Raw genomic sequence first — 63724 nt, forward strand, 5'->3', positions numbered from 1 at the left:
TACCGCAAAGATAGTGAGTATATAAACATTTGGGGAAAAACTGAACAGATTTTGCTACCTAAATGTTTAACAATATGGACCAATAGCTTCTGCTTACCTTCATCATAGCTAACGTCAGTTTGACTGATGCTGCGTGTGTAGGTCATCTGCAAGATGTTGCTTTTCGAGCACAACTTTATTTCCCTGTCCTGAAGTAAAAAAGCTTAAGAAAAAAATGTAAGTCTGGTCTGGTCCCAGACTTAAATATAACCCAGCTAAGAAAGGGAAAGGGAAGCAAAGTAAGTAGCAAAATGCTGTGAAAAGGAAATAAGGCTGAGAGGCTGTTTCAAAACTGACAGAACAGGTGGGAAGCAGAAATACCCGCTCAATCCACAACCAAACAAATATTATTGCCAAAAAATGTAGTAATACTACCTTTACTAGCTTTTATTCTACTTTTTTTTTTTTAATTAACACAGCATAGAATGCACATTCCTGAAGAACTCTGAATGAAGTTAAAAGCATCCCGACGAAAGTTGGGATAACAGCAAGTGTTTTAGTACAAGATTCTGCAACTCATGGCACAAGCATCAGAAACCCAGCCCCACTAAAATTTTTTGTGAAGTTTGTGAACTACTGTCTCCTAGCAAAAACATCAGAGGGGAGCTGCTCCCCCTGAACCAAACAAAGCTTCCCAGAACTTAGGAGAGTTTAGTGCAGATGAAAGACGTGGGCCAATAAAGCATTCAGTGATATTTTGTGTCCAGGAAGCAGCATCTTCTGGCTGCTCCCAAATTTGTAAACATGTCAAAACTTCTGACACACAAAACCTCTGTGCAGCATTCCTCAAAGGCCCCCGACTCCTGCTTTACAACAGTGTAACCTGATAAAACTGTGGGTTTTGTCATTGCTGTGAATGTGTACGCAGTGCATCAGTTTGTTATGCCAGTCACCAAACAGCAAAGTACACAAGGACACAGGGTCTCAACCTACCATAGCTGCGATTCAGCCTTAGCTCCCTTTCACTTGTTCTCTGATTAAGAGCAGAATATCCAGCAATACAAAAACTGCTTTTCATTCTTCACCACTGATACCAGAAAATGAACCATTCCAATAAAAACAGTACTCAGTCCTACACAAAGATTAAAATAGAGTTTTTATTGATGGAATAACAAAAGTGCTTTTCTTAAATATTTTTCAAAATACATTTATACATCTTACAATAATATATCCAAAATAACTGTATATACAAAACATTACCTTGTTTAATGTATGTGCTTTTTTTTTTAAATTACAAAGCAACTTTTTGGCAAAGTTCAACCTCAAGAGGTGATAATTTTGAAGGTTGGATTAAGAAAAATAGAACCTGAGGGAAAGTGACACTTAAGTCCATAACAAGCAAGAAGTTCTCTGTTTAGTTAAATAAAAATGTTTTTGTGATGTTTTTCACATTACAAAAATAACAGAAGTGAAGGAAAAAAAAAAAAAGATGATGGATACTTTTCTCATCACTTTATAAAGCAGCTTCTCATTCTTTCGGGTATAGGAACTTGAGATAAGAGCGCATGTCAAAAATGAATGCAAGTAAGGACAGCAGTGCCCTGCTGTGGCTTTCTCTTATGTGCAGTGTTTCTTAGCTGCTGTTGATATGGTTGACCTGATTGGATCTGCGATGGATTTCTTCCAGAAAACTCTCAAGCTGTTCTATCAGCATTCGTTTTTTAAACCTGTATTTAAAAGAAAGCATAACAATGGATGCACACAGCAATACATGAAACATTGTTCACTAAACTTTTACTGAACCCCGGAAACTTCAGTTATTATTTTAGGTATAGTGGACAATGAGGTTATTATATATCTCATATGTATATACACAGTCTCCTAAAGTTCTAACTTGATTTTCCATTTAATAAGAGAACACAAAACTATGCTTACTACAGTCTATTCTAGCACATTGCTGAACATCACTCAGCCCTCAGAAAGCCAGGAAAAAGAGTGTTTTATGCTTGCTGTTCCCAGAAGTAAAGTTCTGAAGTATAGAAATAAAATATATGCCAAAAGAACTATAATCCTGAAGCTGGCAACAGCTTTTAGGGATTATTTGCATGCCTTCCTGGTACATTCACGAAAGTTAAGTGAAGTTGGTACTGATGAAGGAATACCCGCTACATAGTGCAGAGCAGCTATTCTGACAAGAAAATACAAATGAAAAGTTTGAGAAAGAAGTTAAAAAAAAATACAGACATAATCCATACCTGGAGCCTCTGAAATTCTGTTCTATACTGACTACAGAAATTCGAACAGCAGACCATTTTGTCACCTTTGCTATCACCTTTGCCTTGGTGCACACAGCTCCTTGTTGCTTCCAGTGAACCACCCCCCCTTGCAACATTTCTGCATCTGAGAAGCAACTTCTGACCAGTACTTTGGCAGCTGAGTGCATACTAAGAGAGGCAGCCAAGCAAAGATCACACACTCTCAACTCAGTGCTATTCTGAACTATACATCAAGTTCCTATGACTTTATTAAACAGTGGCAAGAGCCTCTAGTCCTGGCAAAGCCTCCCAGTCCATGTTCTTGGCTCACAGAAACACAACATGTGCCCTAATTCCCAGACCACATATCTCCTCACAATCTCAGCTTGGCTATGGGGAAACAAACTCCATTCCCAGCCACTTAGTATCCCGTTGGATAGCATCACAGAAGGTCCTGAGTTGAAAGGGACCCACAAGGATCATCAAGTCCAACTCCTGTCCCTGCACAGGACAACCCCACAGTTCACACCATGTGTCTGAGCGCATTATCCAAATGCTTCTTGAACACTGTCAGACTTGGGGCTGTGACACCTCCCTGGGGAGCCTGTTCCAGTGCTTCACCACCCTCTGGGGGAAGAACCTTTTCCTAGTGTCTAACCTGAACCTCCCCGGCACATCTTCCTGCCATTCCCTTGGGTTCTGTCATTGGTCACTAAAGAGAAGAGATCAGTGCCTGCCCCTTCTCCTCCCCTTGTGAGGAAGCTGTAGCTGCCATGGGGTCTCCCCTCAGTCTCCTCCAGGCTGAACAAACCAAGTGACTTTAGCCACTTCTCATATGGCTTCCTCTCCGAATCCTTCACCAACTTCGTAGCCCTCTTCTGGACACTCTACAGTAGCTTTATATCCCTTTTATCCCGTGGCACCCAGAACTGCACACAGTGCTCCAGGTGAGGCCGCACCAGTGCAGAGCAGAGCGGGACAATCACCTCCCTGCCCGGCTGGCAATGCTGTGCTGGATGCACCCAGGACATGGTTGTCTGCCAGGGACACTGTTGGCTCATGTTCAACTTGCCATTGACCAGAACCCCCAGATCCCTCTCTGAAGAGCTGCTTTCCAGCATCTCGTCCCCCAGTCTGTATGTACAGCCAGAGCTCTGGGCCCTTACCCATCCTCATCACAGTTCTCCTCAGGAACCCCAGAGAATCCCCACACTTCAAGTACTGCTTCCCCTCCCTCTTCCTCATTGCTTTCACAACTGCTCCCTGCATGATGAAAAGTATTAATGTGGGAAATTGATAATTATTCCTTCTCATTCCCTCTAGTAAAAGCCAAATGATTCAAGCTAATAGCAAAGTGCTTTACTATTATATATCCCAGTGAAAATTAAACATGCTCATATTCTGTGCAAGTGACTGGGCAATGTTACTTTCCAGAACACCTTCAAGCCTCTCTGAAGCAGCTGTTCAAGTTAACAGCAGATATTTCCTAGAAACTTAAAACCTGGTGGAAGGTGGGGGAAAAAAACACATATTGCTGTTGGCACAAAAATTCAGGTTTACAGTGCACTGTCCAGCCCTTCAATACACCTCACTGAAACTCCTTTACTAAATGCTGAACCCTACAGCTTAATTTTTTTTCTCAAGGCAATAGAAAATTTACCTCATTAATTAATACTGTAATTAACAGAATGAAGCATGAACTCTAATTCAGCTGTTTGCTCTACTAGGAAAATTAGTAGCCTTAATGATAAGACTTCCTTGAGTAATTCTAGCTATTGAGCATAACGTTTCATTTTACTTTGTATTAATTCTTGCCAGCACTTGTATCACAAATGGGTATTGCTCAGCATTTTGTGTAAGTACACATTTTAAGCTATTAATACACATAGCAAAGCCCAAAGCTCCTAGTTTGGAGAATAAATAAAAAGGAATTTAATTTCTAATACTGAAACATCAGTTAATTTGGGAGAATTTTGATCCATGTTTTGTCAGCTTTTGCTCTAGACTATTTAGCAGAGAACAAAAAAAAAATCCACTTATTCTTAGTGCTAGGACCATAAAAGCATTGCTATGCCAATTGCAGAAACGTTGAAGACATCTCCACTACACAGGCTAATTTCTTTTAGCCCTTTCCCAAATAACTCTTCAATTTGTGCATCCAAAGTCATAGTCATCTACTGGTAAGTCATGTCTCTTGTTTTCAGTAAGGACTCCTTGTAAGCACTAATACCACCTGCCAGGCTGAGCCAAATGTGTATAACTAAGCACGAGAAAAATCTTTTTCAGAATAGAAATATCCAAGAATTTGAAACAGATATGTGATATCTCCTCATCTTTAATATTTTTATGATCAACTACCTACTTGCACCTTTCTAAAGTGATAGCTTTTCTGCTGTCACAAGAGGAACTGCGAGGCAGTTGGTTTCCAAAGAAAACTGAAAACTATGGTTTGTTTTAGAAACTTTCCTCTCCCCTCACAATTCTCTAGTGGATTAACCTCCAGAATTCAATGGGGACTGTTTTTAAACACACACTTTCTTGCTGAAATGCTCAAGAGCTTTCTTAACTTTGTGTTCAGAGTCAGAGCTCCTTGGAGCAGGGAAAGACAGCAGGCATCTCAAATCAGAATTGCATTCCACACCGTTGCAAAGGTCAGCGATCAGTTAACAAAACAAGACTATATTGACAACTCCAGAGAGTCCAGAGATGTTTCCCACAGGGAACCTTGGTTAAATGTGATAGTTTGCCTGGATAAAGAGAGAAGCAGAGAACTGCATAGGGATTGTTGGCAGTGTTATGCAGGTGGATAAAATGACCACACTAAAAAATCTAGCCTAGGAAAGAAGAGGAAGGAAAGAGATTAAGATGTCCCTACACTCAAACCAATAAAAATTAAACTTTAACAACAGTCAAGAGAAAACAGAATTGCCAACTTTTTCCACTAGTAGATACAGAAAACTGTTGGCTATGGTGAAAGACAAGATTTAATTCTGATGCATTCAACAGCAACATTCAACTGCTGCCAAATTTTGTAGGGAGTCAACTCAAGATAACTGGAATAGAGAAGCTATGCAACAGAAATAAGAATTACAGATGATCTAAAGAGCCTAATTCTAGAGGTGCAAATATTCCAACGCCTTTAAGGGCTGACACAGACTCCAGGAACAACAGTATTGTTTCGGTGCGCTGAGACAGTGAAGAAGCGTATATGATCTACAGGCTGCGGAACAACTCTGACCAGGTGATATAACAATAGGCAAATCAAGCAAAAGCATAATATAGTAATTCTTGCTACAGGATGAGCATGATCTATATATATCTATTTGCCCCACTGTGCTGGCAGCAGAAGGCTAGAGGTGCTGTATGAACACCCAGTGTTCAGTCTACCTTAAACTCTCAGCATGGTTTTATCCAAAAATTACTTTGACTTTTCTTTAATCATAAATTTGAATAATGTCACAGGAAAAAAAAAAATCTAAAAAAAGCTGAATACTACAAAAACAGACTAGAGAAAAAAAAAAATGAACTATTCTTTGAGGCTTCTGAAAATAAGCCTTAAAAGTCCAGTTATACTCATGATCCAAGCAAGTTGATAGAATTATTAGTTCAGTTCAGTTCACACACTGTTGGTTCCAATCAATTATATGTTATTCCTTTCTTTCCTCTTAGTAAAGATGTAGAAGGCTAAGCAAGTATGGTCAGTCTAAGGATGCTGTAATGAACAGTTTCTACCTGGATTAACAACATTGGCTTTAAGTCCTCAGCAAGTCTCTCTGCTCCACTGACAAACCATATCCCCGTTCCCACATCCTAAGAGAGAACTACAATATCTCTAAAAAAAATAAATCTGAAGAACAGAGAGGTATCTTTGCAGAGCATGCCTGGATCTCAAAACTGGCTTTAGGACAAGATTGAGTTGAGGCAGAATAATGAATTTCAACTGTTTCTGAAAGCCTAATCCACAGTAGTATGCAGTTCTGTCAGTTTTTCAAATTAGCAGTATGCTCACACTTGAACTTTGGAACATGAATGATTTTCTACATTTATCTTCTCTTTCTAAACCACTGTCCATCTACATTTATGGTGATTTGGCAGCTACAACTGCCAACATTTTCAGGACAAAATCTGAGGCAATAACACACATCAGAAAGTTCTTGTGTTTCTGGTTTTTTGGTTGGCTGGTTTTGCTTGTTTTCCAGGGAATTGTTTACTTGCATTGTGTTCCAAGTTCCACAGAACTGCAGAGTTGTCAGGCAGTTATGTATGGAAGTATATGGTGTAGTTTTATAAGATTAACACAACTCAGTTACCTACCTTGAAGCTTCTTTAATAATATTTTGTAAAAATATCAGTCGCGTTTGTAAGTTTCCTTGCACATGCTTCAGTAAAAAGAAGATTCTTTCATACTCTTAAAGAGAAGAGCAAAATCACAGTTATGTAAGAAATGCCTATACAGATACCTGTTGTAATAGATCTGAGTGAAATCAACAGATTTTATTCAGCTTTTGTAAGCTTTTAGGATATATCTCCTATCAACCAGGCCTGTAGTGATGACATACTGTTTAATGAAAACTAACATTAAAAAACACAGGGTAATGCAGGTTAGGATATTACTGGAACACCTAACAAGCTAATTGTGATACTGATAATATAAAAAACATGACTTTCATGAACATTAATAGGTATAACAATGTTTTAATCACTCACCCAGGAAATTTGTAGCAGAGGTTTTAAAATAAATCTTTTTCAGCTTTAAATTTATTTTGCTTCAGCCTCATGGTTGAGTATGTTTCTAAAACAGTGACCTAATATGAATTCTTTGTCTAGCTCTCATGCCAATCATCTGAAAGAGATATTTGGTGTACTTACTTCTTCCTGGTTTTCGGATCTCTTTCATAATTTGTGCTCTTAGCTCTATATTAATCTCTCTGGAACTTCTGCAATGCACTGGTTTTTTCCCTTTGCTGGGTGAAGACACTGGCAGGTTCTCTTCAGTACTCTGTTCTTTACTACTCGATTCCTCATGATTCTCCAAAAACCCATCAACATTCAAGTTATTTCCTAAATGTTCATGGTCTACATCCTCTGTGTGAGCTGCCGGTCGGTCCAGGGAATTGAACAGAGAAGAGGACATAGAAAACTCTGAATCCACAGTATTTGGGAAAACATCTGATGAAAGTGGGTCTGTAACATGATTCTCAACCACATCATCCATTGTAACCTCATTATTTGTTTCTGATGCTGAAAAAAAAAATATCACATTTGTCAGTTTCACGTTATTATCTGATAGAAGCTGATAAGTTAGTTCAGTATTAAACTCTTGTAAAAAGCTAAGCTCCAACTTGCATAATCTACTGTACATGCCAGACATAAGAAAACATGTATGTGGGTTATAACACTGAGCACATTACTATATCTCCTGGCAATTAATGGCTTAAAAAAAAAAAATCACAGGTATATTCTTTATATGAAAAAGGAAATTGCTATATGGACTATCAACAAAAGAAAAAGCACCTGTAAAATGTGCTTTCACAATGTGTTTGTCTTTCCCCATTTAACTGAACTCACAAACTTAACTTTAGTGCTCAACAGTGAACAAGACTGTTACACAGCACCTCAGCTCTAAACTAAGTGAAGTGAATTCACTGCACTACAGCAAAATTCAAATTAGCTTCATGTTGTGATACTTTTGGAAGGTCTGAATTCTCAGGCAAAAGAAGAACGTGGTTCTGACTGTTTACATTGTCTCCTCAGTTAATACAGGAAATACGTTGTTTATACTATGAAAGAGACTTCTGTCTGAAGGACCATGTTAACTCTTTCCGTAATTAACCCCAGACACACACTCAAATATTTCCTTTTCAAAAATGAGGGATAAAGTTGCCATATCTGGGAAATCAGCCAATGGCATTTTTACATAAAAAAGGTTTTGTATAAATTAAAAAGCAAACTCTCTAAAGATGAAGAAGATTCACTTACTTTTGTGAATAGGAATAGGTTTAACAAGGTCAGGCTGTGCTTGTGTGATTGGTGTCGGTGGCCCTTTTCCTCCAATGTGGTTATTCACAACCGGAGGAGTTTGCGGTCGACCTCTGAGCAGGGGGGACATACAACGTCGTCTTTTCGGAATCCCTTGCATATTTGGTTCTCCAGGTCTTTTATGTTTATTTTGAGGTCCTGACACAAATTCATCTGCTTCATCTATCATCATTCCCTGCAATTAATTTAATGAGAGGAATTCTTAAACTTTACACCAAAAACACATAATATAAAATATAATTAATGCTTTGAGGTTATGATGATGTTTACCATGTAAAAGGCAAGTATGTACAACATGCTATTATTTACTGAATTCTCAAACATCAACCAAAGTAACATGGAAAAGCCATATCAAAATCTTCCTTGACTAAAGACCTTTATCCAACAGTCTGCAAGGTAAAACAACTGAGTGGGCTGTCAAACTTCTTTTTCAGTAACTGCAAAATGACTCAAACATATAAAAGAAGAGCTCTGAATGGTATTGGTAATTTGGTCAAGTTCAAGATATATTTGGACAAAAGACAGCGTCCACACTCTTGAAGTTATGGCAAGTTTTCTATGGGGGAAATTTGGTAAAGGAAACATGACTAGGTATTACCTATGCTACAGTGACAAACGTATTTAACTTATAATAGAATTCAGAGGCATAATACTGGTTTCCAATAAAGACTGTTCTTCATGGTACAGTATTGACAGAAAAACATCCCAGATGCTTTTTTTATAAGCAGTACTTTTCCAAATACTTGTTTCTCCAATACATTGCTCTCTGAATGGTTGTCTTGGTTTTGTTAAAAACAAGTTTTTCTTTTAGTGAATTTTCCTGTCAGCTTAGGTCTTCTTACTAACGGTGCTTTCTTGAAAGCCAGATACATGTTTTTGTAGACATAGCAATGGTATGCAAGGTCACTGGACTGATAGAATGGATGTACATCCCACAAAAGGGGCAATGAGAAGTAGTGATTGAAACTAACCAAACTGAGTATACCATCCCATTCACATGATACACTTCATATAAAAGTGGGAGATTACAAGGATCTCGTCACTTCTTCTTTATGGCCGACATTAGGAGAGGACCTTGCTAGTCATCCCTGCGAGCTGAGGCCTAGTGACAGACTGAATCCAGTTCCATTTGGCTGCAGAGTCCAGTCCAGGACTTTGGGTGCCAGGTCTACATCTGCCAGAGCAGCTGCTGGGACTTTCAAGATTGGTTTTGTATATTGTGTTTTATTTTCTCTATTTTTATTAGTAGCATTAGTAGCATATTTTTCATTTTTCCAACTCTCTTCTCCCTGTCCTTCTTTCCCTCCCAATCACATGTCCTTAATGGGAAGGGGGGGGGGACAGAGGGGCTAAAGGAGGAGAGGGGAGGAAGAGGGGGTTAACAATACATCTGCCGCGGTTTTATTGTCACCCCACAATCAAAACCTCGACAATGGTCTAATCAGTAGTGCACACACTCACAACAGCATGTTTTTAAAAAGCTTTATAGAAAAGTCACCTTTTTGTCCAGTTTGAATGGGTTGCCAAATGTATGAAGCCGTCGTGGTTGATCTGGATCAAGTTCTCGGAGTGGAGAAGGTATTTGTTTTAGATACTCCTGGTAGTTTCCCATTTGTGCTATAGGTACACTGTGAACTTGATCTATCACAACAAAAGGATTTATTAATATATAATACTGCTTGCCTTATAAGAATTTAGTCTATATCCACTTCACACCATCAGTTTTCACTCTTTTATCAAATGCATTAACAAAATAGATGTGTGAATCTCACCATTATCCTTGCCTAAATGGTATTTCTAACATCATGTTTTGAGTGGAGGGAACTTGCTTAAGTGAATCCACATCTTGTGTATTCACCATTATGACAGGGAAATAAGCAGTAGTTGTCATGCATGGATGTTAGTTTTCCAATGTGTCCCATGACATTTCAACAGGGCAGATGGGTGAAAAAACTGAGACTGGGAACAAATTATAACAAAAACATAACTACAAACAAAAGCTGCATTAATGCAAAGTAGTAATGCCATGTTGCATACAGTTTTGACATAATTCTACCCAGTTTTAGCCACTCAAAATTTAATTGTTTAGGCTAGCATTCTCCCAAAGCAACAGTAATTTTTGACCATTGGAATCAATAAATCCTTAAAATCCATAGGATGGGATTCTAAACTTGTTATAGATTTAAAGTTGCCACATCTTTGATCAAGCAAAATATATGTTAGCAGAAATACCCCCTCCCCGAAGAGCAACTTCACTTGATCACAGATGTAAATCTGACCTAAGTGGTGGCAGGACTAATCCAACATACACTCGCCCTTACACTGCCCTTCTCATTTTCTCCACTTATTTAATTGTCTTCTGTTTGATGCCATAAAGCAGTACTAGAAGACACAGCAGAAAGGTAAAGGAATAAATTAGTAGACCACTGAAGTATTTGCTGCTGGCCTAAAGGGCAAAATAATCACACTGGCAGCACCCAGTGAGCAAGTTTACTTTTCCACTGCTCACAATCCGTTTCTATGGAGAGAGATTGTCACGTTCAGAACTGCCCTGTGTTTTTTTTTCTCAGATATATCATGAAAGTGGGCAAAAAGCAGTAAACAAAGAATCTTATGTAAAAGCCCAAGTCTCCTCATACAGACTAAAGGACAGAGCCATGAATCCACATCTTCTCTGTCCTTGTCATTTTTTATTCCAATAAGTTATTTTAAGAAAAAAAAAAATCTAAAAAAGTGTGGTTTAATGGCATTATCAGACATCCACTAAGTTTTAAAGAACTACACTTTTTGTCACAGTCTTCATTGTTTTTAGTACCTATCATATCACAGGTAGGCAAAAAATAAATTGTTATCTAACCTTCATCTTGTCCTTTGAGGAACTTGCGAGTACTCTTCAGTAAATTAGATCTCATTCGTGTTAACTGATCCAAAAGATTTCTTCTGGGTATGTCATAAGCATTTCTAAAAGTCTGAGGTTTCAAATCCTACGGTTCCAGTAAATAAAGTTCCAATTAATACCACATATGAAACAATATCCAGCATTTCAATGGAAGTATATTGAAAATAACAACATTACACACAGTGGTGCTTACCTTATTCAGCAAAGCTATTTGGAACCCAGCATACTCCTTCATATTGAGGTCTAGAGGTCTATGAGGAATTTCCCCAGTAATCCCCTGTAGCAGATGTTGAAAATCGTTCCTATGTGCCATAGACAGGTTGTGTGATCTGCTTCTGACCTTAATTCCAGTCTCTTGCGCTACCTTTTTGCCTACAGAGCCAATGACTCTATCGGACTCTATTTTGGCCTTAATTTGAAATAAATAAATAAATAAAATTGACAATATACTCTCAAAAGGATTAGTCAGACTTATTCATTTTAAATTCCTACCTAGAAGATTCAACAATGTGCTAATATATTATGACGACCATACCCAGGATGAGTGCTTAAGGAGTGCTTAATACATAACCACTTAATGCTTACTACAACTTTAAATATAGTGAACAGTTTGTGCCTACATCTTCTGCATATTTCTCCTCTGCTGCCCATTATAGTATCTAAGCACCAATATGCATGCAATGCTTTTATTTTCATAAAATGCCATAATTTGACTAGTAGTTCTCTGCAAATCTATCTGTACTCCCATAAACTGTTTTCTACAGTAAAAGCTAAACATTAACTTTCAAAGGACCGATTCTCCCACAACTATAGTTGTGATCAGTCATATAATGGTATAAACTTTTTAAAAATTCAATATGAGTAGTCATAACACTAGTAAATATGAAATACATGATAATACCTGATTCTGACTAGACAGACCTAAAGCCCCAATATCACATTAGTTTTGTACCAAAATGAAACATGTTCATAATCTCTAGCTTTTTGGCAGAATACAGTTGAACAAAGAGCCAAAAGTAATTTAGTAGCACTTGCCAATGTTGGTTTTGCAGTTTCACATAAATTTGTAGACTACTCAAAATCTGAATATGTACTTCTTAAGAATACTGAATCTCTACTGGGCAGAGCCTTTTAGAAGTTAGAAAAGCTTTAAGTACAATTTGCAGTGCATGTCATTACATTTCAGGAGTTTAAGATGTCTAGGTTGAGAGATTAGTTCACTTCACAGAATATTGAGCAATATGACTATGATTTAACAGGATATACTGTAACCTTCAAGAGGAAAAGTAATCATGTATATTAATCTTTCAAGAAAAAGGTGGTCCATAAGAACTCATTAGCTAAGTTACAATTACCTTCAGCACTGCCTCTTGAAGTTTCAAGCCTACTGCATTATCTTGAACAAGAAAACTTGACATGCACAGTTCACTAAAATAAAAGCGGAGGCAGTCGGGGAGAAATGCTGTAGCTGGTGCAGGAGACTAATGAAAGATACGGGCACTATTCTGAACACAGTCAACAATTTCAAAAGGTTACTTTCTACTTCTACATCTGCATCCTTATTTGAGATTCAGAATTATTTCAGTTTATTTTATATTAACTGAACACTTTCCATTTCATTTCACAAGCCAAAGAAAGGACACTTTGTTTGATTCAGATGTACAAAGTACAAATCTCTATTTTCTGAAAAAAATGCTAGAACGTCTTTAACATCTAAGGTAAGACAACATGTTTTCTTTTGGACAAAAGTATGTTACTGTCTGTACAAGTAAAAAAGCTCCTTAAATACAAAAACAAAACAAAAAACCCACAACCCAAAACAATCTCAATTTGTACCTCTATATATCTTTATAGTTCAGTCTATAAAGTCTATATTTAAATGTCAAGTTTTCTTTAAATCCAGAAAAACAAACTACTTTTTTGCTAATTACTTAGAGGAAGGTATTAAGCTTGACCTTTCTGCTCTTTTTTCCTTCAAAGCCATTGAACTTGAGTATTTTAAGACTACCCTGATATTATAATAAGTTTTTACTGCTCTTTTGCTTCAACATTACCTGCTGACTCAACTTTTTGAGATATGAAATGACACTGTAACTAAGTCCATATTCCACATTGTCAGCTATAAGGTTTGGTGCTCCCATCATTCTCACAGCTTTCTTCAAAGGCTGAAACAGGGAATATATTATATAGTCATATTTAACTTGATAAGTACTGTATGTATATGTTCAACTAACTCTATCCATTTCAAACAGAACTTTAGGTCCTCAAAGCTAGAAAAGAAGAAAAACAGACTTCCATGGCAGCATCTTTTTTGTTGTTTTAAAGCATTGTTCTATTCATACAAACTTAAATATTAACAGAGATATCATTTATGTACAAGGCACATCTGATGAAATTTTCATAACATTCAGGTCTCAAGCCTTCCACAGGACTCCAGTGAAACAGTAACTATCATTATGCATAATGTTTAGCTATTCTCTCTCAAATTAATATATATTCTACTTGAAATGGGCAATGCATCCATAGTGGAAAGGTACCTACTAGTTACATAACAAAACAGACATTTAACACAGTAAGTCATCTTACCCCAAGATAATAAGGAGGCATTGTCTTCAAATAGCTTTCAAATGACTGTCGCCATTTCAATGTAGGCTTTGCCTTGTGTACTTTAAACAAGTCATCTGATGGTTATAAAAATAAGAGAAAAAATGAAAGGCATGTCTAGACAGGATTGCATCTTTTTTTCTAACAAAAGAAACTCTCAAAGAAATGCCAGTTTCTCAATGCTTGAATTAGTATATGTACTTTTACAGATATAAAACTAAACTAAATATACACACACAAGATTAATGCTGCAGTCAGAAGATGGAACCTGATAAATTATTTATAAAATTGAATTAGTGAATGAGACAACACATTGGGAAAAATGGCTGCTAAAATAACGAAAGAAGTGAGACCAAAACATACCTGAAAGAACCATGATTAAGTAAATCTTACACATTGAGTCTGAGTCATGAAGGTCAGCCAACTGGTGACAACTGAAACAAGTTGCTCATGACAAATTCATTGCTCAGCATTACACCTTTCTACAGATGTGTGATTAATACTGGCACTACTTGCAGTAATCTATTTAGATGAGATACATTTTTCAATTGCCTACCACGTAAGAAAACTTTTTATGAAGTGGTATTTACCTAGCAATGGAAGGAGGACTGGATAATTGTAAGGCATCACAAATAAATTCACACAATTCAGCGCTGTACTAGCTTTCAAGTAACCAAAAGGATGACCAAGTTCACTGTATTTTGCACTATTGCTCACGTACACCTGCAATAAAACACATTATATCATCTGTAAATTCAAATTACTGTGTTCTGAAATTTCACATCCCATCTTGACTATAGAATAAACTCCATGAAGAACAGCAATCTATAAATTCAGCATGCACTCTACTTGCCTGCCAGCAGGTCTGTGGGGATTTTCTTTCCAGGATAAACTGGGTCAGTGGTGAAGGTTCTAACTCGTATTTATCAAAAGGCAGTTTGTCAATGACCATCGGTTCACAGTCAGTGCAGGAGAATTTCACCACAGGATGAGATGTGCGAGGTGGCTAAACATAAAGTATCCCATTGTTAGTAAGTCTGCACAATGATTAAAAAGCAGTTGTGCTATGTATGACAATTAAAGCAACACAGTTTCTTCAAAACCAGACATATTTAAGGAGTCTATTCAATACCAGATTAATATTTATTGTTAAAGAGTCCTAAGCAGTTAATTTATGATGCTAGCACTGGTTTTGAATTTGAAGAAATCTTTTCTCAATAAATGCCAGTTATTTTACCTAGTAAGTCCAGAACACTATTCAAGTAAAACTTCTTGCATATACACAAAAACTTTACTAATGGAAGTAAATCCCAGTGGGGACAAAAAACATCTTCACTGCTAGTCTGGGGCATGTCCCTTTCTATTGCCCACAGAAAAAGGCACTGTAATTTGCATGTACTGACTTACTCCAGTGCTTTTCCTCCTTGGCTAATATAACAGCTACAAAATTCAGACAATTATAATGACTGAGAACAGCCATAATTCAGAAAAAAAAAAAAAGCCTTAGAAAAACTCATATTTTAATTAGGCCTGTGAAAACTTAGTTCAATTCAAACAATTCAAGTGGTTCACATTTTAATCTTTTTATTAATCACGGGGAAAAGGCCTTTGTACCTCACATTTCAAGTATAAATCAACAAGATATTTGAAATTTCTTTTGCAGAAAGGGAAAGCTGATTTTTATGTGTGATGAAAATTAGAGCTGCACACCTTCCATTGAAGAGTTTTCAGGAAAGGAACATAAGCTCTTGTACTTAGCCCCAAGCCTCCTCAAAGGCCACTAGAATCTGGGGAAGAGCTCAGTTGGGAAGCCTCCTTCCACTTACTCTCTTTACAAAAAGGTAACTAATAAACATATAAAACGAACTCAGGAAACACTGGGTTTCTTGGACCTTCCTACCACCTCACCTTGAAAGACATTTTTCTATGTCTATAAACTCTAGCCTCTTCCTTTTATGATGACCCATTTAAAGGTTATCTGTCCACAGAACTGGTGGTGCCTGAAGTGTCTCCCCTCTGAGGAAAGTGACTGTCCAAGCACACACAAAACAGGAGGCCCAACCAACTGAAGGAACCACAGTTCTCTTCAAAAACAATGCCTCAAATGAATAGTTGTGGTGGAGTTTTTGACCAAGCCATGAAGCAATTATACTGGGAATAAAAATGCTGCAAAAGCAGCACTTGTTGGACTTGAGAAGTCCAATAATCCTTGGCTGGACAACAGAAGTATTTTTAGTTCAGAGCAGCAGGAGCATCCATTTATTTACATGTTGATCTGCCAATATAATTATTAGCAGACTTTCATTTAAGAAAGCCTTGATCGTATCATCACCTACAATAGGCAAAACAGTTATTGGGGTAGGACTGTTTGAGACAACTCCACTGTGGATCAGGTAACAGGAAGGAAAAGAAAAATACCTAACTATGGACTCTTGAACAGACAGGAGTTACAACACATACTAAGTTTAAACACTATTTTTTCAGAATAGTAAGGAAATACACTATCAGCAAATGTAGCTCTCCAGCACTGCATAAGGGAAGTCCAATGTGGAATTCCAAATGACAACAGGAATCGAGCTGCACACATAATAGTCCAGTGCTTTATGCAGTTATGAGAGCTAGACATGCTACAATTGAGATAATTTTTTCTCATCTTCTCAACATTTGGGTAAGTCAAATCTCATGACTTTAGCAGATTAGTTTAATAACTCTTCACTTGGCAAGATCTATTTTAACAATCCAAATCATGATCTGCAGTGGCAGACACACTGCACTGACTCTATAGGGTGAATGGAGGCAGATGTGCCATTGATGGAGATTACAGGGAGTACACAGGAGTTTTCCTACAGAGCAGCTTTTTAATATTCAATACACAATGGCCTTTTGCTTTTTTAAATAACTACAGAAAATTTACTTTTATTCATATATGCTAGCTTACGTTGTAGTTCAGAAGGACATTCACATTGTTCAGGGAATGTGGCCACAGACTACATTCCAAAGTATTTCAAAGGACTTTATATTTTTTTAAACAGAGGAGGTAAAATTTCTGAAAAGTTCAATGAGTTTGGTAGTCAGCACACTAGTTTCAGTTGAAAAATAATTCAGTAAAAATAATCACAAAATGTAGGGAATAATTATACAACTGCATTATTTCTTCTTTAATGATTTTCAAAGATGAGTGGAAATACAAAAATATACTATAATAATAATTTCTCAAACAAAACAAAAGGCAGTCACATACATTTTTTATGAAAGAGAACAAATAAAATTAATTCTGTGGGTTGTATTTGAGAAAATGAAGTAAGTTTCTCCATTTGAGATAAGTTCAAGGTATGGCTAAAGTGCACAACTGCAGATGAAATTACATTTGCCTGCTAGAATAAACTATCATAAGGATTCAAAATTGAGGAGATCATACTATCTTCTATTAATACCATCTGCGAGGCACTGGAATTTGATAGGCTATTATCAAAGTGCCACCTTATTTCTGGTTTGACACTTTGTAACAGAGTTCAAACAGAAACACAACATGCATGTACTACATCAACAAATAAATCTGTTACAGGCAGTTTCTTAATGCTTCAAAGCCACTAAAAAACAAACCCTATAATTTTATCTGCTCATTAGTAATTTATCCAAGATAACTGCAACACAAGTTTACATGTGTGATTCCTTCTCGGGTCAACATTGTTTTTACATTTGGTACAATAAAGTATGTATCTCAAGATATTTTAAAATAAGTGGACAGAAAATCCTGGAATATTCCCCCCATGCACAAACCCTTAGCCTTATCTAACTTCAGTACATACCAGTGTTGGAGAATTTTGATCTGGCCAAAAGGATTCAGGAACAGGCCAATGACCTATAGGAACCCCAGTTTTAGGGTTTGGTCTGACATAAATAAGTTTGTGACAGCTGTGCCAAGGTTGCGGTCCAAAGGGTCTAGATATATCCACCTGCCCATCTACAGAAGAAAAAGGCTTTATGAGTCAAAATAGTGCTAAAACTCAAAAAGAGTATTAAGCAACTGTGAAAAGTTTAAGAACTATACCCCCAGGGAAGCTCTTCCTGCAGTTAATATTATTTCTAAGAATAGCAGATAGCTGTCAGTAGGCATTTCTGCAAAAACTCAGAAACTATGAGAAACCACATATGCATTGAACATTTACAGGATCAGAGCTGAGAAAGACAATTATCTGGAGCCCTTCACAATAATCACATTCTTTCTCCTCCCATTATTATTACCAGATAACCTTCAAATCTCCAAGCGTTAAAAAACCTGATACACACGACTAATGCTGCTGGACTAACTTTTATTGCAAAAAAGCGAGATCTAAAAAAAAAAACCTCACAAATACTTCCCAGTAACAGCCAGCTAAGCCATTTAGAATGAGAGGTTAAGGCTGCACAGTCATATTTAACTCTTTTTAACTCTTAATGCAGCCACTTCACTACACTAAACAAAAAAACAATGAGTGTATAAACTCACAGTATTTTCATATTAAGCTATTTACATTTCTAGCTGGTTGAAAACTACTGCTTAAAACTCATGAACCCATGTAACTTGACATGAAAAACTGTGTTTAAGACTACCTGAGTACTATGACCAAACACAGAGGTTTTACACAGCACCTAGCAGCTACAGCCAGTATTTTGAAAAAGTACAAGAGAATTTCAGACATAGCAGGTACTTCATGTAGTAATGTCTTTTAAACTGAAACAGCTTTCCTTTTGTTTTGGCAACTATTACATTGTACTGATAGTCATCCCTGTCATTTGATATCACAGTGTAAAAAAAATCTCAAGTACCATCAATTGGTGAAGGATCTGGTCCGGCTTTTTCAAAATTAATTACCACTCCACTTTGCACTTTTTGCACCAATGACTCAAGACACTGATTCAGCATTCTTGGAGAGCACACACAATATGATCGACCTAAAACAAAACAGTCAAGGTAAAGGTGCCTCAGTGTTTCTGACCTTATTTTAACTGGGATTATTCAAAACTTTACTCACCACACATATTGATTTATATATGGATCACTGATTCAAAGCTGTTACCAAACAGTCCCTCTTCATTTAAGCGGCAAAGCAGCCTAGTGAAGCAGTGACAGTGCTACAGGCACCTCATTGGAAATCTTTGGGTTTTAGCCCCTTAATGACTTGAACTCAAATTCTTAGTTGCATTCACGGAAAATGGGCTCCCCCTTGTGACAGACATCAACACTTAACTGTCCATGAATTTCAGTCAAAGCACTGTTAGTATAGCCTACATTACAGTCAGAAAGCATTGGAATCAAATCCTTTTGGAATGCTTTTTAGATCACTGCTTGCTCTCTAACATACCCCAACGTATCAGAAGAATCATCATGTTTTTAATACAGAATGTAATGAAAAACTTTTAGAAAAAATTATAAAATTAATGCATGAGTTTAATCTGGAATATAATTTCTAAGAGATTAAGAATATAAATCATGATGGAGCAAGAAGTAACTATTTTGGAGAATTATTATGTATTCTACATTGCAGAAATTCCACATTGCAGAAATTCTACATGCTCTGGAGGGGAAAAAACAAAACAAAAAAAACTCAAAACAAACAAACAAACCAACCACAATCCAACAGGTTTCCTTCATTTTTGGTTTCTTTAGATCAGAGTATACCATGAATTTAGCAAAACTATACTGCAGAACAGACTCAATTCTTACATTAAGTTGTCTGTAGCTTTAATGCAGTAAGCGTCTTTAGTTTTATTGTATCAGAGTTCTGAACTTTTACAATATAAGAACTTAGAAATACTTATTCCACCGCATGTACATAATCAATAGAGCTAAATTGAATTAATTTTCATTTTCAAAAGCCCTGACTTTTCAAAAGAAACCAGGGCACCCACCTCCTGTGACTTCGCACATAGGTGTGATTGCGGAGTCATCCACCGGTACCCCCGTCATCTGCTCTGTTTCCGGTGCTGTAACACCAGGCAAACGGAGAACCAAAGCAAATAACCTCTGATCCCATCGAAAGGGTTCCTTAGTCAACTCACTTCCAGGTAGAGGAGAATTTAGAGGTAAATGGAGCTGTAAAGGAATTTAAATCTGTGAACATACTGCTTTGAAAAAAAAAAAAAAAAGTTACATAGTGATGACAAGTCACTATATAAACACACTTATAACCCCTCTACAGATACTTATAATTTGATTCAGGTACAGTACATTACAAGCAAGACACCCATCCTTTAATCCAACACTTGAAACATTTCAAGGCAACATAATGCATGAAGTTGAGAGTTCCAAACCAAGTGGGAACAACAACTTTTTAAAACTGGTCTAAATTTCAGAATCAATAGAATATTTTCTTTAGAATTTTGGCAGGAAGAACTGCTTCACCACAGTGTTCTTTTGTTCAAACAATTTTCTGCTGAACAGGCCCATTCTCAGCTCAGTCTTTTCCTCAGTTCAAGATAAAAAGCACAACTGAATGAAAAGGTAATGTTAATCTAAAACTCATACAGAAGAAATATAACTCAAAAAAAAAATCTAGCTGCCAGGATCACCTACTCAAAATAATTGAGCTTCAATAAGTGAACTAATATGGTAGTTATGCTATAGAATTGGAATGCAGAGACTTTACATAACAGGTGTATCCATAACCATGCCTGTCCTGTAAGTGAAAAACAGAGATTAAGATTAAAATCAACACTGCAATGCACAATGAGTTCTCACTTCTGGGTAACAGATAACAGTAGCCACAGCTACCCATACAGGGAAGAGTTGCTTGCCATGTGCCATTGTATTGCCTCTGTCTGGGAAGAACTAAACAGAAGTTTCAGTTCCAAATACTGAATATACCGCCCAGGGACACACATAAATGGGAGCATTTCTTTTTGCTTTAATTCCCAAGAGAGTCTGTAAATATATTCAAGTTTCAGTGCAGCAGGCTTGAAGCCTGAAAATACAGCAACGGTCAGGATATTATTTATTTACCACCAACAGCAACAGCCAACAGAACATCTAAAATTCCCAGGGCTAGTAGTAGTTTTAAAACTACTTAACTGAAGCAAAACAAAAAACCAAACAAAACAAACAAAGAAATAAAAAAAAAAAAATCAATGCTTTAGCCTCTAAGGAACAGCACAAGGCATTCAGAAGACTCCAGCCTGTCCTTTTAAATCCAGATACCTCACACAGAGTTTATTGGGGAGAAGAAACCTTACCAAAACATTCAACTACAGAAGCGCTGAACAGATAGACTAGATTTACAACAATTATAAAATCCAGAAGAATCTGATAGATCCCTGGCTGATGATACCACTGTCAGTACAAGCAAAATTCTCATTTCATTTGGAGCCCTGTAGCTATAAAGTGGAAAAAAAAAAGTCCCCAAAGCAATGACTCAAGTGGTGTAAACAGTTCCACTGCTTGACCAAGTACAAGGGTTAAGCCCAAAAGATGAGGCAAACTCAACACTTTCCTTTTCGCGCAGCATTAAAAAAAATCCCAATTCTCAATCTCAACTCTATGTTAGGCCAGGAAACTACTGGTTTGTTTCAAAACTTGATGCAAATCGACAAAAGCACCCGTGACAAATCTACTTCATTTTTTAGTTCATAGTGGTTAGTTAAGCAGTTTGCAACCAGCTGCTGAAAAAGTTTTTTTGCTTGCTTGGTTTTAAGGGATGAACATGAAAGCATTAAACCTGATTTCCAAACTGGAAACCTCAGCTATTTTTATTTACATAATTCCTAGCATCTCATATTGAGAAAAATACATGTATTTGTGTTTGAAAAACAGTAATTTTTTTATACAATTTAAAAGGCAGGAGAAAACACAACAAATGCACTCTCATAAAATATGAGCAAGAATCAGAACATTTTGGATTTTTCAGTGCACCTGATGCTTCCTCCTGAATTTCTGCTTTTGCTGAATAAAAGCATTAGAGAGCTCTGCAGTGGCAGGGTAGTTGGTGAGAGCACAATGTTCTTCTGGCAATGACTGCACACATAGGCTCACACATACATTACACTAGCACTGCTTAAGCTTTAGTACCCAGGTAATTACAGACAGCTCCATCTCAAGAAATCTCATAAAAGGTTGTTGCAGGATTAGATACTCTCTCTAAAGAAACAGTCAACTTCTCTGTCTTTTTGTATCTAAAAAAAAAAAATCTTAGAAAATAAAATCATCTATCTGCAAGTAACCTTCCTTGCAGGCTTTTCTGGTAACCATAAAAACACAAGACACATCTAACATTCCAAGCAAATGCAGCATTTCATCCTCAGAGGACTGAAGGACTAAGGATGAATGACAATATTTAAGCCCAGCTGAGAAAACAAGCCCTTGATAGACTGAGAAACTGTACTTGGAATTAACAACAGCATTATGTTTTCTTATATTTTTCAATCCGAAGGTGTGCAATTATAACACAAATATAGAAATCCACAAATTGTTCTTCCATGGGAAATAATTTAAGATCACAGAGGGACATCAGGTCAACTGACATCACACCAACAGCACACTGCACTTGGCCATTCTGATGCCAGCACTAACCGTGAGCAAGTGCACACTGAGCTGATAGTTACACAGAATTCACAGATCACAAGCTCTGGGGCTCAGTGCTAAACACTACAATCCTGGCAACTCCTGCCAACGGCAATAACATGGATGAGGAAGGATGGGAACACATATCTAATGAGATCTGCCACAGATTTCCTGCAAACCTTGTGGAGAGATCAAGATTTTTAGCTAGAATAACTATGATTTAAAATATTATGGAGCATTTACAATTCATGATTACTTGTGAAAGTAACCAGGATCTTGCCACTTATTAGTTATTTTGGCAGGGATGTAAGATGATCAACTCTGGAACGGATCAATGTGACAATGTGAAAGAGTTCTGCAACAAAAAGTCAAAAAAAAAATAGAAATCACTGATTCCTCCTGTAAGAATCTCTTATAACTAAAAGATCAGAAGAATGGCAACATGCAGAAGCCAAGCAACATTGCTCATGCTTTTTGTTTGCATAATCTGGGTCAATAACCCAGTTTCAGTCTTGCAAAACAGGAGTTTAATGCTCCCTCTTAAAACAGAGGGTATGTAGAAGGAAGATAAGGGAAGATAACCCAGCAGCTGCAAAGCCAAAGTATGCCATTTCATGGCATAATATAAAGATGAATAAAAGAAATCCCTTCAAGAAATTAAACACTTCTTAAGAAAGATCAGGAAGGGGCTAAGACCAAGTCTGAGGGATCAGGCCAGAAGTGAAAGTCACCCCAAGAAGAATCCATAGCATGAGATCAATAATTAGTGATGGTATTCCAACAGTATGAACCCATCCACTCCTCAAGTTACAACTGGAACAAATGAATCCAGGGAAGAATCTGGTCAACACGCCATGCTGAATGTAGAACTGATGCTGGCACTTTTTAGTACAGCAGTAGTGATGTGTTAGAAGTCAGTGCCAGAAGGAACAGGACTGAAAATCCCACTAACTTGTGCTCATGGAGAAGATATTTACATAGACTGCATCATTTCTGTCCTTCAGTCTGAGGAACCACATCCATCAGAGACAAGATAGCACTGAAAGGGCTGTAAAACCCACATGAAATTCCACAAAGGAGCAGGACATCTGAAGATTTCAGCAAGAGCTCTGAAACAGGGTTTAAGCTTGACTACTTCACACTAGGGCAAATGACAGTGTTCCCATAGTGATAAAGCTGATGTCATTGGTAAGAATGCAAATGTTCATCTGAATGACAAAGCTTTGAGAAAACTTGCCTCCAAGTTCCATGCTGGCTTCACAGGCTTCCCAAAAACAACTACTCCGTCGGTTCTCTTGTATGTAAGTTTTGAAAGAACTAAAAATGCACTGCCTTCATCCACGATAAGAACTTTACACAGGAAGTAACAACACTTTTGTCATAGCCAGTGGGATATGATCACTTCTGAAAAGCCTCCCTAAAGTTAAATCCAAAGAACACAAGAGACATTTGAAAGTGACTGAGAAGCTTTGTTACTGAACAGAAGAGCAACAATGGATTTCTGTATCTCCAGGATGGTGTGACTGTATTAATTCTGCTTCATTTCTGCATGTCCAACTTGAAAGGTAGTTGCAAAGAACACTCAAGCTACACTAAGAAAAATTCTGATCAACAGAACACATGTTGACAAAAGCAAAAGATGATTTCTGAAAGACAGAAGCACTGTGGATGCTGCTCTACTCAGTATTTGAGACCACAGCCCATCACTGGATTAAGCTGAAAATATCTTATTGGATTAAAAAAAAATGTGATGACAGTGAGGTTTCGTACAGACAACCTACTTGATATCACAGATCCAAGCATTCCCTTTCAGTTACTGGCTATCACTGCTTGTTAGTAGTCCACATAGAACCATCAGGTCATTTAACTTTAAGTCAGATAAATTACAAAAACACTCAAATACTACTTTCTGTACAAGCAACTTCTTTAAGTGCTGTAAGAGTGTGATATAATACAGTATTAGGATAAATTCAAGTAAGTAATGAACAGCAATGTGTGACAAGTTAATCTGTATAGTCAAACGTGGGGTACCACACAGAGAAGTCTGAATTCTCCCCTTAAGTTTTAGGACAGATCTTTGGACACTAACCTTTTTACCAAAAAGGGAATGAGCTTAGGGATTTTGTTTTTGTTGTTGTTCTTGATATTGTTCGGGTTTTTTACTACTGCATGGAATAGGCACTGAGCTGGTCAGACCATCCCTATTCCCTAGTGATCTCTTTCGTCTTTTTAAGGAAAGAATCCAAAACAGCCAGTAAGTTAAAACAGTTCAGGGCCTCAGCATGTGCTACAGTGCTGAGTTTGCCAGATGTCTGAGCAGCTACTCCAGTATATTAAGACCTGGTGTTTTAAACTGCTCTACAGATTTAATTTGAAATATACTTATTCAGCTCTTATCTTGGATTATAAGGACACTACTGATTTGATTATAATCACTTTAAGAGCCCAGCGTGAAAGAAGTACGTATTTCACATACTCCCTAGTAGCCACACCCTTTGGGAAATCACTACATTAATTTGAGTCTATGCATAAAGAATTTATATCTAGACCAATTAAACACATACATGCTTTACAGAAACCAATTTCTTCTGCTAACATATTTGAAAAGCCATGAACTCCCTGGTTAGAAATAGCAAACTGAGTCTACTAAACAGACCAAGAGTTGTGCTATATGCTTCTGTCACAAGTGGTAAGGAAAAAGAACGATTCAGATTTTTGTAGTAATATTGCACAATATTTCCTCAAATTAAAAGGAAAAAACATGCAAGTTTAAGATAGTACTGAGTATACTTTTGAGTAATTTTTGTTCCTACTGTAAACAGTATTTTAACATAACATCTACTACACACCGTTGTAAACAGAGGTCAGATCTTACCTCTTCCTGTATCCCGCTGGTAGTAGTTAATTTACTTCCATCAGTAACTGTTATAATTATTGCTGGCTCCAGAAAAAAGGGGTTTCGTCCCTAAGGGGAAAAAAGCCATTTCATTTAAAATACTGTAACAAATTCGCAAGCTTCTGTTCAGTCATTAAACGGCCACCGATACCCACTGACAAAACAAGGCCTGAGGTATTTAAATGCATGTATTATACAGTACAGAGCTATGGGTTTCTTAGTCTTGTTGCAGTTAGGCCACGTAAAGCTACATACTTAATATATCTGTATTCAATAAATGCATACTAAAACATGGCAAAAATGGCTAACATTGGACTTGAAGAACAAAATCTACTGCACTATTCTGACAAACTAGCAGCTATTTAGAGGAGACACCATCTCTTCAGAGGCACTTCCAATTGCTCCTATTCCAGGTTTGATTTTATGCACAATTTAATTACTGTACGACCAACTGAAGTATTTGCATAGTACCTTCTGATTTTGATCCTTGGGTTAAGAGCTAATGATCTATATATTAATGAAAACTGACATGATTAGTACCAGTTATATTTTGACCAAAGTGGTTCAACCATGCATGCAACACTTACTTCAGAAACAAATACATTAAACTTTCCATATGAATCATTTAAGATATAAACACATGCGAGGTAAGATATTCTGTGACCCCACCAAGACATTCAACTAGTTCAGCTGTAACAAAAACCCTTTGGTTTGCTGTTGGCCCTTCATCTTCTTACTACCAGTATGCTAGGAGCCTTCTGTCCCTCCTGAAAAAGTAAATCCAGAAGTAACCCATGCACATGTCAACTCCAAGCCCAAGGTAGCACATTCTACTCTAGTGAGGGTTAAAGACAAACTGGATAAAGGCCACCACAAGCTTTTGTTTTGTGAGCCTTAATGTCCTTCTATTGCCAAACTTAAGGTCTTGTTTTTCTTCTTCAGAATACAATTAAAAAAAACACAACTAAACACATAGTTTCTGTTCATAAGCAGAACTAGGCTATCTTATGAATGCTTATAATTTACTCTGAAAATATGGAGAGAAAACTAATAGATTTAAAGACAAAGACCATTTAAACCCACTTTTTAAAACCCATTTGAGAGAAAGGATCATTTCATGATTGTGTGCTTAGAAGAGAAATATCACCTAATGATTTGGAATATATTTGGTGAGAGGTGTCCAGTTTGAAGTGGCAACATATACAGTGATCAATTTATTATATGTCAACAGAAAAATTAAGTTATTTGCTCAATATTTTCTCAATCCTTAGTGAAAACCCTAAAATTGTTTTAAAATAGCATACCATTACTACAGACAAATACACAAAACTAAAATTTAACAGAGAAAAATCAATCTCTCCCATGAAAGCTAAGCTAGTTCATAATTCAATTTAAACAATTGTTCAAAAGAATTTAAGTACTCTCAAAATACACTCAATTTCAATTAAAATTATTTCCTACGAATATTTAACCTTATTTAATTCTGAAGAACAGTTATGGTAATGGTATTCTGCCAACTAGTAGTTCACCACAACTGCAAAATATCAGCTGGAAGCTAATTATATTGCACTGAAATAATACTGAAAGCAGGGTTTCTATCTAGAGGAAAAGAATATTGTTCTCATGAATACTGAATATAGAAATATTTAATCCTATTGTTAATAAATGAATGTAAAAATAAATTGACAAATGATAAAAATCATAAGATTTTAGATTAAGAATGTCATAAGCAATGCTCTTCAGGTCAATATTCTAGTCCAATTTGAAATATGAGTATTAAAAATATAGTCTCTAACAATTCCTATTATTTGGATATCCTCATTATCTTAAACACTTTTGCGTAGCTCAGCTATAATCTTTCTCAATTTCACCCATTCAAAATTTAAGCCTTAAATTCAAATGCTTTGGTCTCAGAATTATTATAAAATTGTAAGGAAGGAAACAAGAGATTCTAAGCTTAAATGACACCAGGAAAAATGTCTGAGGGAGATATTACTTCATCCTCCATCCGTCTTTTATAATTTCACAAGCATTTTACCTGTACAATGGATGATTACCTTAAGTCAAAAATCAACCCACACAGCCACATACTTAGAGAAGCAAGAAGCTCTTTCCACCAGAACGACATTGATCTGTAGCCAGAGTAACAACCAATTTGAGAATCTCTGACCCCAAAGACAAAGTAACTCACATTTCCACATGTATCATCTACAGGATAACTGTGGAAACACTAGCAGTGCACTGTTGCAGAACAATCCACATCTGTTCAAGTAATAAAGGAAAGTTTCCCCTTGAAATCTCTTCTTCATTAGTTAGATGTAAAAATACAGTCATATTGAGATTATCAACTCATCAATACAGCTATAAATACTACCCTTTCTCAAAAGAGTTTATTAAATCAAGTCACAGAGTACACAACTCACTACTGAATTAAAGACAAGTGAACAGAGCTGAGTTCACTTAGCTGCACTTAGGTCCACAGCTCCATGCAATTTAGAAACATTAGTATCTATGTTCCACTTAAAGTAGCAGAAACAGAATATATCAAAGAAGAATTTCTGATAAAGTGCCTATTATGGAGGTTTACTATTTTTGACTAAAAATTTCCATGTCATTAACATGGAAACACCACTGACTGTACTCCTCACCTTAGCTATATGAAGACATACAAAACCAGTATTAAGTCAGGTATAAAAAAACCACAAAAACAAACAAACAAAACAACAACAAAAACCACACACACGCACACACAAAAAAACACACACACAAAACAAACAAACAAAAAACCAACACCAAAACCACACAATCTTATTTATATAAGTTCTCAAAACTTAGAGATGTTTTTGTACATCTGGCAAAATGAAATACCAGAAGACTTAACATTTTTTAGATAAACAGCAGGTTTGTCAATTACCATTTCAGAACTTCCTTTCAATGTAATAATTTTCTATTGCTCTTCCTTTAGAAATATACTATTAAAATAAAACAGTAAGAATTTATATATCTTAGAAATATCATTCTTCAAAATACATAGCAACACCATTGACTGTGAATACGTACCAAATCAATTCAGCACAGCACAATTATTTTAGTTACACAGCGAAACACCAAATGACAGAGCACACAGCACCGGCCCCCTGGCTGGAAATCAGCTCGGCATAGCAAGGGGTAAATAACAAGCCTGTTTACAACTTACTCTGACAACTAACTAATCACCACCAGGTTTTTGTTCATTTCAAAACCAAAAATAAACCAGCAGCTAATTTTAGTATCATCTTACATACCCACGCATGAAAGTCAAAGATAGAAAGTGTGAAACCCTGAGTTCTTGAAGTAGGATAAAGAGCAACTGAGTACCAATATCTTGGGGAACATAAGGGCTTTGCTCACAATTTAAGCTGGCATTATATAGGTGTGTTCTAACAAGTATATAAGCAAAGACACTTCTGTTCTTGTGTTAACTGTTTTCAGGCAGATTATAACCACTGATAGTGGATAAACATTTTGGGAGTCTAGAAACTCAACTGTTATATTTAAACCGTGGAAGTTTGAGTCCAAGTTTACTACTTAGGCTACAGTAAACTGAAAAGTATTTAAGTTTTATTTTAAACTCTTATTTTTAAATAGATTTGCTTATAAACAACTGTTTTGGAAAAACTAAATATTACTTATTTTTCTAGCTGTAAATTCAGTGGTAACTAGCTCCCACAGGGACTTCAGCTAATTGTGTCACATAGACGAACTGGCTCAATTGGTATCCTTTTCAGTCCAACTAACTGCTAGAGTCAAAATTCTTTTCAATAACGTGCTTTTCCCTCTGAAGGTTCCTAGCAGTGGTGAAAAAAGTACTAAGAAAGAAGTACCTAAAGTCTTAATGGCAGATCATCCTGTTCAACCACCAATCCTTGCGATACAAGAGGTTTTTTCATTCTCCTACAATCTGCATTCTCAAGAACAGATATGTACCAAGGACACAAAAAAACCCCACAGGCCTCTTTTTGGAAGAAAGTTATTTAAAAATCAGCATCAATGCCAGGGAAACCTTGCAAGCCTGCTGGGCTAAAATGCAATAAGCAAAAGATTCAAAGCCTCAAAACTAACGTATCTGTTACACAACACACATTCTTTTGAACAATTTGACAGCTTCATGACTATTTGTTTCCCAATCACAGAGCAACTCGGTTACATCAATTGCCATTTTTTCAGTCTCCAGTTGAAGTAGTTCTGTGCTCAGATAATAGGAAACAAGCACAGAGCCGTGAGCAGCACTGAGCTCCACGTAGCTCCCTTGAATCATGGAAAAGGCAGAGCCAGCCCAGTCCAGCCCGCAATGTTCTCACAGGGGCCACAGATGCAGCAACAAGTGTATCAAAATATCAAGCCATGTTACTGTCTGGTTAAAAACTCCCAAAACTAAGAATTCACTTCAATAGGCAACTAAGTTTAGCAACCAGCTTCAGCATAGCCAATTAATACATTTATGGATTTTTTTCTTCCCCTTCTTCAAAGTATGCAGGTAAAGCAATTCCAGAGTTATTGTGACCTTTCGATGTGCAAGTATATCATATTATACATGCAGTAAGAGGAAACTGATTTAAGACTACTGTTATCTCAATGCACACATTTTAATGTTAATTTCAGAGTCAGAAGTGTTGAAAAACTTAAGAAATAGCTGAGGTAGAAACATGACCAAAAAAACGCCAAGTCAGAGACTAAAAATGACATGATCAACAAGCAACTACTATAAAAAGAAGTGTTTGGTAGTACAAAAGCATCATGCCCAAGAAAGGCTAGAAGTGGAAAATAAATGTAAGCTGAAATAAAGTGCATATTTTTAACAGAATGCATTACTAATCACTGGAAAAAACCCTCATTTTCAGATCACAAAAAAAAAAATGTCTAAAAGATACCTTTTCATTTTGGTAAATGACAAAATTTAACAGAAGTTGCACTGCACATCCATCATACATTATATTATCTCAGCAGAGCCTTCTTATTTTCAGGAGTATCAACCCTAACTGCCAGTAAATTTAGTCACCTGACCAGGAAATGCAAAAGTGCCCTATCAGTTTTTTGATTCAATTGGATTTTTTAGAATTTAAAAGGTCAAGATTCTCATAAATGCTCATGAGAATCTGTGAGCAACCATTGTTCAAAAACAATAGTTTAAAATGAAATCTAAAAGCCAGAATGACAGCAAAATTAATAGCTTTAAAACTATTTTTTTTAACTGATAACATCTTTAAAAATATCAAAACACTGAGCTTGAATTTCAACAAACTGGAGCAGTCCAAATCCAGCATAGTTTTGACTTCTTCTATCTTAGGAACTTCAATTACATTTTAGCAAAATCACAAAATATCTAAAACATTAATTTAACATTTATTAGAGGCTTTCCCCTTCACTATCAGTCCAGTACACTGAGGTATTTAACAGCTGCTCTATGCTCTGACAGTCAGCTATATAGCAACAGTAGCATCTTGTGCAATTCCTTAATTGTCCCACTCATTTTCAGCAACTTTTACTATTTTCTATTATCCCTGAAGAACCAGTCAACATAGCTGTGAAGACCTACAGAATCAATTGTATTTTATGCATTCACGCAATTGTTTCCCAAGTCACAAACTCAGCTGAATATACTGGCATCATAGTAGTATTTTAGTGAATTCATAATTGGCAACATCTGTTCACAAAAACTACTTCGCCCTTTTTCAAATGTACATAGACATGCACCATAACCACACATATCTACATACAGACTATAGTACTCAGGAATGAATAAGCTTTCTGCTTCAGTAGATTAGTAAATTCTTTCCTATTACTTGATAAGAAGCAAAATGGCTTTAAATTGAACCTTTCCCAGGTGAAGCTGTCCTGCATTTCATCTAATTAATATTTAGCACAAACACACTATGAAACTCTGTGATTTAACAGAATGCAAGAAAGAATACGCTGGGGTGGGGGGTAGTAAAAAGCAAGAAGGACAGTCAGGTTCTGCCACAACACTAGCTTTGATAAATCTGACTTCTCACAGGATATGCTGTTAAGAGCTCCATGATTCTGTGGCCAGACTGAAAAGCACAGCATCATGGTGTCACCTAAGTCACTGAACCTGCAGGAGAAAACCAGCTTCGAAATCATATTTGAGTTTATTTGCTATGGCCATTTTAGAACAGAAACTGACCCCAGAAACAGGAACGACTTAAGCATCAGAGAGACTTCTGTGATTTCAGGCTGAATGAGGAAGAGCTGAAGAACATACTGGAATTCTGTACAGGATTAAGATCTGACAAGCCAGGCTTCATGCACAAAGAAAGCTGCTAACTCACTTCTGTTTTGCTGTCCATAAGATTTTGATACATTCCTTTGATGCTGTTGATTATTCAACAGATAATGCAGTTTTGCAGTAGTGGCAATTCTGTCCTTCTCGTAGATGGTCAGCTATTTATATAGCAAATGCATTTCAAGATCACTTTCAGAAGCCTCAGAAGAAAGTTCAGTGAAAGCTATACTAAACACAGGATACAAGCGTTTTGAAGTATGTTATTAAGTCTTTAAGTCATAAAAGAAATTTTAATATGAAATGGAAATCTCCCTTGATGCCTGATCAATAGCAAAGACAGATACCAGGTTGGTCAGATTGGAATGTTATAAAACACTACTTCACGAATTACATCACCACTAAGAAAAAACTCCCAGTGTTTTTCTGAAAGGGTTGAAGAACAGCAAGGAGGATTCTATACATCAATGTTTGGCCAAAATAGCCTACCAGAGAGTGCCTCGACATATGTAAACTTGTATTTTTACTTTGTAATTGGAAAACTAGCCGGCAGAGGGGGCCCAAGTTAGTAAAATCTCTCTTTGCATGAGGTGACTGAGTGACAAGGAGATAAATGTGAGGCATGCTCTGTTTGAATACTATCTCAAAATACATACAAACAGGTAAATACTTTTCTAAAACTGCTTGTACCTATAACACCACAAATGATTGTATAAGTACAAATAAGTAATTAGTCACTGAACCCTTATCTCTTGATCTAACTCTATGTTTAATCCAACAGTTAGTTCATGGTTTCTGACATCAGGGACAGTCCATACTAATATCATTCTACTTCTCCCATTCTTTGCTGTTGATTGCTCATCTTTTGGAAGGCTCAGCCACAAACACTATGTATTACACACACACTCCCTTTTCTTCTAAAGCTAAAAGACAGAATACTCTCTCAAATGGAGAAGACTTTTTAAAAGAGTTTTAAGAAAGTCTGCTAGAATGTGTCAAGGTCTGGACTCCTGCTTCCATTAACTCACCATCTTTTCCCCCAAGGAAACAAAATGCTGTTCAAGCAGTCATCATTTCTCCTGCACTCATTCACACTCTGTAAGTCAGGTTATCAATGTCAACAACTTTGCAGTAAGAATGGCTACCACAGAAGACCTTTCCTCCACGAGGTGAGGAGATTCCAAAACCTAAATTCAGTTGTGTACAGTTATCCTTCCCTATAGGCTACAGCAAGGTTATTATAGGCAAACTAATTTTTCACATCCTAGACAATTCTTTAGTTAACTACATTACAAATAATTCAGAGTTACTCCGATGCCCTGGACACGCACAAATCACAGTTTCTTATTTGGAATGTCTATGGAGTAGATTAACAAGGTAGCTACATGCTTCTTGCTTCATCCCTTATTGGCACTACAGATTAGCAGTAATTAAAATTATTTCTATACACACAGGACATTGATTTGGTGGTATGACTGAAGCTTTCTGTATTTCAGTTGATTGGATCAAATGAGTTGCAGGTTAGGTTTAAATAAATTTAAGAAAAAAAAAAAAAAAGAGAGAGAGAAAAAGAAAACTATTTTCAAAGCAGAACACAAGGGCAACAGCAGACTTCTCCTAAAGCCAAGCCAGCAATTAAACTCCTCAGCACGTCAGTTACACTATATCAGGGGTGTCAAGCTCATTTTCGCCAGGGGCCACATCAGCCTCATAGATACTTTCAAAGGGCTGAATGTAATTTTAGGACTGTATAAATGTAGGAGTAGTTACATTTTATACAGTCCTAAAACTACACTCTGCCCTTTGAAGGCAATCACAAGACTGATGTGGCTGCCGGTGAAAATGAGTTTGATAGCCCTGGACTACATGAAGAGAGCATTCCTGAAACAACTGCTATCCTCATAACATAGGCTATGCAAATTCTACTTAAAAAAATGAAATTTAAGATAACTAGGAAAAGCATTTTTAAAAATCTTTTTTAAAATTAACCATTTATAGCTTCAATTAACTGTTGAAGCTTTAAACATATATCATCTTATACTTTTCCTGCCCAATCTGGAAGCCCTAAAGCAAAAATTAAAGATCCACTCATATCACTTACTATAATTAAAAATACTACAAAGACAAACCAGCTATGTGAGTTGCATAAGAAAAGACACCAAACCCTTTGTAAAAAATAAAAAAATAAAAAAAAAATTAAAAAAAAATCACAGAAATACATTTAAGCGTATCAGCTGTTTGCTTTGCCTGAGCTTGCAAGTTTGAGTTCTATAGGCAATTTCACTGCATAACCATCTTGAAACGTGTAACCAAAAAAATTCTGTGCTTAGGATCACTTACACATTCTGAGTTCCCAAGTCTGGCATAGAATGTAGTGCAATTAAATAGTCTCTAAGCAGTCCCTCAGTTATTTTGGAATTCCACTCAAAAAGTCTGTATTAAGAACAAAACTGAAACTAACAGAAAGGAAACTAAAAAAGCAACCCAAAGCAGCTTGAAAAGGAGATTCCCTGAAAGATATGATCATTTTGGAATATAAAGTCTCCATATTGAATACTGCACATGTGAAAACAGAAGGGACGTGTATCAAGGAAGCATTTTTAGATTAAGTTCATACTGAACAATAAAGGAATGATGGTGGGATTTACTAAGACATCAAACATAAAATCCCGAGATACACTGATGTCTTCATGTGCCTAAATCACAGATTTCCCAACATTACTAAGTCACAGAGTTTCAAAAATGCCAGTTTAGTATAAAGGTTTGTCCTGTTTCCTTCATCTAAGAATAAATTTAATGGTGTTCTAAATAACATATTATGTAAGTGGTAACTTCTTGATTAACTTCTAAGCGCTCCAATTTAGATGAGGTCCTTGGTAAATTCCAAAACCAATTCAGTCCTTGAATCTTTCACAATTTTTGACAATTACTTATCATGTGACATTCTCAAATAAAGGCCCCACAACCCATAGAACAGACCTCATATATGGTGAATTCCAGCAAGTAACTAAACAGTGAAGAACAGCATTAAAACAGAGAACAAAAAGCCACTAACAGCTGAAACATGTAAGCATTTATGTGACAGATATATGACAATCCCCAAAAGGGAAAAATTTTAACTTTTCTTTACATTAAATTAATTGAAATATCTACGCAGAAATGCAACCGTGATCACAACTTGTACGTTATTTTTAAGATAATAGAAACTGTCGCTTAAAAAAGGATACACCTTATCAGTTAGTTACAGATTATTAAACTAGCCACTACTTGAATCGTGTGAAATTGGATAAATCAACAAACAAAACCTCATCATTATTTGACTGAATATAGTAAATGCAAGCTGTTAAAAATAAGTTATAATTGAACTTTTATAAACTTAAAAGAAAAAATTATATAGTCATCCATACCAAACATAACTTTAAAGTCAGCCCCAAAGAATCTGGGTTTAGAGATGATTTTGGTCATATTTCCTAAAAATATTTGAGTGTTTTATTCCAAAAATAACTGACCTTGTCAAGTCCTGGATCGAGTCCCTAATTACTGCAGTCTTTCTGCTTCACAGCAATGACTTTACATAGCTGGTCCTGGCTCATTCAGTGTAATTCACAGTGCTCAGGCAGGCCTCTGTTCTCCATATACTGGAGAAGGGTAATTAATTTCACAGTTGCCAACACACCAAGCAAGGAAAACACAAAGAGGATAAAAAAAAAAAAAAAAAAAAAAAGAAAAATGCCAAGCAACCACCAAACAAGGAGAAAAGCCAAAGAGAGTTGTATATAAATTTCTCCCCACCTTTTTGGGGGTTATCAATCCAAAATACTGACAAGCTGAGTGAAAGTAGCTTATTGACTCACCAACATTGGGCAATTCTTTTCAATAACTGCCCTAAGACTCGCCCCCCAACTCCCTCCCTGAATTTATCATTGTCTAGAATACAAGCGACTTAGCTGTTTTAAAACAGATTCTCAACTACTACAATTCACAGTTCAGCTTATCAAGGCTCTGAATCAATCGCTGACTTATTTTACTCTGAGAAGTCACACTCACAACTTGCTTCAAGTTTGGCAGAACTATGTGCACATGAGAGGCTCTAAGTTCAGGAGCAGAGCAGGCAGCAAGGCTGGATATGTCTTACATACAGTGATGCATACAATCAAGTCAGCATTCTGGGATTCAAAGCCCCAGCATAGGGAATGTTATCAGTCAAAGAAAGAAACGGCCACTTTTTACTCATATTCTATATGATGAGCATCAAAAAAGAATGTCAGTGCCCTAAATTGATTCCAATGACAAACATTCTGGTTTTGTTCAATGTAGCTTTGGGGCTCAAGGAGATACTGACAAAATGTACAGTGTATTCAGATATAATTTGTCCTCAAACATTATTGTTAGATGAAAACAGATTAACACCCTGCTCTCCACAAGCAGTAGCAGTTATATGTAGATAGAAAACCCCATAAATTAAAGGAAATGGCCATGCTGAGCAGACACCAAATGTGATTATTCAGGTGAAAGTTTCATGGTCAACAACAGGACATTAAGTATTATTTTCAATGTGTATGTCCCTGAATCACTGTCAAAATCCCATACTAGACAACTCATCTGTAGCACAGTTCCTGCTAGATCAGTCTTCTAAAAGACCTCCAATATCAATGGCATGGAACTATGTTACACGTAATCAACACTTAGTTATATCTGCTATTCTAGCTATCTACTACTGCTGTTCTGCAAGATCCACACTTCCCACCTGTATTAGAATAGAGTAGGATCGGATTTTGACAAATCCCCTTGTCCTCTCATATAACCACAAGTCTTATCTATCCAGTGTCCCAGTAACAGTCATTCAAGGTTCCTGAGTCAGGTTAGTATCGTACCTTGCAGCCAGCAACTTCTCACCTGTCTATTTTAATTTAGCTGTTGGCACTAACCTAGTTTCCCCACTGGAAAAATTTAGGCTTAAATCTATAGTGGACTGCAGATTTATATAAGCTAGGGCAAGTCAGTTAACTAAGGCAGAGACACTAGCTCCAGAACGAAAACAACAGGTGCTTAGATAACAGATACCTGAGTTCTCATTACTGTAAGACTGAAATTGCCTATACAATATATTTTTGAAAAATCAAGTCCATTAGGGGCCAACTTCATGGTACCAGAGCCACTAAATACATACATTCCACCTTAGTTGGTATTGGTTTTGTTTGTTTGGGCTTTTTTTAACTAAAACATACAGTCAATAATAACCTGAAATACTATTTGCTGTCAATATTCAGAATTATAATAACACAAAATATGCTGATACATAGAAATTACTTCATGAACATCAGATAGCCTTTGCAGATATCACAGAAATATAGAACAGAATAATCACAAATACCTGATGGCTCACAGGCTAGTCCACTTCATTTAAAAAAAAAAAATCAATTATACATACAGAAGATTTACCATAAATATACGTATAACCACTATCTCCTATCTAAAGTATTAGTTCTTCTTTAAATGAGACTAGTCTATACTATGAATATTTAAAATTAGAACCATAATCATGGACATTTAATATGAGTTCTGTATTTGTTAGATGCTAAAATTCACAAATTACATTAAATTCCATGTTGCATAAACAGCTGAAAACATCTCAAAAAAAGGGCCAGAGAATATGATGGAGTAGAAACATTAATACATTCTTTAAGTGGAAGATGCAGATATAGCTATATTCTATGAGCTAAAAGACTCACTACATTGTTAAAGGTACAGAATGCACTGCAAGTAAAAAGCAACACAATCATAGTTTCAACTGAGTCTCAGTTGAACTAAAATTCAGACACATTAACAAATAACAGCTCTTCCCTTCAAGCTCCAAAGATATAGACTGCCCACAACAGAAATCCAAGACTGAATATAACTATTCAGTAAGGACACTGAAAACTATCTTGAAGATAACAAACATCATGACAGAGACACTGGGAAAAAAATGAATACTTGTGCTTCACAGGATAACCAAACTCCTGGATCTATATCTATATGTATTTGCTTTGCCTCCCTGACAATTGGCTGTGAAGAAGTGCAAATACATTTCAAAAAGACAAGACTACTTCATCTATGGGACACATACCTTTAAGCACCCAAGTAGAAAAGCTAGTATATCCAACAAGTCTATAATGACCTGAGGAAAATAAATAGTTCCAGATAGAAAGTCAAGCCAAGAGAGAAAATTTGACATTCTCTGGTGACTTTTTTGTGAATCCAAGAATATCAGCCAGAGACAGACGCCTGTATCATCTGTTCGAGCTTTGGCAGCATGACTGCGCTCACCTGACCCCTAGAAGTGAAAGCCACAACAAACATGTTATGGCACTGCCCCTTCCAAATCAAACTTATTGAAATACTGAGCTCTTAAAGATGCAAAGCAGTCAAAGCATACTGGATATTCAGAACATGAGGAAGTATCTCAGTTCTTTCTGCTAGTGAAACAGATTTGATGAGATCATTTCCATTTGAAAAAAAAAAAAATTTTGTGTAAGCTTGTTTTAACTTCTAAATTCTTCTTTAAAAATATACTGGATTACAAGTGGACAAGTGATTTTAGGAACACTTAAGTTCGATGTGATCATTATTATTGAGACTTTCAGTAAACTTTGTTGCTCTGGGAAGGCTGAAAGGCACATAGTTCCATCTTGCAACACGAGAAAACAGTTGCAACAATGCCTGCTGTCATTCTCATTAAAGGATACTATAAAACAAAATTAATTAAACATTACAAACAATTCAAGAGCGGACAAGACGGCATGTTCAAAGGCTACAGCCTAAAAAGTATAAGTTGGAACCAATACGCCTAATTTCATCAGGTAGGAGGTGAGAAAGACTGACTTTCACCATCACTTCACATCTTCGACATTAACTGGCATAAAGGTTTATGTTAAGCCCATTTCCATTCCACAGAAGAGACTATAAGAAGTCCTTTCTTATATATATTTCTGCTATTACCATGCTTAAGCTTACAATGCTATTTTTCTAATGTCTGAAACTCATTTGGTTTTGTTGAGGAAGGGGAACGAACAGAATGGGAGAGCTGCTCTGTGAGCACAAAACTCTGCCTCTACCAACAAGAAGCAGCAAAGGGCCTGTGCAACCACGCTAGCATGACAAAGCAGGAAACACTAACCTCAACTTTGGTTCCAAATTTGGCTGCACATTCAACATAGGCCATTCCAGTGCAGTGTTTATGATCCCAGATTGCCAGGACAAAAGTCATGCTCCAAGGATTTTGAATTTCGAAAGCAAGGAAGTCCAGTAACTATCTTCAAAAACCAAGTGGAAAGTAAAACTGCTCAACAACTTAAACAGGACAAATCACTGCAAAAGTATAATGTGTGCAATGTTATGGGACAAAATTTCATATGTGTGATTGTTGCGGGGTTTTTTTAAGCTCAGATCTGAGACACAGATAAACAAATAAGCAAGGAGTCAGCCTACAATGTATGACTTGAAAACAAAGCTGTCATGCACCTACAAGCACAATTAGACTTGATCTCCTAGGTATGCTATTTACATGTATTTGAAATACTACACTATTTAAGCCATTATGGCAAAACATGCTGATCTCTAGAGACCAACACTAAGTTCTACTGTGTGAACACATTGGCAATACTGCTACTGTAGTTGCAAATGGGTCTAACCATATATTTAGAGAAAACTATAAAGTAGCAGTTAACCCAAGATTAGATTGTTTGATGGTCACATATGGTATCAATAGAAAGCCTTGGAAGAAAAACTGTGGTGTCTAAAAACAATGCCATTTTATGTAGGACATCTTCCAACTTCCAGGTCAGAAAGAAACAGATCTTTCCAGCCCTTAGTACATTCTTCAGTTCCAAAAATATTCTCAATCAGTTGAATTCCATCTGGATTTTAGTTTGTTTCAAAATTTCTTAGTTACACTTTTGTACATATGTGAAACGCACTGCAGAAACAAAGGCTTCCACCAAGATGGCACACTGCCTGGTAAGTCATCAAAACAGTGTTTCTCATATGAGTCTAAATCCACAGAGCACCTTATTCATTGCTGTGAATGAAAAAATACCTATCTGAAGTCCACGTGGTTTACAGAAGCATTATAATTGGCTTTTCTGCCAAAGTTATCATGTGCTTTTGTTACATCAAATTTGTTTAAAAGTCATGTCTAAGCCAAATTTACTGTACCACTAATAATTATCATGCTGAAAAGTATGTGCAACATACTCTAGCGAGATAAAAAGCTCATTAAAACCTTGTTATTGAAAAGCACTGTTTCTAGTCACAACATTACAACAAAATTTCAATCTGAAAAAATCTGTAGAAACACCTTGATACATCAACTCTCCGCCACTTAGAAATCCACCCAGATAAGTACGTTTTATCCTCTCAAACCTCACTCTATGCAACACTGCTGGAAAAAATAGTAAGAGACCTTAATTACACAAATAACAAAAAACAAGGTGAAACACACCAGCTATGACAGAACCAGAGCTTTAGCAATTTTCAGATTCAAGTTTTGGTAGTGCTTTGCTGGTGCTTTGCATGCGAGTATGAAAACACCATTGATACATAGTTTACCTACCTTAGACTCAGAGCTCTATCTTAGAAACATCACTATGAACTGCAAATAACTGATGTACATAAATGGTTCAATTCAACCATTTGTCTACATTTTTACTATATTATAATAACATCTACATTTTTCACATTTTCTGTTTCCACAGAAATGACGCATATTAGTGTTTAACCCTTCCACCAACTATAACAAGCTGCATGTTTGCCTCACTCAAAACTATTCAGTTAAATTGTAACTACACACCCACTGCTGAACAAGCCACATGAGTAAGAATCAGGAGTGTATTCCAAGAAGAGAGAAAATCTGCTAGTAAAAGGCGTGGTATTTCAGACTACCTGAAACAAGGGAGAATCTAAAGTGGGGAAAGTATGGTAAAGAGAAGTCAATTAGCTAAGTGCAAACTGGGCTAACGGAGTACAATGTCTTGTGTGACACAACAGTGAGCCCTTAAGTGAACTTAATGTCTTTAAATTACTTTCTTCCTGAAAACAGCTACATCCTGTATTTTTCCTAATATTTCTATAAAAATGCAGAAAATTAAGAGGACCACTACTTTTAGCAAGCACTAAAAGCTGACACCCTATTTGAAGCTTCATTCTTCTACGAACATGGTCAGCACAAAGCATACTACAATGGAAAAAACTATAATTACTATTAGACTCAAGCAATATAATACAGAATTTATCAATGTGAAAGTGCTGTAAAAATTAAAGGAATAGTCACCTTAAAATATGTGTACTTTCCAAAATCTTTTGTTGTTGACAAAAGCCTCCACAAAAACATTAATCTAACAACCCCAGATAAGACCAAGGGTTTATAAAGCCATACCATAGGACTAATATCAGAAACAGTTTATGAAAAAAATCTCCCAGGTTCTTTACAATCTAGATGTGTTGACAGTGTCCCTTTAAGATCTGAAGGTGAGATACTGTGATCAGCTAATACAGCTGTACACTTGGTAATTCAATCTTCATATGCAACTGAGCCAGTACTTATGTACTGAAAAAGTAATATGATAAATACTCATATTAAAAATCCAAACATTAATGTTGCAAGAAAATATGAAGCAGATTTTCCTCAATTTCAGAATGACCGTTCAGCCATCACTCTTGTTCAGGATGTCAGCTGATGGAGAACTCTGGTCTACTTTGAGAGAAATCAAATATAGTGAGTCACAGTGCCATTTAAACACACAGTTCATACTCAGCAGGGGGACAAGACATCATGCTATTGGATGACATAACCAGACAATCCCACCAAGCTTGTGTCATGTCTTGTAATTTGTATGTATAATAAAAATCTGTTTTACAATTCATACATGTGAAACAAAAGTGGATCTTGGCAAACATCTTAGAAGCTTGTCATATACCAAAAAAACCCAAGTGTGATAGTCAAAAGATGTTAAGCCAGAGGAATTTTTCAGATAAAATCTTAATAAAAGTTTAGATTTATTACTTTACGCAATACCACACCTAAGATCATCTAAATGCTGCATTTTTGTAAAATAATCTTCTCTTCCCACTCTAAGATAACAATTCTTCAAACATCTACCTGCTATATTTTGGTTAAATAAACTACTCAAATATTTTATGTTCTTAATATTTGTAACTGCTTTTTAAAAAAGTGAATTAGCACTTTATGTTCTGAGCGAAAACCATTTCAAATGCAAGTGAGCATCCTGATCACTTTTATTATCCTGAATTTGTAAGTTTCTCATACCACATACATTTAAATACCCATTTATCATGAGTAAATTTTAGGTAGTAAACATAAACAACAGGAAGTTGACAAGATAACATGACAGTGCTCAAAGGCCAATGTGAAGCTGAGGAAAGTTAACTGCCCTGGATCTCATCACCTGCAAGTGCTGAAAGATCAGTTAACTGCTCCCCAATTTGATCTGATTTATGAAAAACTGCTACTTCGATAAGTAAAGTCAAAATTGGAACCTGTGACTTCAGCAGCAGATGACCTGGCTCTTGCAATATATGCATCTATTTTTGCAGACACTAAAAAGATTTAGAATTTCTATTTCATCACCTGACAGCACATGTGAACACCTCTTCAACAGTCAACTCCACATGTGGAACAGAGCAAAAAACATGCATAAGCAAGGGTGGGTTCAAGCCCAGATAGAGACTTGTAACCGAAACAGATCACTCATTGCTCCATAGACAAAAGAGCAGCTACTTGCAATAGTGAACACTACTAGTGAGTCAAAACAGTCATGACAGGTCAACTGCCCACTTGATTGAGTAGTTGAGCACAGTTGGTTCACTCAGAACAAATTATTGGATGCAGGTTCAATCAGAATAAGTATCAGTAGCAATGGGAAAGAGCAAGTGTTTCTCTTGTGAGCCTACAGTGGAAAGTGTTCAAAAAAGCTTTGTATAGCTCATATAACTAAACAAAAACATCAGAAAATGGGAAAGATTAGCACACACGTATACGAGGACAGCAGTTGGCAAGAGAAAAAAAAATAACCACATGCAGAACTAGTTGGGGTTTTGGTTGATTTTGGTTTGTTTTGAGCTTTTTTTTTATTAAGTTTCATCACTAAACTGGCATTTTAAAAGTGTTTAGGCTCACTTGATCACCTAGTGGCAAAGCCACACAACGCACCATGAGACAAATTTCCTTCCCAAACAAACATGGCATGTTATCACATAGACTCTGCTCAGAGTGGAAAGGGGAGGGGGAGAAAGGGGACTTACTTTCACAACCACATTCCCATATTAAGCAGTGAGTAATCCTCAGATAGTAGAGGGAGCATTACACGTGAACAACAAATGAAAAGAGGACATTCGAGTTTGTATGTCCCACGTGAAAAATATGCGATATACTTCGCCCAATACTTTATACAAAACAAATCCAGGGTTTGATCCAGTGCCAGAAAGAACTAGGTATGCTTCCTCAAGCACGTGTTTAACCTAGAGTTACTGTCGTTTAGCAAACTCATACTACTGAGCAACAGAATGCTGACCCACCACACAAAGATGTCCTGCTTTAAAGGGATAGCTGCAATATAGACATTTGAGATGCAGGGCTTCTCAAGGTTCTGATACAAGAGACACGCTTATAAAAATACCGGTACGCAGAGAAATGTTGTAGTAAACTCATTGGGAAAAAAAAAGGTTTTGAAAAAGTTGTGCTCCGTTCAAGTACAGTACTTTTGGACATGCAGTGTTGTTAGAAAAACAGCTAATCTCCCAACTTTACTTAATTGATTATACAGCACTGTACAGACAAAGCAGTTTTCAGGACCCCATCAGGCTCACCAGCTAAGGTTGTGAAGCATAGACTTGATTAAAAAAAAAAAAAAAGGACAAAGTTTAACTGAGAAGGTCAACCTGGAGGCTACATCAAAGTTTAAAAACTGAGGAATAACTGAAGTTAAAAAAAAAAAAAAAGGAAAAGTTGGGTGTGAAACTGTAGTCAGCAACTGCAATTCTTTAACCTATCTGAGCTCTGCTTACTTTTGAAGAAGCGCCCATACTGAGTATTTAATGAATATGCCACTTTGGCCAACGTCACCTCTGTGAAGTTTGTGGTTTACAATTTTTCTGTCTATTAATAGCCAACCTACCTGCCCATAGTTGTCTATGCCAGTTACTAATCTATTTAAATTTAATAAATCAAAAGCTGTCCTTAGAGACTGGCCAAGAGTCGTCAGTCCTTCAGCTTGAAGGTTTTTCAGCTCGTTCATAAACGTTGCATGGTTTTCCTTCCAGCCAGCCTGAAAAGAGAAATGTCAGAAGACTTATTCTCCAGATACGAGATTTGCTTTCCTATTAGGCTACAAAGTGTCTTCTGTGCCCCGTGCAGCTCACTACAAATGCTAACAGAATATCTCAGAAGTTACTAACATTTAGTGTCACTCTATAAAGCCTGAAAACATGTAGTTCTCTTAAAGCTTAGAGCTCCTCATGGATCGAATGAAGATTTTTTGGTTTTTATTTGTTCCGCGGGACAGATTCCTGTGAAGTCACCGATGCACAAACCTTGCAGCTACAGACACCGCTCTGCCACAGCCTCTTCTAGATGGAAGCCGCCTGCACTGCAAAGCGACCTCCAACAGGTTCACCGCCCTGTGTCATGTGGACCCACCGCCCCTTCCTCCGTGGTACGTGCCCCTCGGCCCCTCCCCGCCCCAGCGGGCCGAGGGAAGTCCCGTCCCCTTCCGAGTCCGGACTCTCCAGGCTGCAGTCACTCCTTTCCCCCGCTCGCCCCCTCCAAGCCGAACTCTCCTTGGAGTTGCTGTCACTTCTCCCAACTTGAATAAATATCCCCCACAGTTCATTGCTGCTCACACACGCCACACAGGGGAAAAAAATGTCGGCCATGTTGATGTCAGCGCTACCGCCGCCGCCGCCGGAGCCCGTGTGTGCCGAGCTCCCCCGGACCGTCGCCAGCGCGGGCGAGGCGGGCGGGGGGGCGGCGGCCGGCAGCGGCCCGCGGCGGCGCGGAGGGGCCGGAAGGAGGCCGCGGGGGAGCGGCGGGAAGGGGGAGGGTGGGAGGGTTAGCGGAGGTTACCTTGATAGCGTAGGGAGGCTCCTCGAAAGTGACCAGCATGTACCTGTCTCCCCTGCTGGCCGGGTCCCGGGCTCGGAGCTGCGGCGCAGGGGACAAAGCAGAGGGTGAGCCGAGAGGCGGCAGCGCCGCCGGAGCCCCCCGGCTCGGCTCGGCACGGCCCTGCCCTCCCTGCCCGCACACACACGCACTCCCTCCCTCCCTCTCTCCCGCCCTCGCCCCGCGCCCCCGGCCCAGGCAGCCCCCCGCGCCCTGCCTCCCCCTCCCCTCCCCGCGCAGCCACTCTCGCTCTCCTGCTCTCGCAAGGCAGAGCCGGTACCTTCATGAAAGTCTCTACAGCGCCTTTGGCTATGTCCAGATAGGTGGTGCCCAGATGGGTGCGCTGGTTCATGGAGGCGGACGTGTCTATCAGGAAGAGTAAGATGGGCATAGTGCGGAGAGGCTGGCGGCCGGGCGGCTACATGGACAGCGGGCGGGGGGCTGAGGGGAGAACCGCGGGGTGGGAGGAGGAGGAGGGGGGGAAGAAAAGAAGACGGCGGAGGACAGGAGAGGAGTAAGTGGCTGTGAGTGCTCTGCACGGAGAAGGGCGCCTCCCCGCTGCCCCTCTGCCGAGGCGGGGGGGAAGGGGGGCAGCCCTGCCTGCCCTGCCCTCCTTTGTGTGAGGGGCCTGCTCAGCCCAACACAGGCTGGTTTATGAGGGAGAGGCGGATAGGGCTGCGCTGCTGCTAACCTTCCCCCCCACCACCTTCCTCTACCGCCGCCCGCCCTCCCCTCCCCCTGTTGATGTTACTCAGAAGTTTCAGGCGGAGCAGCCGCAGCCCCACCACCCCAGCACTTTCTCTCTCTGACTGAGGCGCTTCCTCGCTCGCCGCCTGCTTTTAAGGCAGGCTGGGCAGGTCGGGGCCCGCCTCTGAAGGACACGTCCCCGCCCCACGTGACCGTCTCGCAGCCCCGCTATAGGCCTCTCCGTAACCGCCTCATTAGCATATTCAAATCACCCGGGGAGGGCTGGGGGGGTGGCTGCAGCCACTGGAGGGAGAGGGCGGTGATGGAGCGTGGCCGCCGCGCAGGCGCAGTGGCGGGGGGACCCGGGGAAGGGAGGGGGCGCCGCTTCTCGGATGAACGTTCTCGGGGCAGCAGGCGTGGGGAGGGGCGGGGGAGCGCTGCAGCGCGGGCGGGAGGGTCCTCCCGCCGCCCTTGCTGGGCTATTTCGAGGGCTCTGGGGTGACGCCTCCCGCGGGGGTAGCGCCCTGCCGGGCCCGCCTGCTTTGGGGCGCGGCGGCGGGCGGGAGCCAGCCGATCGGGGAGGGTGGCGGGGGAGGCCCCGGCGGAGTGGGGGCCGCCGCAGGCTCCCCCGGGGCGGTGACGCCGGCGCTGGCGGTTTGTCCCCGCCGGGAGCGGGCGGTGAGTCACGGGGGAGGGGGCGGGCGCTGCCCACCGCCCCTTCCGGCGGGCGCCGCCGCTCTCGGTGCGGCTGCGGGAAGGTCCGCGGGCCGTCCCCACGTGCCCCGGTGGGTCCTTCCCCCTCACCCGAAAGAAGGGAACCCTTGTTTTTGGAGGGGGGGCTGTATAGCGCTGAGGTGCCAGCGCTGCCCCTTCGGCCCGGGCGGCGGCCGGGGGAGCCAGGTCAGGCTGAACCCCGCTGGTGCTGGGGAGCGGGGGCTCGCCGGGCGAGGGGACTGGGGCTCCTGGCAGGCGGTGCTCGTCGCCCGTCAGAGCCACTGGGTTTCGATGTGGAAAACAGGGCTCTGTAACCATTTTGATGGTGAATTCTCAGAAGCGTGGTTTGGCCTTTCATTCGATGCTTAGGAAAAAGGAAGGGGGGAAGAAAAAATAAATAAAAAAAATTGTCTATCCCTAGCTGTGACCTTTTGCCGCACATACAAGTAGAGATTAACACTAATATGGCTTTGATCCATGCCAAGGCACTCCACGTTTACTTCCTATAAATCACATAATTGTGGAGTGTTTCCAACCAATTAATGACGAAGATCTCTGTTCTCAGTTGTTGTTTGGTGGTTTGGTTTGTTGGTTTTTTTTGTTTTGTTTTGTCCCAGCAATTCAGTCTGCTGTTTCTGCTCTCATAGCCTTGGAGCTGTAACTCCAGAGCCATTTCTTAGCATAATCTATTCAGGAGATTGCTCGGCTTCCTATCTGCCTGGTATTTTTTTTCCCTGATCCAGCTGATGTGTTCCCACAGCCACTGCTCTAGAAAGCATAAAGCCACTGTGTTCTTTTCTTCTCTCAAGATAAAATTGGCAGTGTCCTGGTTTGGTTCATCTTGCTCTTCCAGGCAAGATTTCTTTCTTGTTAGGCAAGAGCTGGTTTGGGCTTTTTTTTTTTTTTTTTTTTTTTAAGACTAATGAAAGATCAGAATGTAGTTTCTAGGAAGAGAGAGCGACGGAATCATATTTCCATTACAGATTGGTATGCATTCTTATGTCTGCGAGCAGCTTATTTTGGCTTTCCTGTTGGGGCTGCATGTGTGACCTGTGCCATCCATCCTCAGGCACTGGGGTGAAGTCAGGGATGTTTCCTTTCAGTCCTGTTCACCAGTCAAGGCCATTAAGGAATCTCCAATCTGAAGGACCCTGTGAGAGCTGGGAAGGAATTTTTGGAGTCGGTGCAGACCAAAATACTGTGACTGGTCTTCTTTAAAAGTAATATCTTTTACTATGAGTATTTCTCAGTGTGTGTCCTGCTGGTGGGGATAAGTGGCCAAGCTCTTGTGCAACCCATGGCTCTTGAGCTGCTTGTACCTTCCAAGCAGTTCAATGTTAGAGCTCCAGCAGTGGTGCTGTGTCTCGTTACGGGCAGTAAGGCTGTCCTGATCCAGGCTCTGCTGGTTAATCTGACTCCCTGCTGTCAGAGGAAGCAAACCAGCAGGTGCTGTGGAGGCCACATTGCCGGTTTGCCCTGGAATCCAGCTGCATGCCAGTCCCCGTTACACAGTAAAACCATCGGAGAGACTTGGTTCACAGTTGTTTTCTCTCTGCAGAGGTGTTTTAGGACACCCTTCTTCCCCACAGAAGGTTGCCAGTATCTTCTGCAGCTCCAAAGGCTGGCAGTACTGGTTGCTGCTAGAGTAGTAATTGTCTCCCTAAGGTGGTGGGATTCAAGTTATTAAGTAAAGGCTGCGGTGCTGCTTTAACGAATCATACCTTGGGATTAGTAACTTCATTTGGGAGTAATGCTGAGTGAGTGTATGATGTGAGCCTCTAATTGGCTTCCTTTTAAATCTTGGAGATACGCACATTCTTCAGACATACCACCTTCTCTCCTATTTGTATGTTGCTGATGTTTCATTGGTGGTCCTAATAAAAACAGCTTCACTTTTACATGTCAAGCATCATGTATCTTCTTGGAGAGCATCCTAAAAATGGAAAACTTCTGGAATGGATCCTTCTTAAAATTGCAGGAAAAAACACATTTTAGAGTCCTTGCCATACCAGGAAAATGTTATGGAAGCCTGGGCCGTGGAGACTCTGCATAAATCCTGGAGGTCATTCGGAATTTCTAAGTTTTGTTGCCAGTAAGTGAAGAGAGAGGGGAGCAAAAAAAAGTTAACTCATAGTGGTAGAATCAGTCATCAACCAGCATGAATTCTGAATCAGCTTTGAAAATTGGAAGCTGCAGGCACACTGTAATTTTCTTACCAATACAAGAGGGAGGTGGGACCGAAGCATCTGGGCCTGCTCTACCCTTAGTCCCCTCATCCCCAGTGATTATTACTGATAGAAGAATCCCACAAGTAAAACTTACACGCAGTTCCAATGGGATTTATAGAAGCAAAACCACTTTACTGTACTTTTCTGTATGTACTTGCTTTTTGCTGTTGTCTTTGAAGCTGTTTGGAACATTCAGTTCTTCCTGCTCCTGTGCATCTTAGATCCATATTAGATCCCCTATAGGGCAGAATCAAGGCTGGGTGGGTGTTGTCGGTGGCAGGCATTAGTACTTTTCTGCTGGGAGTGGGCCAATTTGTTTAATATTGAGAAAGATTCTTTCAAAGATAATCAGCCTGAGCCTTAAGTGTGTATCAGTCTCTTGATGTGAGAGTCATAATGGCTAGTGCTGCCATCAGAGTCACATTTATAAATCTGTATGAGAGATTTGCTGCAAAGGAACAAAACCCAGTGATATTAGTGCCCGTGCTCATTACTGGTAGAGCTGACACAGCTGAGCAGGGGGAGAGCTTGAGGCTGCCACTAAAGGCAGATGCATCTTCCTTTGGTTTCAGCTTTTTTGCATGGTGGGCAAAGTTATACCACATGCATAGTTTAAATCGCAGGATGGTTTGGGTTTGAAGGGATCTTAAAGATCATGTCATTCCCACCCTGCTGCCATGGGCAGGGACACCTTCCACCAGACCAGGTTGCTCAAAAGCCGCATCCAGCCTGGCCTTGAACACTTGCAGGGATGGGGCATCCACAGCTTCTCTGAGTATCATTTTCCAGTGCCTGATCACTCTCATCGTGAAGAATTTCTTCCTTGTATTTAGTTTAAATCCACCCTCTTTCAGTTAAAAGCCATTACCCCTTGTCCTATCACAATGTGCCCTTGGTGGCCTTGTAAAAAGTCCATCTCCAGCTTTCTTGTAGACGCTCTTTAGGTACTGGAACGCTGCTATCAGGTCTCGCCAGATCCTTCTCCAGGCTGCGTAGTCCCGGTTGATTATTACGGATAGAAGAATCCCACAAATGAGCCAGTTCTACCTTTTCTCCTAAATCTAGAATGATTTCAGCACAGTTCTGTCTGAAGGAACACTCTTGCTCTTCTGATGATGCAAAAGATTCCTGCTACTTTCATACAGTTTGTTATTTGTCATGCATCCATAAAGTAGCATGAATGTATATGTATGCCTAAGAATACTCATTTTCTGATCTTCAGAATGGGCACTGTCCATTTGGGGACAAATAAGATGGTATTAACAATACAAATTTCACTTTAAATTTGAATGCTAAGTCAGTAAATCAGAACTAAAACATAAGTACGAAAATATACCTAAAAACATCATATGAAAAAAACAAAGAGCATTTTTCATATCGTTTGTTGTTACTGTATTTTTTCTTAAACAGCTGCTTCTCCCCATTGATATTTGTGAGATTTTTGTACTGTTACCTCATAGTGTTAGCCTTATTTGGTCCTAAACTGCAGGCTCGAATGGAAGATGTTATGCTAAAGACCCTCAAGCAGGTCTGAGAACTAAAATTGACAGTCTAACTTTTTTTTTAGTAGGCTTTCTCTTTCTCAATACAGAATTGTTTCAGGAAGAATATGTCAAGATCTTGTTCAGTCCAGGTTTTATTGACGCAGGTAAATTTTTCGGAGCTTCCTTTAGAATATAATTCTGTAGCTTTGTAGGTTGTCAGCACTAAGCTTTTTTTTCCCATTTTAAAGTCTTTTACTTTCCATTGCCTAATTTTATGTTGCTGCTTATCATTAAAATATATATCTTTATACAGAATTCTGAGCTTCAATTTATTATATTTTAATACTTGTGTCTTATTCCTTTTAGTGTTCCTTTAGCTAAGTTCTGTGCATTCAACTTACTTGCTTCTTTTAATAAATAAAATTTTATTTTTCACTTGTCTTGCATACACAGCAGCTCATATTGTTGGTTTTTTTGTCGTTTTTACTAGTTTCAATTCAGTAGGTTTTGACTCTACTTTTTTTCCCCTCTTCCCGAAATTGTCACCAAAGCAAAACAGATTTAATCTTATAATTCGGGTAAACAGATAAAATTCATCCTAGACTGAGTAATTACGGAGAATGCTGGGATCGAATAAGATATAACCCCCAAATTTTTTCAGAAAAGTGACATTAAGATAACTGGATTTCAGTTTTTTGTATATATTCTATGACTTGGACTGAGGAGGCCTATTTTTCTAAAATTTGCAGAGGCAGCTGCCTGCCTTTGAAACTGTCTAGCACCTTTTAGAAGTCTGTACTTTGGCTTCCCCAGCACCAGAACACGGTGAAACTACATCCCTTTGCAGAACTATGACCTTTAAAAGAAGTTGTATTCTGGCTTCTCTCGGCTCATCTTCAAAGACAGCCTCCTTTCCATTGTCCGTCTGTTGGGAAGCCCACAGGATCGCCTTTGAAGCTTCCTAGGGATTTTTGTATTCCCCACCACCCCTCCAGTCATCCAGATCCCTTGCTGTTTCCTGGCTTGAGATTTGGAACCAAGGTGAACAGCAGCATACCAGCCAAGGGAAAAACAGTTAATGTGGAAATGCAAGAAAATGGGTATTACAGGAGTTTGATATAGTTTGTTTTCTAACTGTACAGACTGAATGTGGGTAGTGGGAGACTAGGTTCCTGAATATTTGTGAAATACTTAGGTTCTTCCAAAGAAAGTTCAGAGGAAAAACTAATCTCTTTGAGGACCATCCGTGCGGTGACAGCCAGTTAACGATGGAGAAGTTGCAAGGCACCTGAATAGATGATAAGGAGGCTTTTGTCATTAAAATCAAACTGTATGTTTGATACATGCCTTTCCTTTAGTATTGCTGGCCTTAGAATGAAAGGTCTTCTAGGCTGTGAGTTGTCTTCATATGTATTTAACAGTCATAGAATCATAGTATAGTTTGGATTGGAAGGGGCCTTCAAAGGTCATCTAGTCCAACCCCCTGCAGTGAGCAGGGACATCTTCAGCTAGATCAGGTTGCTCAGAGCCCCGTCCAGCCTGGCCTGGGATGTTTCCAGGGATGGAGCATCTACCACCTCTCTGGGTAACCTATGTCAGCATTCAACAGAGCGGGACCTCTCCTGTTTGGTGCCATGGGTGAATATGAAATCTAACATGGAGAAAGTTGCTAAAAACAAACATTTCAAAATTACCATTGTAATAAAGTAGTATGTATGAGAATTCAAATAGATGCACAGTTCTTATCTGTCCTTCCTGATGTGTTGCATTGTTCCTTTCACTTAAGGTAGGATTCCAGTCAAGAAAAAGAAACCCTGTCTGAGCTCCAGGTCTTTAAATTTATTCCGTCTCTTGGGTATCTCAGCTTGCGTGTCAAGACCCAAAGAGAAAAGAAAACACCCTCTAGCATACCAAAGCTAAGACATTTTACCTGTCTTTTTTTGTTTACTTTCTTCTGGAACTTATTTTCCATTCTTGAGATGCTGGTAGCAGCAGCAGTCTTGCTTGATTCCTGACAACATCAGAGTGCCCAGGGAAATACTGGTACAGACTTCACAGCTTCCCTCCATCCCCCCAGGCCGTGAAGACAGGAGTCTTTAGTGTTCACTAAAACAACAGGTCTGAGGAGACCTTTGCTTATTATGCCAAGGAAAAAAAAAAAACAATCCTCTGTTGTCAGGATAGCCAGAGATAATATTTATATCTATCAGATAGTTTGAGAGAGGTCATATGTAGCAGTCCACCCTGGTTTTGTTTAGCTTTCTCTTTTTGTAGCCCTCTTTAAAAGCTCCTGCATGTGTGGGAAGCGGCTAATGCAGCCCTCCACGCAAATACCTGTAACACACAATGTTGCCATGCAGGTTCTCCTCAGGATGACAGGAATAGAACTAGGATATTCTTCCCCTCCAACACCACTTTTACACAACCTTTCAGATGGCTGTTGCATCCCTTCCAGGGAAGCTTTCCTGGAGTGTCAGTGCCCTGCTGACCTGAGCGATCCCCTGTCACCATTCCAGTGATTGCTTTTGTTCATTCCTCCAAGCATTCCTTCTTGTCTACACTACCGAGTTTCAGTAGCCCTGGAAATCATATCCTTCCCGAAATGCTGCACCCTCCCGCACATTTCATAGCATAGCAACGTGACTCCATTACCATGGATCCCAGACAGAGGCGTGCAGAATTTATCTAACTAATCAAGCAGCTGAGGGACACCAACTCTAGCTTGGAGTATAAAGCAGTTACAGCAAAAAGATAGTCTACAAGCACTTCCCAGAGAGGCAAAACAATGAGGTGTATTTTTCTTCTTTTCTTCTTCTTTAGTGGCTAATGTAATGGGCATAGTCTTGGTAAACAAGAGGACAGAATTATTCATTCATCCCTAAATTGCTTCCCACTGAGGTATCACACCTGCATGTGCTATTTGAGAGCTGGGAGCTCTTTCTTTAAAATATTGCCATGCTGTAGAAGTTTATTATCCAGCTTTTACTCTAAATGTGATTATTGTGCACTGCCAACTTTTGCCCAAAGTTAAAATACACTGTAAAAGAAAGATGCACATGGTGGCTCTTTGCAAAGCAGCTGGCATGCCTGGTGTCAAATGGAATATAGACCTGTTGGTCTGTCTTTTACCACTTACCAGTTAATGAAAACTTATCAGCTCTTGACTAGTAGCTAATTTGAAATACGTACAAAAGCCATCTATAAAGCACAGACATAGGTCTTCTAGAATAAAGCATAAAGCCTCTTTCATCCAGGGAAGAAACCTGTTCATCTGTATTCCATGACTTTGAGCACCTCTGGCAAGGATTTTGGAACTGTTTGCTGAGCATGTTGTACTAAAGATAGAGTTAAAATGAAGTGAGAGGGTTTGTGGTTTTTTTTCTACTTTCATGAAGACATTGAAGCCCTGAAATAAGGCCTGTTTGATAGAGAAAACTTGAATGGATGCCACCATAGGCAAATCTGTCTTGCACCAACTTGCGGAAAAATATTGTTTTGTTTTAGAAATATTTCAAACGGGGAGGACACTTAAAACATGGCTTTGAAAAGCACAAAACTATAATTCTTACCAAGTTGAGCTTACAAAAACACTTCTCATTGGGAAAATTTTAGACCTGCCTTGAGACCAGCTTATAATGAACCTTGAATTACAAGTGTAAACTTTTTTCTTAAGAACAGTCTTCAGCAAGCACCACTGTTTTGGTCAGTGATGAGTTCTTTTGTTGTTGGAGATGGCTTTCAATTTCATGATGTTGCAATCAGAAAGCCTTGAATATTTTGGGATCCGTTCTAATATTTTCCTGTTGGTGAGACATTTTTAAGGCAATATATGGTTTACGGTTATTTTCCAAACAGGGGTTCAAAATAAAAAGTCCAAGAAAACCCATCCCATAATTCAGGCTGACACTAAGTGTACGCTTCTCCAGGTTTGGCAGAGTGTGTTGTGTACACTGGTTGTGTGATGAATGTAACATTTTCTCTGATATCGTCCTGCCCCTTCCCTCCTTGAAGGTATTTCTATTTTCTCTTATTTCTGTTTTCCTAGGGCCTTGACACTTACATGCATTCATGTTGGCTGGTTTATGTGAGCTGTGAATATACAGCTAACAGTGATTTACATAACTGGGGTCTTGAAGGAAGGTGAAACTTAACAATGCAAACGAAACAAAAAATCAGGCTTTTAACTATTATATCCATTCCATTTACTTTCAAAGTATTGCAGTGGGGGTTTTGTATTTTATTTTCCTTGATCAATTCTTATTTTTCTTCATGTCTGCCATTTCAGGTCCTCTTTATCTTACATTTTCCTTCAGAAAAAGTTACAATATGTTTTTCTTGACATTTCTACTTAGATATTCAGTATGGCTCATCTCAGCTGGGTGAGGGAAAACAGCCAGAACTACGCATTGCCCTGACAAGTGTTTTCACTCTCTGTGTTTTCAATGATTGGTTGTGCTGTGTGCTTGACTTCTGCAGCAGCTAATAAGTAACTCCTGATTCCAGAGTAACTCCTGATTCCAAAGGTTGACAGATGTCACTTGAGCTCTCATTTCAGAGGTGACAGCCCTTTAACCCAGTTATAGTCCAGTGCCACATAACTGGACACACTTGTGATCCTCTACCAAACAGCTACTACAGTTTATTTATGGGTAATCGGACAGTGTTCCTTTTTCAAGAGGAATTAGGGTTTGTTGTGCCTTGTTTGGAATGCTCCAGCCTGTTTCCACCACAGCACTAATTTTTCCATTGCTGCATCTGCTCCTTGTTTCCTAATTCCCTTTTCTGTAGCGAAATTTATTACTTGTATGTTAGCATGTTTTATAGTAGTGTTCACTGAGACATTTGGAGTTTTTACTTTTATCTAGTTAATGGGACGCTTTTGTCACAATGTCCCTCTAATTAATATGGCAAATTTTGCTATCATGTCAGTTACTTTGTGGAATATGTAATTGTGACCTTCGTCTAAATCTGTTCCATATCACACTGGTAGCAATCCAGCAAACCACTGCCACTAGCACCAAACTTCCCTTTAATTTTGAAACTGTAGTGAATTCATCCCCAGCTGGCAATAAGAAGGTCTTACACGGCTTTTTCTCTGCTTGAATTCTCTGTTTTCTGGATTGTGAAATTATCCTCTGCATAATTCAAGAACCGTTTCATGATCTATGTTTAGCAGAATTTGTTACCCAACAGATGTCTGGACAGTTAATGACCTCTGTAAGTACAGCCCTGTGATTTCTTGCTACTGATGGTCCAAGAATTTTTAATCTCTTCTGCTACAAGTCATGACTAGGGCAGCACGTCACCTCTTACTAAAAACCGAAAGCATAAAATGTGTATGAATTTTATTTCAGAATTGTTATGCCTAGTCAGAAGTGGTATTTCTCCCTCATTCTCTTTAGAACCTTTTTGTTAGTGAATGTGTGCATACATCAATGTGCATAGTTCCATATTTTTCTGGCCAAAAAAAAAAAAAAAAGGACATGAATACCCCCCCCTGAAATTTATCAAAATATAATTTCAAAGAAAAAGTATTTTCATAAATATAACTCAGAACTGACACTGCCAGCCTTCAAGATGGGGAAAGGGTAGCTGTCTAGAAAAGTCCATGGTAGGAAACCCTCTATGACTGTCACTTTTACATGTACGGCAAATGTAGTCTTACAAGAAGATTTGGAGGCACTGGAGCCAGACCATTACTCCAGGCTAGTGATGTGTTCACAGTATGGCATCATACTGCAGCTGCATAACCATTCCCTCCTTCTTTCTCCCCATTCAGATCAGGCTCGAGCCCATCCCTACATAGGAAAGTTGTCCTAGTTTCTCTTCTGGTTTTGCATTTTTTGGGGGTTTGTTTGTTTGGGGTTTTTGTTTTGTGGTTGGTTTGTTTGTTTCTCTTATCTCTCTTCAGTTTTAGGCACTTGGGAGAGGAAAACTATCGGGCAGGATTGTATCAAAGAGGAGGTAATAGAGTCCCTAACATCTGGCACTCCTCTGGCAGGGGAGAGGGTCAAGGAATTGGATGCTGATTGATACAAGTCCGGTCAGACATCCCTATGGAGAAATTCTGCAAGCCAGATGCTGAAGTCCCTAGAACATAAATTTGCTTGAGAGGATGGCTCATACTTCACTGTGTGCCACTGTGAAGGAGAGAGACTGGGCTGGGGGCACACGAGTGCACCTGTACCAGTTGGGCTTCCAGCACCTGCCTGGGACCACTACTACATAGTTCCTGAATGCCAAGAAGTTTGCTAGATGTCTTGATGGTACCTGCTTCTAGACTGGAAGGGTCATTGTGGCCCAGCTGCTGGATTGGAAGGTACCAAAACCCTGGAGAAAGATTCATCAGCTGGATCTACACTGGTTGGGTTCAGAGGCCAACGCTCTGGCACTGCTACGCAGAGCTCTTACCTTTGGATTGTAAGCATGTTACCTGGCAGTTTTTGCACACAACACTTAGCAGCCTCTCAGGTGGTACCTGGACATGGCTTGGAGGACAACATGGAGCAAAGGCCATTTTTTTCCCCAAAGGCAGTTGTACATCATCGCTCTTTCTTGGGGGCAGAAGAAAATGTAGTGCTGTGATGTGAGCTGGGACACAATTTTTGGCCTCAGAACCCAAAGAACAATCTCTGGTCTGTTTTAGGAGCTAATCAAGTTGGACCTATAATGGAGGAGGTACCAGAGTTTCTTGCTACAATTTTGGCCTTGGGCTCTCTAGCTTTAGGGAAAGGCTTCTTTTTTAGTTTGGTTTTGTGGAGGGCTTTTTGTTGTTGTTTTGGTTTTGTGTTTGTTTTTGTTTTTGTTTGGTTGGTTTTTGTTTGTTTATTTTGTGTGTGGTTTGGGGTTTTTTTTGGTGTTGTGGGTTTCTTTTTTAATGTGTTGAAGTATGTGCATACATGCATACCTACCCATGTGGATTTTCAGGTGGAGAAAACTCTTTCCAACACTCATTCATTACAATTTGAGGGTCTTTACATGTTCTTAATTACTACCTGTCCCTTCCCCAATGTCTTCTCACTTGAACAGTTTGGGAGGATTAACAAAGCCAGTTCTTACAGTGTTTCTTGTTGTGGTTCAGTGAAAAATAACTATTGCCCTAGTTCCTTCCTACTATTTGGAACTGATCTAACACACCAGAGAAGTTCTTTTGACTTCATGAGCAACGCTTTGCCTCATATGGAGCCTTTTAAGCACCTTAATTCTTGACACTGATACCTGATTTAGAACCTCTGTCTGAAAATTTTCCTGTGCTCATATTAAGCATACAATATAGAGGCAGTTCTGAGACCAATTAGCCTGAGCATCAGGGGCTAATCAAAACTACCGGGCATGTCGGACTTTTTTTTTAAGTCAGTACCAGGTGAGCTGACTAAGGAGTTTTCTTTGTTTTCCCATTTGGAGTTTCCTCATCCACTTTCAGAGGTAGAAGATGTACATTCACCAGTTTCTCAGTCTTCACAGAGGTATTTCTACCATCTTGTCAGGTGATATTTTTACATAAGGAGGTCACCAAGTTACAGCTGAGGACATGACTGAGTAACTGGTTTTCTCCTGCAAACACATGTGGCCTCTTGTCTCTAGAGCATTTAATGTTTTACAGATTTCTTCCACTTTTATGGATTTTCCTATTTGGTGGCTGTCCTGGAATGGGCGAGTGCTTCCACACATACTCTTGTGCCAAAGGATGTCTCCCCAAAGCAGCTAAACCTGACTTAAATACGGTTCTCTCTTCAAAATCAAAGGGCACTCTGTAGATTCTGACTATAGACATATGGGCCTACTACTGTGCAAGATGTTCAAAGCAATCAGACATTCTGGCTGTAATCTATCTAGAATAAAAATTATGCTTATCAGGAATGGCCATGAGGTAATTGGGGAATCAAATGCTCCACAACACCATCTGCGATAGCGCACATCTGAATGTGGTATCGCTGTGATGTATAGATGTGCTCACAGGCTGAGGAACCCCTTCCTGCAGTGATGGCCAGAAATGCTGACTTACCTGCTAAAATGAAGGTGACTCATAGCATTTGGACAGAATAAGATATTAAAAAGTTGAATTAGACATTCTGGGATTCTTTTTTAGCTCCTCAGACAGCTCTATGGTACTGAGTCATAAGTCCCTTTATACACTGAAACTTCTGCAATTTTGCTCTCAAGTTGCTTCTTGGGACATCTTTGAAGGAATTGTTTTCCACAGAAAGTATGAATTGAGCCACCCTGCTTCAGGAACCACAAGCTTTTAAAGCAATTTGTTGTCACAGGTGTGCTGGTTTAACTGAAAATGAGTTAATTTTCTTCATGCAGTTAGAAACCTTTATTTTTCATAGCTAGCATGGTCATTGCTTAAACTTATTTTGAGAACAAGAAGATAACACCCCAGGACACAGTTAGTGTTCTAAATTGTTGTCTGCCAAGGACATTCTGAGCACTCTGCCCACAGGTGTGAGGCAGCGAGGAATGGGTGCACAGGTGAGGCAGAGCTTGACTGACACCCAGAATGACTGATAAGAATATCCCATGCCATTAGTGTCATGCTTCATATCTAAGGAGAGTTGGGATCTTCCAGTTGTGTTCGAGCTGGTTTGTAGCAGACAGAGACCTGTTCAGGGGAGTTCTGCTTGGGAGCTTCTTTAGTTTGGCCTTTTGCCATCCTGCCATTTTCTCTCTTCTCTTTCTGAGATGGGCTGTTCAGGACCGGGTGCCACTTCCTGGGACTGACTGCTTGGTGTGGATGGAGCTCATAAGGAATTGCATTGAGTATCTTTTATTTTATACTCTATTTCTATTTTATATATAGTAGTAGTATATTAGTGTTGTTTTGTTATTTTATTAAACTGTGTTTATCTCAATCCATGAGCTTCTCCCTTCCTTTTTGATTCTCTCCCCTATTCGGGGGTGGAGTGGGAGTGAGCAAGTAGCTATCGTGGTTATATTGCTAGTTTGGGTTAAACCACAACAATAGGTTTGAGTCAACAAAAATTGGCAGCTTTAGTGAGGGACTACCTATTTCTTTTTAAGACTCTAAAGCTTATTTTGTACAATATGAAGCTTTCCATGTTAATGCAGTAAAGGATAGTCTACAAAATGGCTTGACTTAAAGAAAACTGCCCAGCTCCAAAAACTTTCAATTGAAAAATGCATATTAAAATGATGCAATAGCTGTGTTAGCAGTACCACTGTTAGGATCTTTTTGTCTCAAGTTGTATAAAACTTTTTTTTTTTAATATTCCTTCATTCCTATGTCTAAGGTACTTTCAACGTTTGCAAGCAAAAAAAAAGTGTTTAACAGCAGTTTTATTGTTTTGTTTTCTCTTGATATGCTCAGATCATAGGGTCAGAGAATGGTTTAGGTTGGAAGTGGCCTTTAAAGATCATCTAGTTCCAACCCCCTGCCATGGGCAGGGACACCTTCCACCAGGCCACGTTGCTCAAAGCCCCATCCAGCCTGGCCTTGAACACTCCCAGGGATGGGTCATCCACAACTTCTCTGGGAAACCTGTGCCAGTGTCTCACCACACTCCTCATAAAAAAAAAATCTTATGTTCAATCTAAACCTACCCCCTTTCAATTTAAAACCATTGCCACTTTTCCTGTGACTATAATCCTCAGTAAAAAGTCTCTCTCTGTCTTTCTTATAAGCCCATTTTAAGTACTGAAAGGCCACAATAAGGTCTCCCCAGAGCCTTCTTTACTCTGGGCCAAACAGCCCCAGCTCTCTCAGCCTGTCCTCATAGCAGAGCTGTTCCAGCCCTCTGATAATTTCATGTCCCTCCTCTGGCCCCTCTCCAACAGGTCCATGTCTCTCCTGTGCTGAGGCTCCAGAGCTGGACACAGGACTCCAGGTGGGGTCTCACCAGAGCGGAGCAGAGGGGCAGAATCACCTCCCTCAACGTGCTGGCCACACTGCTTTTGATGCCACCCAGGATAGAGTTGGCTTTCTAGGCTGCAGGCACACATTGCTGGATCACATCCAATTTTTCATCCACCAGCACCCCCAAGACCTTCTCACAGGGCTGCTCTCCATCCCTTCATCCCCCAGCCTCTATTGATACTGGGGGTTGCCCCAACCCAGATGCAGGACCTTGCACTTGACGTTGTTAAACCTTATGAGGTTTCAGATTGTTGAAAGCATTTTGTCAACCTAGCAACATCCACTGCTGGGTCCACGTGTAGTAAAGGTGAGAAAAAAAATATCTAAAAGACAAATGTTATTGTAGGAAAATGTTCCTTGATATTCCCTGAGCATGTTTGTAATTGTACACTTCAGATGAAAGAAAATGAAATACTTCAAAGTAGTTTGTGCATTATGTAATTTATTTACCTTTCAAGCAGGTTACGTAGGTGATTTTAATGCATTTTCCAAATAGGAAACGTATTTATTGACCATACGCCGTGATTCTTCAATATTGCAGAGGGAAGGAAAACTTACAGGGGAAAGAAAAAAAAAAAAGGAGTTCTGAAGTCTCGAGGCCTAGAAAAATAAAAGAATAATGAGCTTAGAAGAATTAGTGGTCAGAAAGCTCCAACAAAAAGACAGTGAATTAAATTACAGATTTTTTTAACAGCAAGTTGGGAGCCCAAAATGTGAGTATCACTATAGCAGGATCAGTGAGGACAAAGGAAACAGCAGTAAGACTGCATACAATGCCAGAACTGCTTATGGGGCAAAATGTATGAGCCAGGAGTTCTCATTTTCAGCCCACACACTGACACAGCATCACTTTTTTTTGTTCTCACATGTTCACAGTCAGTTACAAAGCCAACAGCACTTGCATGGCAGCTGAAAATGAGTGTATTTCTTCTCGATAAGGTGCTATACAGTGATACTGCCACCCATATTTTTTAAAGCTAATCTTTTGCTCCATAACTTTGACCTACAGCAGATTCGAGTTGCGTTTCTGATAGGTCCCCATTTTCTGCCTACCTGCATAAAACAAAACTAATGAAATATAGGAGAAAACTGTCATAATGAGCCTGTAGGGGTTATTAATAGAAATGTGATAGGCAGTACTATTCATTGTGTGACTGATAAATGCCTGGAGCAAAGTGAGGAGCAATGTCTAAATTTGAGGGTGCATTTTTATGACAAGTTTTGTATTTTTAAGCAAGATGGACAAGCAAATTTTCCACAGAACATTTTGGTGCTCTGTTAAGTTTGCCCTTCTCTATAAAGAGCTCATCTATATTTGTTTCCCACATGCTTCCAAGAATGATGTAGTATCTGAAATTAAAAATATTTTTCAGTAACTATCTTATAAAGGCTATCACTGCTGACAAAACAGGAGAAGGAGAGAATTTTAAGCACACATTTTTGCAGTCGCACACGCGTGCAAGTTTTGAAGAAATTGTAAATCCTACATACTGTCAAGCTGGAAAACATTTAGTTTACAAACAGGCAGAAAAGAAGAGCATGGGAGAGAATAAAACACTGCCATATTCAATGGCTATTGAGAGGCCGCTCTACTTGTTGCCAAGTGGTTTTACCTTTTTTATGTGGTTATCGTTCGTGTAAATAAGTTCTCTGGCTTTGCATGGGTGATTGAGGAAGAGGCCTCAGAAGCTGAAATCTGGCTCGCTGTCAACAGAGCAGTTTTAAATTTAAGCACTGAATCAGTCTAAGTGCAGTTTTGCTCCCACACTAGTTCCCCTCTTTGCAGAACGAGAGCAACTGGCGTCAGATTACTTAATGGCTCAAAGGAGCATGTGTTGAACAGTTCGTACCTAAGATTTCATCGCCATAAACCAGTTTTTCATTATTAAAGGCCTCTTCTTGTGATTATTAATATTAGTCTTATTATTGTTGAGCACTGTATGAAAGGGCTGTTTTTCTTAGTATCCGCAAAGAGGCCAACCTGTTTATTAAACTGTCCTACCCAGGGGCCCCAGTGCTTGCCAGTTTTAGCTGAAAGGTCTGTGAGATGCCACTATGTTGCCATATCATGTAATGATCATAATTTTGCAGAAAAGTTACAATTACACCAAAACAGAATATATTGCTGTGCTTTTTGGCCAGGATGTTTTTTCCTCTTGTAAGAGAAAAACTTTGCAGACAGGAGCATCTAAACCCAGGGCTGGCAGAAGAGCTGGAGACCCTCCAGCTCCCTCCTCACCTGTGGGTCGGGATTCTCTTCTGCTTGTTTGAACTGCCACACTAGTCATGATTACCTACTTTTTAAACAAATTTACTTCATAAAACTCAGAAGAATCTGACTCACCCTGATAAACCTAAATAAATAAATAAAACAACCTCAAACTAACCAATTAACAAACAGAAGATGGAGCCAGAGAGCAGCTTTTAAAGCAAATTGCTAGAGAAGGTGGGGAATTCACTTTGCCCCATCTCCCAGGCTTCATTCATACCAGACTGCAGATGTGGAACTGGAGGAAGTCCCCTGAGCCTCTGGTGGGGTATGAGGGCACGTAAAGTGGCGGCCCCACTGTGTGCGAACACATCGGTTCCAACCAGCACTGCTCCTTCCCAGAGGTCAGGATCCTGTCGTCATCCTGATCGGGAACACATCAGTGCTATTGCTCATAGGCAGGCAGCCTAATTCTGCTCCATCCAAATCCAAGGAGGGAAAGTCAACCTGCATCAAGAAAAAGGCCAAAACTAACAGAGGGAAAGATGTCTTGTTTACTCTGCTGTCATGCCAAAATGCAGGGTGAGAAAATGACGCTAAGCAACAGAGATGAGGTAATATTAATCCAATATAAAGTAAGCTTGTTTTTCACCCTGTGTTACTGAAGGATATGCTCTTCCAGGAAAGTTCAAATAATCCAAGCATACCACACTAGTAACCACACTTTCTACCCATTCGTAATTTTTTTAATAAGAAAAAGAACCTTTAAATGAAGTAGTCATATAAATTTCCTTCCAGGTAATGGTTATGATTACCTGCAAAAATTATGTACCAGAGCAGGCAGCATGTAATTCTTAACCTCACATTTTTTTTTAATGTAGAAAAAGAACTGAATTAGCTTTCCTTTCATGGCTTCGAATTCAGTTACTAAGTCAGCTTGCATTCAGTGCTAGCAATATTTTTAATCCATGAAATTTGACCTGAAAGCTAAGACAGAAAATGAAAAAAAAAAAAACCTGCTAAGAAGCATTTGTAACATTTATTTTCTTGATTTTTTTTTTTCCCAATTAGGTGGGGAAACACTTTTCTACCCTGATTTTGCTTATGTAGGTACTCATTTAATTTAATGTCTAAAGTGATTCTAACTTGAAGTATTTTTGTCCATTAGTTTTTGTCATTATGGGAAAACTTTTTTTAAAGTTTTTGATTGAATTGTGTGTGACAACAGTAGATCTGGAAGAACACTCAGGTCTTGATGCTAATTTCAATGTCTTTTCCACCATTGCAACAATATTCTTTTAGCCTGTTGGGTGCAATGCAGGATGAAGCTCCATGTTCCTGCCTCCCTTTGAAATCTATTTCTTCTCTGCTTCCCCTCCTCTCCCCAGTTTTCCATGCATTACTTTTCCTCCCCTCTGTCATATCAAAACTGCTTTTGTGTAGAATAGTTTCCCAACCATATTCCCCTTTCTAATAAGGCAGAGTAGAGCACTGACCTCAAGTCTGGACACCTGGTAAAGCAATGTACTACACCTCAGGATATCTTTCTATTACTCAAGAGCCTTCCTGGTCTTGCAGAGGAAGTCACCATTACCGATAAGCTTTAAAACCTGCCCTTAAGATTTTTATCTTGACTGGCTGCTGGAGCCTCTCTTGCATTGTAGTTGCTTTTGTTTGTTTGTTTGTTTCCCAAAGGTCAACTTATTTCCTAAGATCAAAACTTTATATAAAGCATATATTTTATTCCAGCATATTATTTTTTTTTATTTGGTCCAAAATGCATGCTCCCCTTTCAGTGTTTTCCTCCAAACAGTGTCTTAAGCTTTGAAGGAATAGTGTTGGACCTGAAACTTTTTAAAGATATGAGAGAGACAAGGTTAA

General features: G+C 38.9%; 1 protein-coding gene across 2 annotated transcripts; it reads right to left on the reverse strand.

The window, feature by feature from the left end:
* Positions 1-1294: 1294 nt before the first annotated feature.
* Positions 1295-45335, reverse strand: INTS6 (integrator complex subunit 6). Of its 2 annotated transcripts, XM_080344005.1 has the most exons (18): positions 44925-45335; positions 44609-44686; positions 43662-43811; positions 25188-25277; positions 19669-19852; positions 18586-18711; positions 17586-17740; positions 14630-14782; positions 14367-14499; positions 13759-13853; positions 13227-13337; positions 11366-11581; positions 11131-11257; positions 9772-9914; positions 8214-8448; positions 7104-7475; positions 6549-6642; positions 1295-1706 (listed from the first exon to the last, which is right to left on the reverse strand). In XM_080344005.1, exons 1-18 carry the CDS (start codon positions 45033-45035, stop codon positions 1613-1615), a joined length of 2667 nt encoding a protein of 888 aa, XP_080200131.1. In that variant the 5' UTR covers positions 45036-45335; the 3' UTR covers positions 1295-1612. The 2 variants fall into 2 exon arrangements, with proteins under 2 accessions (XP_080200131.1, XP_080200132.1); XM_080344006.1 differs by lacking the exon at positions 11366-11581.
* Positions 45336-63724: the final 18389 nt, after the last annotated feature.

This window comes from Nesoenas mayeri (assembly GCF_963082525.1).
Source record: "Nesoenas mayeri genome assembly, chromosome: 1".
NCBI classification, from domain to species: Eukaryota; Metazoa; Chordata; class Aves; order Columbiformes; family Columbidae; genus Nesoenas; species Nesoenas mayeri.

Coding starts and splice junctions, on each gene's coding strand:
- INTS6 (XM_080344005.1), bottom strand. CDS start 45,035: ATGCCCATCTTACTCTTCCTGATAGACACGTCCGCCTCCATGAACCAG. Junction 14,783..17,585: donor ATCAAAATTCTCCAACACTG/GTATGTACTGAA, acceptor CTTTATGTTTAG/CCACCTCGCACATCTCATCC. Junction 11,582..13,226: donor TCAAAAAGTTGAGTCAGCAG/GTAATGTTGAAG, acceptor TTTCAAATTAAG/GCCAAAATAGAGTCCGATAG.